The following is a 72,089-nucleotide window of genomic DNA, read 5'->3' on the forward strand; positions in this document are numbered from 1 at the left end:
AGATTACCTGCGGTAACAATGTAAGAAATAACATGTAAAAAAACAAAATACTGCATAGTTTCCTGGGAACGCAAAGCGACGTGGCCATCTCTGTCGGTGCCAGAAGTCTCAATCAGTACACTTGGAACAATTTAAGAATTATGAAACTTGAATTTAATGAAATAAACAATAACATTTTTTTTTAAACCAAATTCAACAGTCTGATAGAGCCCCACAGTGGAGGTGTCATTATACACATAAATCTTAGTGGTCAAACAGGGAAATGTTCCAGTCATTTTAAAATAAGGGCTATGTTTCATGTAGGTTTACCCTGGCATGACATTTTGTTAACCATGTAAATCTCTCTTGGACAAGGTCAAAACTACAAATCCCTGCAAGCTCCTACACGTCATCTCTAGCTGACACCTTTTCTAACAGGTATTATGTCAATTTAAAACTTGCACAAGAAAGTTCACAGAATTGTCCATTTAAAGTAATGTAGGGTACAGGCTAATATATTGATAAAAGTAACCTTGTCCTAGAGAGATTTACACGATTATCAAAATGTCACGCCAGGGTAAGCCTACACAAAACACAGCACTTATTTTACTTGTTTCTAAAATCCCCTATGGGCATAATGAATGGTGGAAAAATGATTGGAACCGTTTCCCTGTTTGACCGCCAGATTATATGGTAATTATGGCTCATACTGTGGTACCTTATTGACCTCCATACAAAAACTCCATGCTTGGACGGAGACAACTAGATTTTCTGCCGAGTTGGGCCTCTGTCTTCCTCTTTGGTTTAGCTAATGTTCCACTCCTTGTACTCCATGCTAGCATCAGCCCTCAGCTAATGTTGAGGGGATTTTAAATGCTTCCTCATGCGGTATTCTAGTGGCATTGTCGGTTATTGTTTAGTAAGGGTAAAAATGACAAAAATCATAGAAAAAATCTATTACTTTTGAAATAGACAAGGGATCAATGACCTTTGTGACCTTTTTGTGCTCACATTGGTGACTGAGCAGCTAACCGATCTCTGCAGCTGTACATAGTCCAGCGGTATATAGCCCACCCAATTTACCTACCTCATCCCCATACTGTTTTTATTTGATTTACTTTTCTGCTCTTTTGCACACCAGTGTCTCTACCTGCACATGTTCATCTGATCATTTATCACTCCAGTGTTAATCTGCTAAATTGTAATTATTCACTCCTATGGCCTATTTATTGCCTACCTCCTCATGCCTTTTTGCACACAATGTATATAGATAATTTTTTTTCTACTATGTTATTGGCTTGTTTATTGTTTACTCCATGTGTAACTCTGTGTTGTTGTCTGTTCACACTGCTATGCTTTATCTTGGCCAGGTCGCAGTTAAATGAGAACTTGTTCTCAACTAGCCTACCTGGTTAAATAAAGGTGAAATAAAAATACATAAATAAATAAATAAAAATTGAAAAGGACTGTCAGTGCGCGGATTCGATTATGCTGAGCCGCGGTGTGGGAGGAGCGCCATCTCAAATCGAGCAGTAATCTGTGCTGCTCGGTCATTTTGTCAAGAAGGCAGCATGGTGCATAGTCCAAAACATACATATCTTTTCCGTAAAGTAAAAGTTTCAATTGTCTAACAAATTTTCATTGGAAATGTAGATAAAGCGTTTTTTTTTTAAAGCAAACACTTTTGCATGAGAAACCCAGAATCCTACTAATTGCTACACGTACTTAATTACATCACTTTTGTTTTGAGCCGACATCGCCGAGTGCAATTAACTTTCAGCCGATGAAAAACATGCCTAAACGGGCCCCCGGGTGAGTTCATTCGAACACCCTCATTTTGGTATGCCTAGCTGGGCTACTTTCATTGGCTGTTGGTCCCGCCTCATTTTCGGTTTTCTGGATGTTCATTGCTCAAACTAGACAGCCATCGTGTTTACTGCCGACGTCATTTAGGCGCTCGAACTCGGTAATGATGTTGTGGTTATCCATGCCTCTCATTCGGTGCTTGTGTCTGAAGATATCATTTTGACCAGTCTGCCTCGCATGGAGTGCGCGCTGATGGCAACCGTGGAGATGTCGGAGATTAAAGGTAAAGATGAGGAGCCTTTGGAAGGCGACGGCGATTACGAAAGTTTACCACCTCATGCCTCATTGACAATCCACATGACAGCAGGAGCAGTGGCTGGAATCCTGGAGCACACGGTGATGTACCCCGTGGACTCTGTCAAGGTAGGCGAGCTAGTTACCCCATGAATCAAGTGATGGCTCAATGACCCATTTCATTCGCAACATTATGCATTTCTGTTTTTTTGCTCACCAACAAGCAGAGGAGGAAATAACCTTACCAGATTTGCTTGTGTGAAAACGAGCTATTTGGCTAGCTAGCTGCTAACTAGCCAACTAACTAACGTTATGAGACATGCAAGACACTGTTGCTAGCATATGTGTCTTGCTAGCATATGTGTCCCTGTTTCCTGAAAATATTCACCCTGTTAACGTAACATGCCATTGAACGTTTCCAGTAAGTTATTCAGCCGCACACTTAGCTACAGTTGCTAGTTAGGTAACGTATAACAGTTAGCTTGTTTGCTCAAACTTTCAAAACCATCAAGTTCTGGTTAACGCCTGCACATGTTGAGATAGCTCTCTGACATTATCCACACAGTGCCCATTTGTTCTATATAATTCTTAATCGTACCCACAACCGACCTTCCTATTAAACTAGTTGTCAGGCAATTGAGGCAAACAGGTAAAGGTCAAAAGCTGTCAAACGGGCTCAAATTTAGGTGGCCTTGGGGGAAAGGTGTTCCTAAAGGAACTGGACAACTAGTTAGTGGTCAATATTATTTTTCATATTAAATATACAAAACCAAGTGGTTTAGTCCTGGTCTGGACTAGTCAAAGCTGAAGGGCATGTAGGTAGCCTATAGTAAGACATAAGTAATGAGTAAGGGGTTGTGAACTTTGTTCCCTGCTATGCCCCCTCTCATTGCATACCGGTAGTTATTGTTTTCCAGTTCATTCATACATGTTTATCTAAGTACATTGCTGGATAGCCCTGTGTACATAAACACTTGACTTAACACATCAACAGAATAAAGTTTGTGGCAAAAAAGGCATACAACTTTTTATCTTAATCAAACCATTAGAATGAGACAATCTGACTTGGAGCCAAACTAGGTTGCGTCTATTCAACAGGGTTACACAAGCCATTGTCGCCACTTCCTCAGTAGCTGCCAGGATCTGGTGTTGGACCTTTCACACTGTCCATCTTACAGCTCAAGGTTTAAGATCCAGACTTGACATGTTTGATCAACACATAGCCACAGTGTTTCATTAACTCAGCTGCTATGAACTTCATTTTAATATAGGAATAGATTAAAGTTCATTAGATATTCTGTACCCCTTACTTTAAATTGTCCACTGAAAAATTGCTTCTTCATCACTAAGTCTGTGTTTAGATTAGGGACGCCAAAACCGTCATATGTATCGGCATAGCGGGATAAGAAAGCAATAAAGAGGGTGACTGCAAAAGCAAGCCAGCATGAAGGTATGCTCTGCTATGGTGATTTCAGTAAACAATGAGTGCAAATCAACATCTGTTAGAAAACAATGCCATGGCAAAATATGATGTATTCAAACTTTGGCGGCAATGTCTGTCTACTGTGGCGGCTGACAGCATTCATCGCCAGTCTCAATGGCATTTACCGTCATGCTCCCATTGAAAACAATGACATCAGGTTTGGCCCAAACATTTTTAGTGACTACTGACAAGGAAAATAACCCTGACGACTAAGAAGCAGCTCGTCACTTCAATTGTTTGTCATTGGGCTAGGCCAATTCAGTGGCTGCATAAGACATTACTCATACTCTATAAAAACATTATGAGAAGAAAGATGGTACCAGGGTGATTTCCCTGCTTAGGAGACCCTAGACAGAGAAGAAAACTATTTACTGAATCTCTGTGAAATTAAGAAACAATAACTTAGTTGTTGATGTCCCTGTGATAAAGATTGCCAGTACAGGATAAACACAGGCTACATTAATTAATAAAACAATAACCCTTGTGCTTTACAGGAGCCTAAATTACTGATCTAACCTTTTATATATGAGAGAGTTGCAGGGAGTTATCTATACGGCCCTCTGTACTACTTCTAGAAGTGTCGGGTGTTCTCTTCATGTCCCAGCATGGAAGTGTTTCGAATTATTCACTTGCAGAAAAATGTTGTGCGCACTATCCCCCTCTTATACAAGTTGATTAGCAAACAGTTTGTCAGCCATGGGATGCACTCATGAAATGCATTTACACACATGCTATGAGCACATAGTTAGTCATGATTCTCCCCAATTTCGTGGTATCCAATTGGTAGTTAGTCTTGTCCCATCGCTGCAACTCCCGTATGGACTCAGTAGAGGCGACGGTCGAGAGCACTGCATCCTCCAAAACACGACCCGCCAAGCTGCACTGCTTCTTGACACAATGCCTGCTTAACGCGGAAGCCAGCCGCACCAATGTGTCAGAGGAAACACTGTGCACCTGGCGACTGTGTCAGTGTGCATGTGCCTGGTCCGTCACAGGAGTCGCTTGAACGCAATGGGACAAGGACATCCCGGCCGGCCTAACCCTCTCCTATCCTGGATGATGCTGGGCCAATTGTGCGCTGCCTCATGGATCTCCTGGTCGTGGCACTGCATTGCAGTGCCTTAGACAGCTGCACCACTCGGTAGGCATTTGTCATGACTTTTTAATGTAATAGAAACAAAACACATAGATATCCCCAGCAATCTGAAGACTATGTTCTGGTCTCCCAGTTTTATCATGGTAGGGTGACCTTTTAACTCCTACAGTGTGTGAGGTTTCTCAGGCTTCTAAAGTTGGCTTGCTACTGATGAAGTCACTCCCTTCTGAACAACTAAAGCAACAGTGTCACACAGAAACAGGGATTCCCTGTCCCATGTCTAAACTACAACCTCCATACAGTGTAAAAGAACAGAATGTCTTATGCTTCCCATAGAGCCCAGATAAATTTAGCTCCTTCCAGACCTGCTTTTCTCTCCTGCCCAAAACAAGCAGGATGAGCTGGTGTGATTTTTCTCCAGTGCCAAATGCCCCCCCCCCCCCACCCCCTGCCAGTAGGAAGGTTGAACGTTATTTTATTTTTTTACAAAAATATTGTGTAATAAAGAGTTAATTGAGAAAATGTGAGTTTCAGGTGGATGTATTGGAGATTACTTTACAGTTAGCCTAACCCTAGATCCTGGTAGCATATATTTACTAATAGTTTTATTACTCTGTCATCTCCAAAGGGTGTGTTTTTATTTATTTATTTTTTATATTATTTTTTTATCTACTTCTTGTTATGAAGTATGTCTTAAGCCAATCAGGAATGCATTTCCTGTTGGTAAACTAAGATCGATGGCAGTAGAACAATGCAAACAAATGACTCATTGTGTGTTATGCAGCAGAATTATTTTATTTATGTTATACAGTTGGCCTAAATGACTTATTACATTGTTGGAGATTTTACATTAGTTGCTTGTTGGACAAGGTGAGAAAATAAACCAAATGAAGTAAGGTCACCAAGTTTGTCTAATATTCAATCAATAGGATAGTTCTTTGGTACTGCACAGCCAGAAAGAGTAGCCATTTTAATAGCCTGAGGCATTGTACCGTCACTGTGAGACCCGCCAATCAGGATAAAGCTAGCTCTGTTTTGTCAAGTGGACTGAGTGAGTGCAGACAGAGGCAGGCAAAGTCTCTCTGCAAGGCTGAGCCCAGAAGTACCGAATGAGCCTAGAGTATCAAAAAGTAAGATGTTTGACAGCACAGTCTCATTCTGTACACTTCCTTCACCACTTTGTGATTGCTCAATTTTGTATGTCTCACTTCATTAGTGCTTAAGAGGGAAGAGGACACTTTACTAATAACTTAAAGTAGGCTCTGAAAGAGGATGTCCAGCACCCGGGCAGAGGTCCAACATGTATCAGTATCACAGATCTGAGATCACACTAATCACTGATCTGGCTTTCAAGTCTCTTTAAAAATATCCTTTTGGTTATATTTTTTTCCCCATAACCATGCATAATGCACATTCACTAATAATGACTAATGCCTTGATCACACCGATAGCGTCATTGCGCAAGATGGTACACAGCATCATCTGGATATGTGTGCAGCAAAAGTTCAACATTCACCTTCCACCATTTCTGTCAAGCCGTCTAAGCATACAGTTTGACACCACACAGGACGCACTGCAACTGCCTCCGCAACGCAATGCTGCAAGGCAAACGCAGCATTCCATTGGAAATGAATGTACTTAGGGTGTACCAAAATGCCATTATGCTGTCGGTGTGATTGAGGCGTAACTTCTTGTAGCAGGCATTATAGAAAATTAACACGTCTCATAAACAATCTTTCAAGCACAAGCCTATGTGCTAGTGAGTAGCAACATAGGCCCAATCTTTATATTTCAAGTTTAGCCAACTTGTATCTATTTGCTAGTTAACAGGGTAGAACAGTTGAATTGTTATGCACACACCCTTCTGTCCATCTCCGACTGTTTAAACAGCATGTTAGCCTGTCCACTTTGTTCAGATGATAAAATCAAGGAGCCTACCCCTTTTCTCAAAATGAGAACAAGTTGCCAATTCCTTATAATTTTGTTTTATGCTTATTGCATTAAAACACACACTTGACAGTCTTTGGCAAATAAATGCTGCTGGCTGTACATGGTACAACAAACTGAATTAATTTTCCAGAATCAATGTTCATTGATACCTCCCCTCTTTTACTAGTGTCTGCACGCAATTTGAGTTGAGACATAAAAAGTGTAACTTCTCTATTACAGTTAAATGTGTTTCTGTGTCCATATGACTGATTCTGTTGGACCAAACCTCAAATGCGAATAGCAAGTTGTCAGAGAGGAGGAAGTGATCTTTGTTGTTGTGACTGCCATGGCGAGGGGCTTGATGTATGTAATTGGAAGGTGCTCCCAGCCTACAGTCATTGCACGCAGCACAGAAGGAGCGAAAGAGACGAGACCAGAAAGACATGAGAACAAGCGGACCTAAATGCTCATAAAACTGAAAATAAAAAAGACATTGATTCTTGCGATACAGGCATCTGAAATATTGCGCAAAAACATTTAAATTCAAAACATCGTCCAGCCTTACATCAGAATAATTTTTATTCGCCAAGTCCATTTATACACCGTGGTGGAAAAAGTACCCAATTGTCATACTTGAGTTAAAGTAAAGATGCCTTCATAGAAATTGACTCAAATAAAAGGGAGTCAGCCAGTAAAATACTAATTGAGTAAAAGTCTAAAAGTATTTGGTTTTAAATATACTTATGTATCAAAAGTAAATGGCATTGCTAAAATGTACTTAAGTATAAAAATCAGCACCATTTTTCTTTTATTTACGGATAGCCAGGGGCACACTCCAATACTCAAACATCATTTACAAACTAAGCATGTGTGTTTGAGTCCTTCAGATCAGAGGCCGTACGAGGTGTTCTCTTGGTAAGTGCATCGATTGGACCAATTTCCTGTACTGCTAAGCTTTCAAAATGTAACGAGTACTTTTGGGTGTCAGGTAAAATGTGAGTAAAAAGTACAATGTAGTAAAGTAAAAGTTGCCAAAAATATAAATAGTAAAGTACATAAACATCTTAAGTATTACTTTAATGTATTTTTTACTTAAGTACTTTACACCACGGCATAAACACACACAGAATTTGCCTTAGTGAGAAGATACTGCCTAGTGTTTTGACTTCGATACCAGGTTTAGTATCACAATACCGTCACAATACTCAATACAAAAACGATACCACAAAAAAAAGACGTATTTAGCAAAAGTCACAATGGCACTTGATCCAGACAGATATAAACACAGCTACTGTGCTGTAAAATCATTGGGCATTTGAGTTCAATATCATTACATTTGAACATAATGTACATAATCTTAAAACAGCCATGTAGGCATTGAGTCAATTGAACAATGGTATTAAAAATTAAAAATAAATACAAATACAAAACAACAATGGTAATCATTTATTTGAATGGTAAATCTCTATTGATAAACTGGGTAAATCAAAATGTAGCCTAAGTCTATTCACAATACAGGTCAATGCATATTATTCAATAGGAGTGTGTGTGAATGAGTTTATTGAGCTTGTTTTGGCTGAGTTCAAGGGGATACCGATGAGAAACAATGCCTTCCATTTAGGATTTATGTTCTCATAGCAGCTGCTAACATTTTATTTGTACTGATTTTAAAAACATTTGCATAGAAGAAGCCATCTCTTTTCTAAAAGAGTGCACGGTGTCTTTAAGAAATGAATGACTTCATTGCCAGTTGGGTCACATGCATTGGCGTACTGTTATGTTCAGCTGGTAACTGTTTTCTTTCATTCATTCGTCTGGTGGTCAAACCAAGAGTGTTAAAACAGTCTGGACAAACTCCTCTCTTTGTCTTTGTCTTTGTTGAAATTGTTAACAATAGATTTGTATGGATTGTTAAACTTTGAAATCAATAGTTTTTGTTTGGCATACATTTTATTTTTCAAGTAAAAAAACAAACAAGAAAAAAAGAGTCAAAGTATAATTTTGGTACTGTGGAATTTCCCTCAGGGTCTCCACTGGCAGATGGAGTCTGATACTTTCAGCTTGGGTAAATTTGTGCTCTAAGCTGGTCTGGAAGGATTGTGTTGAAGGCTGAGCTAAAGTCCACAAACAATATCCTTACATATGTCCTTGGGTTGTCGAGGTAGTGAAGGCCCATGTTGTCCGTAACAATGTTTTGTATAGACCCCCCCCCCCAACCTAAATATGATGGACTTGCCGTGAATTCTGAAACATTTTAGGGCAGGCTACTCTCCCAAAAAATATTACAGTACTTACAGTAGTTAGTTTTATTCCTCGTGTGCTTTTGTTCTACTTGACTTTTTTTTTGTTGATAGCACTACTGATATTCATTACTGCATTATTGGGAACGAGCAAGCAAAGGCATTCCACTGTACTTGTGCATGTGACAATAAAAACTTGAAACTTGATACAAAGGCCTACTTCAATGTAAAAGATCAGCTGTTTAATTTTGACTGTATACCAGTATTATAAACCGCCCTGCCTATGATATTGCAAAACCTGAAATGCATACAGCCTATCTATTTACTAGGCTAATAGGTCCAATTAAATGAGAGATGCCCATGGTAATTTGTTGTATGGCTCCTACAGGAATATGAACCCATCACGGCCAGAAAAGGTGAGGAATATATTCTGCAGTGGTTATGAATCAAAAATAGATAGGAAAAAGATTCCTATGTCTAATTATACGATTCTTATGAGTAATTATTTTAGATTCTAAAAATAATAATTAAAAATCATGAGCTGGCACACACCCATATAAACGTATTTAGTGTAGAGTTGCTGACTAATGGTGAATAAACTGTAAGCTATAAAAACAAAGTCATAAACTCCCAGTGATTTATTGGGTAAAACACCAACGTTTCGGCATCACTGTGCCTTCAGTGTAATGTCATGAATGCTTAAAACGGGTTATGTGGACAAAACAGTGCAATTAGTGAAACCAATGACAATAGTGAGGGTTGTCTTGTCATAATTATTAGGTTGATTGGACTTAATTGTGAAACTGTTAAAAGACAATAGTTTAAAGGATATTGAATATATTAGGCCATTGTTAGCATTAGCATAAGATTAGCATCAACTTTTTTTCAAACATTTCACAGATATTTAATTGTTTCCAATTTCATTACCAAATCATATAGTTAATTATAATAAACACACAGAAATATGAGCCTTTGGTCATTAATATGGTCAAATTCGTAAACTAATTTAGAAAACAAAACGTTTATTCTTTCAGTGAAATATGGAACCGTTCTGTATTTTATCGAACTGGTGGCAACCCTAAGTCTAAATATCGATGTTACATTGCATAACCTTCAATCTTATGCCATAATTATGTACAATTCTGGCAAATTAGTCTTTGTTAGGAAGAAAAACAGTTCGCAACGAGTCAAGCGGCCCAAACTGTTGCATATACCCTGACTCTGCTTGCACTGAACCCAAGAGAAGTGAGACAATTTCCCTACTTAATATTGCCTGCTAACATGAATTTATTTGAACTAGATATGCAGGTTTAAAAAGATATACTTCTGTGTATTGATTTTAATAAAGGCATGGATGTTTATGGTTAGGTACATTTGTGCAACGAATGTGCTTTTTTCGCAAATGCGCTTTTGTTAAATCATCACCGTTTGGCGAAGTTGAATTAGGCTGTGATTTGATGATAAATTAACAGGCACCGCATTGATTATATGCAATGCAGGACAAGCTAGTTAACTACACATGGTTGTTGATATTACTAGGTTAACTAGTGATTATCTGAAGATTGATTGTTTTTTATAAGATAAATTTAAAGATAGCTAGCAACTTACCTTGGCTCATTGCAGCCACAAGGTCCTTTTGATGTTGCACTTGTGTAACAGGTGGTCAGCCTGCCACGCAGTTTCCTCATGGATTGTAATGTAATCGGCGTCCAAAAGGGCTGATTATCGATTGTTATGAAAACTTTAAATCGGCCCTAATTAATCGGCCATGCCGGTCGACCTCTAGTTGAGATGAGAGGTCAACCGATTATGATTTTTCAACGCCGATACCGATTAATCGGCCAAATTTTTTTTTTTTTGAAAAAAATTAAAAAATCTCCCAAAAACTTTTTCAACATACATCTGTAAAATTGTCTTTTCCCTGGAACTCCTCAATGTCCAGCTCTTGAACATCAGACCCTGAGGCCTCATCTTCACTGTCAGTTTCCAACCTGGTTGAGGATGGCTTGTTGTCAGGATCAAAAACCCTAAAATTTGCCTGGTTGGTCACCGATTTTCATTTTTTCAACCCTTGTATTGGTCAGCCTGTTGTGTGTTCCCAAACAAGGACCAGTTGCGCTCTGAGGTGGCTGATGTTGGTGGGATTTGGCGGATGATGGAGGCAACAGGGGAAAGAGCCTCAGATCCACAAAGTCCCTTCCACCAGTTTGCTGTTGAGGTATGTTGGCACGACTGCCATATTGCATCTCCATCCCAAAGCCCTTGCTTAGAAGTGTACTTCGCCAGACTGCCAAGAACCTTGCCCTCATCCAGGCCAAGGTGGTGAGACACTGTAGTGATGACACCATAGGCCTGGTTGATCTTTACACCAGACAGGATGCTCTTGCCGGCATACTTGGGGTCCAACATGTACGCTGCAGCATTTATGGGCTTCAGGCAGAAGTCTTCACACTTTTTTATGTATTTCAGAACTGCAGTTTCCTCCGCTTGGAGCAAAAGTGAAGTGGGCAGGGCAGTACGGATTTCTTTTCTAACATCAGACAGGATGGCATTGTCTTTCTCAGTCCGTGCATTGGCTGCTGATATAGGTTTCAGGTTGCTTACCACTCTCAAAATACATCATCCAGGAGGATCCTCTTGATGGGGCTGTCCATATCGGCAGACTGTGATATGACCATTTCTTGGAGAGACTCCTTTCCCTCCACGAGACTGTCAAATATGATGACAACACCACCCCAACGGGTGTTGCTGGGAAGCTTCAATGTGGTACTCTTATTCTTCTCACTTTGCTGCTGACCCTTCACATACCTAACCATTTTCTTGGCTCTCTTGTAGAGTGTATCCATTGTTTTCAGTGCCATGATGTCCCTGAGGAGCAGATTCAATGCATGAGCAGCACAGCCAATGGGTGATGTGAGGGTAGGACTCCTCCACTTTAGACCAAGCAGCCTTCATGTTCGCAGCTCCTCTGCAATGTAGAGACTGGTGTGTCTATTGTCCCTTGTGTCTGTGCTCTTGTGGAATACTGGTTGAGTGGTGGAGATTATGTGGTTAATTATTCCTTGCCGGCGAACATTCGACCACTCATCGGAGATTATTGCACTACAGTCTGCTTTCTCTATGATTTCCGTGACCTTCACTTGAACCCTGTTGAACTCTGCATCCAGGAAATGAGTAGATAAAGCATGTCTGGTTGGAAGGGTGTATGCTGGGCGAAGAACATTTAGAAATCTCTTCCAATACACATAATCTGTGAGCATCAGAGGTAAACCAGTTGCATACACAGCTCAAGCTTGACATTATCAGCATTTCTCTGACTACGTTCCGCCATTGAGTCAAAAACACTTCTGATTCCAGGAGGACCATGAGCTGTTGCTATCGATAAGGTGTCTGATTCATCCTTTTCACATTGACAAAAGTCCCTCTACTTCTATTCGATGGTTGCTTGTGAGCGCTGAGGGAACTTTATGCACTTGGCTAGATGTTTCTGCATCTTTGTTGCATTCACATTTGATTTGGCACATTGTAAAGTGGCTGTTCCACTGGATGTCATAAGGTGAACGCACCAATTTGTAAGTCGCTCTGGATAAGAGCGTCTGCTAAATGACTTAAATGTATGTATGTAATGGCACAGTATTTGCAAATATACACTGTTTTTCCTTCTACATTAGCTACAGTGAAATGTCTCCACTCACCAGATAGTGCCTGTGGCATTTTCCTGTAAAGATTAGAAAAACATTTGTAAAAATAACAACAAATACAATTCCATGTACAGATACAGTTGAAGTAGGAAGTTTACGTACACCTTAGCCAAATACATTTAAACTCAGTTTTTCACAATTCCTGACATTTCATTCTAGTAAACATTACCTGTCTTAGGTCAGTTAGGATCACCACTTTATTTTAAGAATGTTAAATGTCAGAATAATAGTAGATTTATTTATTTCAGCTTTTATTTCTTTCATCACATTCCCAGTGGGTCAGAAGTTTACATACACTCAATTAGTATTTGGTAGCATTGCCTTTGAATTGTTTAACCTGTCTAGGACTTGGGTTCCGCTCGCAACAGCCAGTGAAAGTGCAGCGAGCCAAATTCAAAACAACAAAAGTCTCATAATTAAAAATTCCTCAAGCATATAAGTATTTTACACCAATTTAACCTGTTGCCTCTACTTGGGACGCTTGCGTCCCAACTAGAGCTCTGGAAATGCAAATGCGCTACGCTAAATGCTAATAGTATTAGTTAAAACTCAAAAGTTCATTAAAATACACATGCAGGGTATCAAATTAAAGCTACACTCGTTGTGAATCCAGGCAACAAGTCCGATTTTTTAAATGCTTTTCGGCGACAGCATGAGAAGCTATTATCTGATAGCATGCACCAATACACTACAACAGAAAAGCACAGCAGGGGACGTAAACAAAATAATTAGCATTTCGGCGTTACACAAACCGCACAATAAAATAGAAAACAGTCATTACCTTTCACCATCTTCTTTGTTGGCACTCCTAGATGTCCCATAAACACTATTGGGTCTTTATTTCGATTAAATCGGGCCATATAAAGCCAAGATATCGTTATATGTAGACTGTGTGATAAACGAAAAAAACAGCGATTTCACAACGTAACGTCATTTTTTTAAATTCAAAAAGTAGACGATAAACTTTCACAAAACACTTCGAAATACGTTTGTAATGCTACTTTAGGTATTAGTAAACGTTAATAAGCGATAAAAATCATCCGTAGGCGATGTAAATATCATTAGCTGTCGTCTTGGAAAAAATTTCAGGAGAGAGCTCTTCCGGAATGATCTGGGCGGAGACCGGAGGTAAGCGGTGCCCCTCTTTCGGTTCAACCAAGAATCAAAGATGATTAAATTCACAAGATACTCGACAACATGGGGATGCTGTGGGAGTTGAATGCTCGGTCTTATCTAATTCGGCTCACTGTTAACAATTGCTGGAAGTGGCGCAAGGATATTTATTTCCATTTTCTGTGATCAGGTTTTCCTGCGCTTTCCGATGTAACGCACGTTATGTAATAGCCACAGTCGTGATTTAACCAGTTTTAAAAACGTCCGAGGGTTTCCTATCCACACATTCTAACCATATGAACGTACTATATTCCTGGCATGAGTAGCAGGGCGCTGAAATGTTGCGCGATTTTTAACAAAATGTTCAAAAAAGTAGAGGGTCGACTGAAGAGGTTAAAGGTAAAAATTATTGTTAATCCAGCCACAGTCTCTGTTTTCAAAAAGGATTTACAGCGAAAGCACCACAAACGATTATGTTAGGTCACCACCAAGCCACAGAAAAACACAGCCATTTTTCCAGCCAAAGAGAGGAGTCACAAAAAGCACAAATGGAGAGAAAATGAATCACTAACCTTTTTTTTATATTTTTTTTTATTTTAAAATTATTTAAAAAAAATGTTACCCCTTTTTCTCCCCAATTTCATGGTATCCAATTGTTTTTAGTAGCTACTATCTTGTGTCATCGCTACAACTCCTGTACGGGCTCGGGAGAGATGAATGTTGAAAGTCATGCGTCCTCCGATACACAACCCAACCAAGCCGCACTGCTTCTTAACACATCGCGCATCTAACCCGGAAGCCAGCCGCACCAATGTGTCGGAGGAAACACCGTGCACCTGGCAGCCTTGGTTAGCGCGCACTGCGCCTGGCCCGCCACAGGAGTCGCTGGTGCGCGATGAGACAAGGATATCCCTACCGGCCAAGCCCTCCCGGACGACGCTAGGCCAATAGTGCGTCGCCCCACGGACCTCCCGGTCGTGGCCGGTTACGACAGAGCCTGGGCGCAAACCCAGAGTCTCTGATGGCACAGCTGGCGCTGCAGTACAGCGCCCTTAACCACTGTGCCACCCGGGAGGCATGAATCACTAACCTTTGATCTTTAACAGATGACACTCATAGGACTTCATGCTACACAATACATGCATGTTTTGTTTGATAAAGTTCATATTTATATAAAAAAAATCTGAATTTACATTGGCGCATTACATTCAGTAGTTCTAAAACATGCTGTGATTGTGCAGAGAGCCACATCAAATTACAGAAATACTCCTAATAAACATTGATAAAGATATGCTTAATGCAACCGCTGTGTCAGATTTTAAAACTTTACGGAGAAAGCAAACCATGCAATAATATGAGTACAGCCTTTAGACAACAAAGCAGCCAAAAAGATACCCGCCATATTGGGCAGTCAACATCACTCAGAAATGGCATTTTAAATATTCACTTACCTTTGATGACCTTCATCAGAATGTTCTCCCAGGAATCCCAGTTCCACCATAAATGTTTGATTTGTTCGATAATGTTCATCAGTTATGTCCAAATATCTTCTTTTGTTAGGGTGTTTGGTAAACAAATCCAAAAGTGCATTCAGGTCGCGTCGGATGAAAAGTTAAAGTTCCGTTGCAGCCCGTAGAAACATGCCAACCTATGTATGGAATCAATCTTTAGGATGTTTTTAACATAAAACTTAATGTTCCAACCGGACAATTCCTTTGTCTGTACAAATGAAGTGTAATGTAGCTACCTTTCACGTGAGCGCGCCAGACCGAGGCTGTGGCACTGCCAGACCACTCACTCAAAGAGCTCTTATGAGCCCCTCCTTTAGAGTAGAATCCTCAAAACAGGTTCTAAATACTGTTGACATCTAGTGGAAGCCTTGAAGTGAAACATAACTAATATCCCACTGTATCTTCAATGGGGGCTGAGTTGAAAAACTACAAACCTCAATGTCCCACTTCCTGGTTGGATTTTTTTCTCAGGTTTTTGCCTGCCATGTGATTACAGTAGTAATTTTGTCACCCTCATCATGGCAAAGACACGGAGAAATGCATATGATGCAGCTTTCAAGTTGAAGGCGATAAATCTGGCTGTTGGAAAAGGAAATAGAGCTGCTGCATGGGAGCTTGGCCTTAATGAGTCGATGATAAGACGTTGGAAACAGCAGCGTGAGGAACTGACTCAGTGCAAAAAGACAACAAAAGCTTTCAGAGGGAAGAAAAGCAGATGGCCCAAAGTATTTGCAGCCACTCGACATCAGTGTAAATCGTGCATTTAAGGTGGTGCTCCTTGTTCAGTGGGAGGCTTGGATGACAAGTGGGGAGAAATCCTTCACTAAAACGGCCGCAGGCGAAGAGCATCTTATGGTCAAGTCTGCCAGTGGGTCCTGACAGCGTGGAGCATTGTCAAAAAATCCACTATCATTGAAGGGGCAGCATGAGCTCAGCGGGGTATTTGCCTCCGGATGAAAGTGACGAGAGCGACAATGAAAACGATCCAACGTCGGAAGAAGCAATTCTGAGGCTATTCAACTCCGACACCGAAGGAGATGACTTCAGTGGTTTCAGTGCACAGGAGGAGGAAGATGGTGACCAATGACTTTCTTGGTAGGCTACTGTTTTAATTTTGGTTACAAGCCGTGTTTCGTTTAAAGGCTGTGTAAAGTTCATTTGTTTCAATGTACCGGTAGGCACCTGCGGCTTATAGACACGTGCGGCTTATTTATGTACAAAATACATATTTTTTAATAATTCAGTGGGTGCGGTTTATATTCAGGTGCGCTTAATAGTGCAGCAATTACGGTAATTAGGGCACGTTTTTCAACCAAGCTACCCAATACTGCCCCCTACCCCAAAGAAGTTAACTTGGGTCAAATGTTTCGGGTAGCCTTCCACAAGCTTCCCACAATAAGTTTGGTGAATTTTGGCCCATTCCTGATGACAGAGCTGGTGTAACGGAGTCAGGTTTGTAGGCCTCCTTGCTCACACACGCTTTTTCAGTTCTGCCCACAAATGTTCTTTTGGATTGAGGTCGGGGCTTTGTAATGGCCACTAAAATACCTTGACTTTGTTGTCATTAAGCCATTTTGCCACAACTTTGGAAGTATGCTTGGGGTCATTGTCGATTTGGGAGACCCATTTGCAACCAAGCTTTACTTCCTGACTGATGTCTTGATGTTGCTTCAATATATCCACATAATTTTCCTGCCTTGTGATGCCATCTATTTTGTGAAGTGCACCCGTCCCTCTTGCAGCAAAACACCCCCACAACATGATGTTGCCACCACCGGGCTTCACGGTTGGGATGGTGTTATTCGACTTGCAAGCCTCCCCCTTTTCCTGCAAACACAATTATGGTCATCATGGCCAAACAGTTCTATTTTTGTTTCATCAGACCAGAGACCATTTCTCCAAAAAGTACGATCTTTGTCCACATGTGCAGTTGCACACCATAGTTGTTTTTTTATGGCGGTTTTGGAGCAGTGGCTTCTTCCTTGCTGAGCGGCCTTTCAGGTATATTGACAACCTGAAAAGCCGCCAATATAGGACTTGTTTTACTGTAGATATAGATACTTTTCTCCATGTTTCCTCCAGCATCTTCACAAGGTCCTTTGCTGCTGTTCAAGGATTGATTTGCACTTTTCGCACCAAAGTACGTTCATCTCTAGGGGACAGAACGCGTCTCCATCCTGAGCGGTATGACGGCTGCGTGGTCCCATGGTGTTTATGCTTGCGTACTATTGTTAGTACAGATGAATGTGTTACCTTCAGGCGTTTGGAAATTGCTCCCAAGAATGAGCTTGACTTGTGGAGGTCTACAATTATTTTTCTGAGGTCTTGGCTGATTACTTTTGATTTTACCCATGATGTCAAGCAAAGAGGCACTGAGTTTGAAGGTAGTCCTTGAAATGCATCCACAGGTACACCTCCAATTGACATCAGTTCAATCAGAAGCTTCTAAAGCCATGACATCATTTTCTGGAATTTTCCAAGCTGTTTAAAGGCATAGTCAACTTAACGTATGTAAACAGTTTATAATAAGTGAAATAATCTGTCTGTAAACAATTTTTGGTAAATTTCTTGTGTCATGCACAAAGTAGATGTCCTAACCAACTTGCCAAACTGCCATTAGTTTGTTAACCTCTTAAGTCGACCCTCTACCTTTTCGAACATTCTGTTAAAAATCGCGCAACATTTCAGCGCCCTGCTACTCATGCCAGGAATTTAGTATGTGTGGATAGAAAACACTCAGACGTTTATAAAACTGGTTAAATCACGGCTGTGACTATAACAGAACGTGCGTTTCATCGAAAAGTGCAGGAAAATCTGATCACTGAAAATGGAAAAATATATCCATGCGCCACTTCAACCGATTGATAAAGGTGAACCACAATAAATGCGGCCGAGGTTGCAATTACCTACAGCTTCCACACGATGTCAACAGTCTTGTCATTTGCCTAGTCTTTGTTTCTTGGTCAAACGAACAAGAGACAGCCTTTTTCTTCAGGTCTCCGACCGGATATTTTGGTTGAGATTTACCCGGACATTATTTCCAGACGTACAGCTATAGAATATGCATCGCCTCGTGATCAATTTGATCGCTTATTAACGTTTACTAATACCTGAAGTTGCATTACAAAAGTATTTCGAAGTGTTTTGTGAAAGTTTATCGTCAACTTTTTTCATTTAAAAAAATGACGTCGCGTTATAAAACGATGTTTTTTTCCTTGATTACAGTCTTCATAGATTGATATCTAGGCTATATATGGACCGATTTAAACGAAAAAAAGACCCAATAGTGATTATGGGACATCTAGGAGTGCCAACAAAGAAGATGGTCAAAGGTAATGAATGTTTTATATTTTATTGGTGCGTTTAGTGTAGCGCCGACTATGCTAATTATTTTGTTTACGTCCCCTGCGGGTCTTTTGGGGTGTTACATGCTATCAGATAATAGCTTCTCATGCTTTCACCGAAAAGCATTTTAAAAATCTGACTTGTTGCCTGGATTCACAACGAGTGTAGCTTTAATTCACTACCCTGCATGTGTATTTTAATGAACGTTTGAGTTTTAACTAGTACTATTAGCATTTAGCGTAGCGCATTTGCATTTCCAGATGTCTAGATGGGACGCCTGCGTGTCAGGTAGGAGCAAGAGGTTAAAAGCGCAGAGAACATCATGAAGAACAAGGAACACACCAGGCAGGTCCGAGATACTGTTGTGAAGAAGTTTAAAGCCGGATTTGGATACAAAAAGATTTCCCAAGCTTTAAACATCCCAAGGAGCACTGTGCAAGCGATAATATTGAAATGGAAGGAGTATCAGACCACTGCAAATCTACCAAGACCTGGCCGTCCCTCTAAACTTTCAGCTCATACAAGGAGAAGACTGATCAGAGATGCAGCCAAGAGGCCCATGATCACTCTGGATGAACTGCAGAGATCTACAGCTGAGGTGGGGGACACTGTCCATAGGACAACAATCGGTCGTATATTGCACAAATCTGGCCTTTATGGAAGAGTGGCAAGAAGAAAGCCATTTCTTAAAGATATCCATAAAAAGTGTCGTTTAAAGTTTGCCACAAGCCACCTGGGAAACACACCAAACATGTGGAAGAAGGTGCTCTGGTCAGATGAAACCAAAATTGAACTTTTTGGCAACAATACAAAACGTTATGTTTGGCGTAAAAGCAACACAGCTCATCACCCTGAACACACCATCCCCACTGTCAAACATGGTGGTGGCAGCATCAGGGAAGATGGTTAAAATTGATGGGAAGATGGATGGAGCCAATGATGGATGGAGCCAAATACAGGACCATTCTGGAAGAAAACCTGATGGAGTCAGCAAAAGACCTGAGACTGGGACGGAGATTTGTCTTCCAACAAGACAATGATCCAAAACATAAAGCAAAATCTACAATGGAATGGTTCAAAAATAAACATATCCAGGTGTTAGAATGGCCAAGTCAAAGTCCAGACCTGAATCCAATCGAGAATCTGTGGAAAGAACTGAAAACTGCTGTTCACAAATGCTCTCCATCCAACCTCACTGAGCTCGAGCTGTTTTACAAGGAGGAATGGGAAAAAATTTCAGTCTCTCGATGTGCAAAACTGATAGAGACATACCCCAAGTGACTTACAGCTGTAATCGCAGCAAAAGGTGGCGCTACAAAGTATTAACTTAAGGGGGCTGAATAATTTTGCACGCCCAATTTTTCAGTTTTTGATTTGTTAAAAAAGTTTGAAATATCCAATAAATGTCGTTCCACTTCATGATTGTGTCCCACTTGTTGTTGATTCTTCACAAAAAAATACAGTTTTATATCTTTATGTTTGAAGACTGAAATGTGACAAAAGGTCGCAAAGTTCAAGGGGGCCGAATACTTTCGCAAGGCACTGTATATTCACCCCACCCTGTGTTGTAATCAAAACTCACCAGAAAGCATGTAGTCCTTGGCTCAGACAGTGTACAGTAGTAGTCTGGGCTCAATAGCATCTCATTTGTGTGCAAGAGGGTTGCAATTCCATTGAATTCGGGATAATTCAAACGAAATATGCCACAAGACCTAGAATTGCCTTGTGTATCCCACAAAAAAAGGTTTACTGTTATAAGCTAACTTTTTTTGATGAATTTAAGCAAAATTCCCCAAATTCCCGGGCTTAACTTCCCATGGAAAATATCTGGAAATTTACCGTAAAGTTTCTGACCCTTTGCAACCCTAGCCGACAGACATGGTTTCCCTGTTTCTATCGCCTAGACAACTTTTGCATTATTTGTATGTGTTATTTGCTCAGAACGTTTCTTGTATTATTACCTCTAGCCAACCATAACTTTTGGATATTAGATCGGTGGGCACTCACCAAAAATTCGAGCTGAAATTTGACCTGGATCCTTTATTTGAAATTCCTGAGGCAGCTCTACTCATCCTGGGGTCTGCACCAAGACGCTGGAGTAGAGGAAGAAGTAGGACTCAAGTCTCAGGCGGCGTGCATACCATCCACTGCTTCAGAGTATATTACTTGCTTACTTTCAGTCCCTGGATGATAAAGTAGACGAGCTCAGGGTGAGGTCTCCTTCCAGGGAGACATCAGGAACTGTAACATACTCTGTTTTACTGAATCATGGATCATTGCTAATCTCCACTCCGGGATGGCTACAAGAGTCTCCCCCACCCTCCCTTAGGTACATCAGATCATGTCTCCAATCTGCTCCTCACCAGAGGAGAAACTTAAGAAGGAAGCTCCCGTGGTAAGGATGTTGTTTCCACTGTGACGATTACAACTAATCCAAACCAAAAACCGTGGTAGATGGCAGCTTTCGCTCAAAAATGAAAGCACGAACCACCATATTTAACTATGGCAAGGTGACTGTGAACATCGGCGTGTACATACAGACCAGCTGACATCAGTAAGGCAATCTGATGCAATGGGACAGTACAGGGACAAAGTAGAGTTGCAATTCAACAGCTCAAACAAGAGACGTATGTGGCAGGGACTCCAGACAATCACAGATTATAAAGGGAAAGCCAGCTACGTCGTGAAAACCAACAGCTCGCTCCCGGGAGCGCTAAATGCCTTCGCCCGCTTTGAGAGAAACAACATTGAGCCGCTGACACAGGCCCTCAATGCTCACAAGGATTGTGTTCTCTCGTTCTCTGTGTCCGACGTGACTAAATAATTATAAGCATGTTAACCCCTGCAAGGCTGCCGGTCCAGACCAGCTCTCTGGAGTTTTTACAGACATATTACATTTCTTCATATCCCAGTCTGTTGTCCCACTTGCTTCAATATCTCCAACATTGTTCCTGTACCCAAGAAAGTGAAGGTAACTGAACTAAATTGACTATCGCCCAGTAGCAGTCACTTCTTTCATCATGAAGTGCCTTGAAAGGCAAGTTGGGGACCATATCACCACCACCTTACCCGACACCCTAGACCCACTACAATTCACATATAACCCCAACAGATCCACTGACATTGCAGTCGCCATTTCACTGCACACTCTCTTATCCCAACTGGACAAGATAAATACCTACTGTATGTAAGAATGCTGTTTATTGACTACAGCTCAGCCTTCAACAGCATAGTGCCCCCCAAGCTCATCACTAAGCTCAGGGCCCTGGATCTGAACACCTCCCTGTGCAACTGGGTCCAGGACTTCCTGACGGGCCGACCCCAAGTGGTGTACGTAGGCAAAAACACCTCCGCCATGCTGATCCTCAACACTGCATGGCCACGCACATCTCCAACTCAATCATCAAGTTTGCTGACGACAACAGTGGTGGGCCTGATTACCAACAATGACTAGACAGCCTACAGGGTGGAGGTGATAACCTTGGCAGAGTGGTGCCAGGAAAATAAACTCTCCCTCAATGTCAACAAAATGAAGGAGCTGATCGTGGACTACAGGCGGCAGTAGAGAGAGCACGCACCCCTCATCAACAGGGCCTCAGTGGAGAGGGTCAAAAGCTTCAAGTTCCATCACTGATGGCCCCTTCACATAGACAGTGCATGAAGAAGGTGCAACATCGCCTCTTCAACAGGGGGCTGAAGAAATCTGTCTAACAGTGCATTCGGAAAGTATTCAGACCCCTTGACTTGTTCCACATTTTGTTACATTACAGCCTTACTCTAAAATGTATTACATTGGTTTTTTTCTCATCAATCTACACAATTCTCCATAATGACAGTGAAAACAGGTTTTTAGAAATGATGTACATAAGTATTCAGATCGTTTGCTATGAGACTCCAAATTGAGCTTCCGATGCATCCCGTTTCCATTGATCATCCTTGATGTTTTTACAACCTGTGGTAAATATAATTGATTGGACATGATTTTGAAAGGCACACACCTGTCTATATAAGGTCCCACAGTTGACAGTGCATGTCAGAGCAACAACCAAGCAATGAGGTCGAAGGAATTAGACAGTATTGTGTCAAGGCACTGAGCTGGGGAAGGGTACTAAAACATTTCTGCATCATTGAGGTCCCCAAGAGAGCAGTAACCTCCCATCATTCTTAAATGAAAGAAGTTTGGAAGCGCCAATACTCTTCCTAGAGCAATCTGGGGAGAAGGGCCTTGGTCAGGGAGGTGACCAAGAACCCAATGATCACTCTGACAGAGCTTCAGAGTGCCTCTGTGGAGATGGGAGAACCTTCCAGAAGGACAACCATCTCTGCAGAGCTCCACCAATCAGGCCTTTTATGGTGGCCAGACAGAATCAGCCCTCCAGTAAAATGCACACTACCGCCCGCATGGAGTTTGCCAAAAGGCACCTAAAGACTCTGACCATGAGAAACAAGAATCTCTGGTCTGATGAAACCAAGATTAAACTCTTTGGCTTGAATGCCAAGCGTCATGTCTGGAGGAAACCTGGTTAATGTTGCATAGGCTTATGTTTTTTAAGTCTTGTGGTAGATCTCTGCTTGTGTTTTGACTCAAAGTGATCTCGACTCAAAAGGTTGACTACTGGTCTAGGGTGTCTGAGATGGTGGAGTTAATACCATCCTCTCAAAGCACTTCATAATTACAGAAGTGAGTGCTACAGGGTCATTGTGCCTTTTTAGAATTATTGGGGACAGGAATTTTGGTGGTCACAGGTTGAAAGTCACCGCATGCTCTGAGAATGCACCCTGGAATACTTGCCGGTGTTGACCTGATTCAAGACGTTTCTCACGTCGACCTTGGAGAGCACATTCCCCCAACCCTTTGGGTTGTTGACAGCCCTCACACCCGGCACGATGTTGTCAAAGCGTGCATAAAATGCATTGAGTTTGTCTGGTAGAGGTATCGTTGGTCAGATCACTGTTGGGTCTTCCTTTGTAATCCGTAATGGACTGTAGCCAGGCGTTGGAGCCTGTGCAATATGATTCCACCCTTTTCCTATATATGGTCTATATTTATTGGGGGCTTACGTATTAAAATAACATGCAAAACAAGTGACACACATCAATTTGGTACCTTCGGTCGAGTGTTAGCACCAACTCATGTAACCCCTGTTTCTCGACCGTGTAAATTGGGGTCACGTCTTTGCAGATGTAAGTTGTAATGGCAGCTGTTATCTCCTTCCATCTTCGTGATTCTTTTCCATATGGTGTGACGAGGACAAAAGCCTCTTGCAACGTCTGAGTCGGATTTGTTTTGAGCACTCAACGGTACTTTTTGGGGTCTCATCCGTAGACTCTCTCCGTACTGTTTCACATGATTCTTGCGTAGGTGGTAAGAGGTTAGTGGTGTTTGAGCCTGTTGTTTGGACTGGCCTGCGGCATATTTAGCAGAGGACGGTTTCCTGGTCCGTGTCAGACTTTTCATACCCAAACCACGTCCATGCGACCGAAGTAGCCCCTCTTTTAGGTACGAGCTCCGTGTGTCCGTGCTCTGTGTCACGTTCACTCTCCTCCATGTTTGTTTGTTTGTGTTGCAAATTTCAGAACGCAAAGTGTTATCCAATTGATGAAAAATATTGCCCTAAAGAGTGTGATTTGCGACACAACGAAATAGACGATACAGCATAATATGAAACAATATGAAGCGTGAAAATTCTAATATAGCTACAATTGACTTGCATTGGATTTGTCCCACAAATACTAAATGAACAAAAATAATGCCTGGAACAGCACTATCTAGTTTTCAGAACCTGGTAATATCAGGAAGTAGGATAGGACATTAACCTAACAACTTCAATGACACAATTCTCTGGACAGGGGGAGAAACATCACCAAATTCAGTGTGAATAGATTACATAGGATGAAGAAACAATACTCCGAGCCGCAGCACCATACTACTTGTGAGACATAGAGAACTGATACTATATACTCATTGTTGGGTGGTGTGGGTGGCTTTTCACAATTTCTTTGGATTCCTCATGTCTAACTCATTGTTAGAAAAAGGTTTAGTCCAAATCGGATGTTGGGTGTAATATTTATTAAATATATGAATCCTATAAATTAAAATGGACAATTTGGGTGCAAATCAAATTAGCTGATTTTGTTTTTTAGATTAAATCATATTTCAACAAAATAAAGCTGCAGGAATGCTAATCTTTTTCTAACAACACAAACCATTTCAGAACTATCTGAGATGTGTCAATCCTCTTTCTTGTGCTCTTTGAGACGGAACGACCATTTGAAATCCCCCTTTCAAAGACTTGTTGAGAGATTGATGGAAGATGAGTAATATCACATGTAAGTTAAAGACAACTACAGAAGCTAGTCTTGAGGGCACATGCAGAAGTCATTGTCTCCTTGAGGCAGAGTTCAACAATGTGTGTGATTCTTGTAGAGTTTTAGTTCAATTTGACAAACTTAAACTAAGTTGTAGGAGTCCCTCAAGCCTCCAGATGTATCTGAAGGACATGTAATTGATATTGTATTGTTTGGGGAAAGGACGGAAACACAAGGCAATGTGCTGAGGAAGATAAATGGCCTGTCTTTTGGGCTGTCCTACATTTTAGGCCAAATAAAAACATTCTTTGTGCTGTCCAAATAACTTGGCATGGCAGGGTATAACAAAGAACTGCCACAGCCCCCCACCCTAGGCCTGGGACAAACGCACCAGGACATGAGTTCTGCCAAGAACAGACATTAACAGAAACATGGCAGGACATCAGATCACTGGAAAAACAATGACCTCAGAAACAGACAGCCCAGGTGAGTGTGTGTGTGGTGGTTTGACTACGGTCTTCAGTTTAGCTTTACCAGGTTGTATGAACCACGTCCATGAGAAGCTAGGGTCTCTCAATTCAAATGCCCCTCTTCTTTCTCCAGACCAGGATGCAGAGTTTGCAGCCAGACCCGAAGGCTCAGTACAGCAGTGTATACGAGGCCCTGAGAAGGATCATCCAAACGGAGGGCCTCCTCAGACCCTTGAGGGGCCTCAACATCACCATGCTGGGGGCTGGCCCTGCCCACGCCCTCTACTTTGCCTGCTACGAACGGGTCAAGTGCACACTCAGCGAAGTAATTCAGAATGGAGGCAACAGCCACATAGCAAATGGTACAGTTCTGTTTCCCTTGGAACTCTCATGTTTCACACTGACCACTGGAACATGGCACAGAAAGAAGTGAATTGTTTTGGTAGTCGTGATAAACGTACAGTATAAATAAATAATTGGCTTGAGACGGTTGAGGTGAGAATTGATGTAGTATCACATGAAGTATTGTATGTTGATGGGTGTGAACATGTGCAGGACTGACTGATGACTCTGTCCCAACTAGGACTGGCAGGCTGTGTGGCCACTGTGCTGCATGACGCAGTCATGAACCCAGCTGAAGGTAAGGCTTTGAAAGGGGGCATTGGGGTGTTCGATTTAGATTTCTGTGATGTTCTCAATTAGAAATTAATACAGAATATGAACCCCCTTGTCTTTGTTCCCCTGTCTGTGTGACGATGCTGTCCTGCATGGTGTCTTAGTGGTGAAACAGCGGATGCAGATGTACAACTCTCCCTACCGGAACCTGTTGGACTGTGTTCGGACTATACGACATACTGAGGGGCTCGCAGCCTTCTACCGCAGCTACAGCACACAGCTGGCCATGAACATTCCCTTCCAGGCTGTCCACTTTATGACCTATGAACTGATGCAGGAGCGGCTCAACCCCCACAGACAGTACCACCCCGGCAGCCACATACTGTCTGGGGCTGCGGCGGGAGCTGTGTCGGCAGCGATAACCACCCCGCTGGATGTGTGTAAGACCCTGCTCAACACACAGGAGAACGTAGCGCTCAGCTCCATGCACATCAGTGGTCATCTCACAGGCATGGCCAATGCCTTCAGGACAGTGTATCGCTTTGGCGGCATGGCTGCCTTCTTCAAAGGGATCCAGGCCCGGGTCATATACCAGATGCCCTCCACTGCAATTGCCTGGTCAGTCTATGAGTTCTTTAAGTACTTCCTGACCAAGCAGCAGATGGAGGGAGAGGCTGGGACAGCAGGCCCAGTCTGAGGAAGGGCTGTGGACGGGTTCGACCGTCCACCACACGTATTCTGGAAGCTCCTGGCTCTCCAATGGAATCCATGCCAAACGTCTCATTGTGTACACAATGTCGTGTTCATAATTTATATATATGTGTGCTGTTGTGTAATAATCTGTGTTTTCTCAAAGGGAAGTCACTGCAATGGAGGAAGTTTGAAAGACTTGCTGCGGGAGTGGTAGACTGTGGCACTCCTTACCCTTCTTACGTACTCAGCAAGCCCTTCCGTTGTACAGTGTCATTCGTTAGAGGAGTGGAGGCTGTTACATGAACAGGAAATGCACAGAGATGGCTTGTCTTTCCATTAATGCAGAGAAAAAGGCATCTTCATATGGCAACAGGCCCTTTTCACAAATCACCTGTTCACTACGCGCACAACACTCCCAACTTTGTCTATCTAGTGATTGTGTTTGGCTGCATTCATACAGTATGTATACTGAACAAAAATATAAATGCAATTTCAATTTTTTACTGAGTTACAGTTCATGTAAGGAAATCAATCAATCAATTGAAAGAAATTCATTAGGTCCAAATCTATGGATTTCACATGACTGGGCAGGGGTGCAGCCATTGGTGGGCCTGGGAGGGCATAGGCCCACTCATTGGGGAGCCAGGCCCAGCCAATCAGAATGAGTATTTCCCAACAAAAGGGCTTTATTACAGTCAGAAATACCACTCAGTTTCATCAGCTGTCCGGGTGGCTGGTCTCAGACGATGCTGCAGGTGAAGAAGCTAGATGTGGAGGTCCTGGGCTGGCGTGGTTGCACGTGGTCTGCGTTTGTGAGGCCTGTTTGCGTACTGCCAAATTCTCTAAGACGTCGTTGGAGGCGGCATATGTTAGAGACATTTTAACATGCAAATCTCTGGCAACAGCCCTGGTGGACATTTCTTCAGTCAGCATGTCAATTGCATGCTCCCTCAACTTGAGACATCTGTGGCATTGTGTTGTATGACCCTTTATTGTCCCCAGCACAATGTGCACCTGTTTTAATGATCATGCCGATTAATCAGCTTCTTGATATGCCACACCTGTCAGGTGGATGGATTATTTTAGCAATGGAGAAATGTTCACTAACAGGGATGGAAAGAGATTTGTGCACATTTGTGCTTTTTCGTGCATATGGGGGAAAAATGGGATGTTTTATTTCCGCTCATAAAACAGAGGACCAGCACTTTACATGTTGCGTTTATATTTTTGTTCAGTGTAGATCTGATATGGGGAACACTTTTTTAAATGTACTTTTCAGTGCTTGTATTTTATGGATTCAGAAGAGACACGTGGCTTTTTGCTTGATTTTTCTTGTGTATTTATAAAGGACTGTTTGAACACATTCCTGAGTCTCGCTGCACAGTAAACACAGAACAATTGCGCTTTCAAAGTGCCTCTTTAGTAATGAAGTCCGCTACAAGCTAAGCTTTTTGTGTTGTTCAGGTCCTAAATAGATTGGACTGATCATTATTTCCATGATCATAATCATTGTTTGCCATTAAAAGGACTTATCATTCTGTGGTTTGAATCTCAAATGGTATTTTAAATGTTAACTCTGGAAGCCAGATTTGATCAATCATAGCAAGAAACCACCCATGTCAAAACCAGATGTACTGAAATAGTACCACATTGTTATTTTTCCTTGGTCAGAAGGTTGGCATCATGCAATGTGGCTGTAGTCTGAGCTGAACCTTTCAAGATTAGGGATATTTTCTATTCTGTGTTAGAAATTGGCTCAACCCTCAAATGTTGGATATTTTCACTTTAGATTGGTCTTCATTCAAACCTCCGTACTAGAGGTCGACCGATTTGTGATTTTTCAGCGCCGATACCGATTAATCTGACTATTTTATTTATTTATTTGTAATAATGACAATTACAACAATACTGAATGAACACTTATTTTAACTTAATATAATACATAATTAAAATCAATTTAGCCTCAAGTAAATAATGAAACATGTTCAATTTGGTTTAAATAATGCAAAAACAGTGTTGGAGAAGAAAGTAAAAGTGCAATATGTTCCATGTAAAATATGTGCCATGTAAGAAAGCTAACGTTTCAGTTCCTTGCTCAGAACATGAGAACATATGAAAGCTAGTGGTTCCTTTTAACATGAGTCTTCAATATTCCCAGGTAAGAAGTTTTAGGTTGTAGTTATTATAGGAATTATAGGACTATTTCCCTCTATACCATTTGTATTTCATTAACCTTTGACTATTGGATGTTCTTATAGGCACTTTAGTATTGCCAGTGTAACAGTACAGCTTCTGTCCCCCTCCTCGCTCGAACCAGCAACACAATGACAATTAGCGCACGCTAACTAGCTAGCCATTTCACTTCGGTTACAGGAGCCTCATCTCGGGAGTTGATAGGCTTGAAGTCATAAACAGTGCAATGCTTGACGCACAACGAAGAGCTGCTGGCAAAACGCACAAAAGTGCTGTTTGAATTCATGTTTACGCGCCTGCTTCTGCCTACCACCGCTCAGTCAGATACTTAGATACTTGTATGCTCAGTCAGATTATATGCAACGCAGGACACGCTAGATAATATCTAGTAATATCATCAACCATGTGTAGTTAACTAGTGATGATTGATTGTTTTTCATATAAGTTTAATGCTAACTAGCAACTTACCTTGGCTTACTGCATTCGCGTAACTCCTTGTGGAGTGTAACGAGAGAGGGAGAGAGGCAGGTCGTTATTGCGTTGGACTAGTTAAGGTTGCAAGATTGAATCCCCCGAGCTGACAAGGTGAAAATCTGTCGTTCTGCCCCTGAACAAGGCAGTTAACCCACTGTTCGTAGGCCGTCATTGAAAATAAGAACGTGTTCTTAACTGAATTGACTAGTTAAATAAAGGTGTAAAAAATAAATAATAATAATCGGCAAATCGGCGCCCAAAAATACCGATTTATGAAAACTTGAAATCGTCCCTAATTAATCGGCCTTTCCAATTAATCGGTCGACCTCTACTCCGTACCTCCCATACTCAAGATTGCAGTAGTTTAGTTTCAGTAATTTTATTTTAACCACACAGTGAAGTGAGTCGGGCCTCCTTTTCCTGAGGTTACTGGAATCCCTCAACGTAACGGCCCAAATATTAGTCTTGTTTGAACACGGTAGTAGGCCTATGCACTGGAATCACGCACAATGATCAAGAGTGTTAGTGTAAATTGTATAACAATCTTCTATGTTTAAGAGAATAAGCTTTCAAAAAATATTTTTAGGCAAGCCCTTTAAGCATTGGATTCTGTCTGTGACAGTGAGACAAGTACTAATGGTTGACCAGATGAGCTGTTTGTTCTCTGGCATATTTTAGCCACGAACTGTGCTCTCCCTCTTCCCAGCATCTTGGCTCAGTGTTTTCTGCTCCAAGACGAGACATTTATCCACACATTGCTGTAACCAAAAAGCTGCGAGATTTGTTTGTTTTTAAATAAATGCTTGTTTTATTTTCATTCACCAGTGAAGTATAAAGTTCTATGAGATCTCCAAAGATCACAGTCCCTCAAATGTAGGCTAATTCATTCCTTATTTAAAAAATCCTAAAGATAATGCATTGTTTGATTCCACTCACAAACCTGTATTTTTGAAGTTGGTGGTGAACCTACCTGTGAAATAATAATAAATTAAAGGACTGCTTATTGGCAGTCCTTTAATTCCAAGCATAATCTCCAGCCAAAATATCTTTAGCATCTTTTTCTTTGGATTTCTTCATTAAAGCTTGTAATTTAGCTGTCTCTTGGCTTATTGCCTTATGTTTGAAAAGTATCTGTGGGTGCCTCAGCATTTTTATGAAGGGTAGCGATATAATTTCTTCTCCAAATGTACTGTATCTGTGGAGGCTGAAGTGTTTGGTGGTATGGGATATTTTAGTCTGAACTGGGAGGACCAGGTAGAGAGAAGTTGGCACAGTACATTACCGTTTTTTAAATTTAAATTGTCACTCTTAATTTGAGCCTTTTCTGTGTGTTTTATAGAATTACACCTATGTTTTTGCTCAATATCACAGCTATTGTTTATGTAAATGTAAACAAATATGCAACACATTTAGGTTGATTAAATTCAAGCTTTTTTACAACTATTGGACAGCTGAAGCTTCATTCATTTGATGTTAGTTTATGGCATATTGTTGGTTCATATTTTTGAAAAGTGAATTCAAGACTTGTCATGTATGATTCTGTACAAATCAAATGTTATTTGTCACATGCACCAAATACAACAGGTGTAGATCTTACTGTGAAATTCTTACAAGCGCTTAACTCCATTTCTTGAACTGCATTGTTGGTTAAGAAAATGTTTACTAAATAAACTAAAGTTTATTTTTAATTTTTATTATTATTTTTTAAATAAATATTCTTGTTATACCGGGATTTCTTATAAGCGTCCAGATTAGTGTCCTGCTCCTTGGAAGCGGCAGCTCTAGCCTTTTTAGCTCGGTGTGGATCTTGCCTGTTATCCAAATGCAGAACATGCTATTTCTGTTCTGACTTTTATTCGATTTGTATTAATCTTATTTTTAAATGCTCGTCATTCAGTTGATGGAATTCATTGCATTAAAAAGCACTCACCAGGTCTTTTAACCCCTCTTCAATAACACTGCTCTCATACATTGTTAAATGTTTAGCAGGACTGATATTCTTTTTAAGAAATAGATGGGTTGGTTGATAATTCAAGATTGGAAACATTTGCTTAACTAATATTGTTCACAGATTCAGTCTGAACTACTTTTTTTTTTTTTAGCTTCTGATAAAATAGCCACAGAATATTACATTGCATTACAGCTCTGGAAAAATACTTTGCTTAATTATCTAGCTTGTCTAACTTGACCGTAAGATCATTTCAACAATGTACGTTGTATGTATTACTATGTATGCCACATTAAGTGATTTATATATTTCAATGGAGATTGGGAAATTAAAATCTTATCCAGGTATGTTCATCATGTAACATTGTTGCTGCTTTTTTTGCACACAACAAGGGGGGAAACTGGGATAATATGACTAGAGTGCCATCTACAGTACAATTTTAGATTTGGGGGGCAAAAAAACATGCAAATGTTAAAATGAAGGTGGTTATGCTGCTACAGTATGTAACACTGGAGCTCAAATAAAATGCAAGTGGTCAATGCTGTGTTTATTGGATAAACCTATTTTTGTTGACAATGATGTAGGAGTATCACTGAGGGCTCAATCTTAAGTAAACGGATCTGTCTACCTTAAACTTTGTTGCATTAGAACCAATAGAGGGCACTATAGTTGTAAATTCATCTCATGGATAGCCTCCTTAATCCAGCCTGCACTCATGAGGGCACTGCTAGAGTTGTTGGCCTATATCCAAGATAGACCAGAGCTTGTCCTTTCCAAATTGAGTACCACTGTATGTGTCCTATCTTTATAACCTAGCGGTAAAACCCAGTAATGGTTACAATCGTTATTTCACCATTAATTTTTCTGTTTGGGATTTTACTACTACTTCATATATCAAATCAAATTGTATTTGTCACATGCGCTGAATACAACAGGTGTAGACCTTACTGTGAAATGCTTACTTACCAGCCCTTATTAACCAACAATGCAGATTTAAGAAAAATAAATAAAGGTAAGAGATAAGAATAACATAATTAAAGAGCAGCAGTAAATAACAATAACAGGGCATACCGGTACAGCGAGTGTGCGGGGGCACCGGTATTGAGGTAAAATGTACCTGTAGGTAGAGTTATTATTAAGTGACTATGTATAGATAACAGAGTAGCAGCAGCAGTGTAAAAAAATGGGGGGGTGAATGAGAATAGTCTGGGTAGCCATTTGATTAGCTGTTCAGGAGTCTTATTGCTTGGAGTAGAAGCTGTTTAGAAGCCTTTTGGACCTAGACTTGGCACTCCGGTACTGCTTGCCGTGTGGTAGCAGAGAGAACAGTCTATGACTAGGGTGGCTGGAATCTTTGACAATTTTTGGGCCTTCCTCTGAAACCGCCTGGTATAGAAGCCATACACACTACCCTCTGTAGTGCCTTGCGGTCGGGGGCCGAGCAGTTGCCATACCAGGCAGTGATGCAACCATCAGGATGCTTTTCCTGTAGTCCACACCTGTAGTCCATCATGTCCTTTGTCTTGATCACGTTGAGGTTGTTGTCCTTGCACCACACGGTCAGGTCTCTGACCCAGCCGTGCAGTCATGAGTGAACAGGGAGTACAGGAGGGAACTGAGCATGCACCCCTGATCGGCCCCCGTGTTGTTACCTACCCTTCACCTGGGGGCGGCTCGTCGGGAAGTCCAGGATCCAGTTGCAGAGTCAGGGATTTAGTCCCAGGGTCCTTAGCTTCGTGATAAGCTTTGAGGGCACTATGGTGTTGAACGTTGAGCTGTAGTCAATGAATAGCATTCTCACACAGGTGGTCCATTTGTCCAGGTGGGAAAGGGCAGTGTGGAGTGCAATAGAGATTGCATCATCTGTGGATCTGATGGTGCGTTATGAAAATTGGAGTGGGTCTAGGGTTTCTGGGATAATGGTGTTGTGAGCTTAACATGGCTACAGATGTGAGTGCTACGGGTCTGTAGTCATTTAGGCAGGTTACCTTAGTGTTCTTGGGCACAGGAACTATGGTAGTCTGCTTGAATCATGTTGGTATTATGGACTCAAGACAGGGAGATGTTGAAAATGTCAGTGAAGACACTTGCCAGTTGGTCAGCGCATGCTCGGAGTACAATTCCTGGTAATCCGTCTGGCCTTGCAACCTTGTGAATGTTGACCTGTTTGACGGTTTACTCACATCGGCTGTGGAGAGTGTGGTCACACAGCCGTCCGGACCAGCTGATGCTCTCATGCATGTTTCAGTGTTACTTGCCTCGACGCGAGCATAGAAGTTATTTAGCTCGTCTGGTAGGCTTGTGTCACTGGGCAGCTCTCGGCTGTGCTTCCCTTTTGTAGTCTGTAATAGTTTGCAAGCCTTGCCACATCCAACGAGCGTCGGAGATGGTGTAGTAGGATTAGATTTTAGTCCTGTATTGATGCTTTGCCAGTTTGATCGTTTGTCGGAGGGCATAGCGGGAATTCTTGTAAGAGTCCGCTCCTTGAAAGTGTCAGCTCTAACCTTTAGCTCAGTGGGAATGTTGCCTGTAATCCATGGCTTCTGGTTGGGGTATGTACGTACAGTCACTGTGGGGATGACGTCTTTGACGTACTTATTGATGTGGTGTACTCCTCAATGCCATCGGAAGAATCCCAGAACATATTCCAGTCTGTGCTAGCAAAATAGTCCTGTAGTTTAGCATCTGCTTCATCCGACCACTTTTTTATAGACCGAGTCACTGGTGCTTCCTGCTTTAATTTTTGCTTGTAAGCAGGAATCAGGAGGATATTCTTATGGTCAGATTTGCCAAATGGAGGGCAAGGGAGAGCTTTATACACGTCTCTGTGTGGAGTAAAGGTGGTCTTGATTTTTTTCCTCTGGTTGCGCATTTAACATGCTGATAGAAATGAGGTAAAACTGATTTAAGTTTCCCTGTACTAGGAGCGCCGCCTCTGGATGAGCGTTTTCCTGTTTGCTTATGGCAGTATACAGCTCATTGAGTGCGGTTTTAGTGCCAGCCTCGGTCTGTGGTGGTATGTAGACTCTCTAGGTAGATAGTGTGGTCTACAGCTAGATAGTGTGGCTAGAGATACTCAAAACCTTGAGACTTCCTCAGATATTTACATTTACATTTAAGTCATTTAGCAGACGCTCTTATCCAGAGCGACTTACAAATTGGTGCGTTCACCTTAAGACATCCAGTGGAACAGCCACTTTACAATAGTGCATCTAAATCTTTTAAGGGGGTGAGAAGGATTACTTTATCCTATCCTAGGTATTCCTGAAAGAGGTGGGGTTTCAGGTGTCTCCGGAAGGTGGTGATTGACTCCGCTGTCCTGGCGTCGTGAGGGAGTTTGTTCCACCATTGGGGGGCCAGAGCAGCGAACAGTTTTGACTGGGCTGCGCGGGAACTGTACTTCCTCAGTGGTAGGGAGGCGAGCAGGCCAGAGGTGGATGAACGCAGTGCCCTTGTTTGGGTGTAGGGCCTGATCAGAGCCTGGAGGTACTGAGGTGCCGTTCCCCTCACAGCTCCGTAGGCAAGCACCATGGTCTTGTAGCGGATGCGAGCTTCAACTGGAAGCCAGTGGAGAGAGCGGAGGAGCGGGGTGACGTGAGAGAACTTGGGAAGGTTGAACACCAGACGGGCTGCGGCGTTCTGGATGAGTTGTAGGGGTTTAATGGCACAGGCAGGGAGCCCAGCCAACAGCGAGTTGCAGTAATCCAGACGGGAGATGACAAGTGCCTGGATTAGGACCTGCGCTGCTTCCTGTGTGAGGCAGGGTCGTACTCTATATCGTATATAGATATCGTAATAGATATCGTGCACCAGTTGTTGTTTACATATATGCATAGCCCCCCCCCCCCCTCGTGTCTTACCAGAGGCTGCTGTTCTATCCTGCCGATAGTGTATAACCACCAGCTGTATTTTGTCGTTCAACCACGACTCGGTGAAACATAAGATATTACAGTTTTTAATATCCTGTTGGTAGGATATACGTGCTTTCAGTTCGCCCCATTTATTTTCCAGCGATTGAACGGTAGCTAGCAGGACGGAAGGCAAAGGCAGATTAGCCACTCGTCGCCTGATCCTCACAAGGCACCTTGATCTTTTTCCGTGAAATCTCGGTTTCTTTCTCCAACGAATGACGGATCTGGGCCCGGTCAGGTGTCTGTAGTATATCCCTCCTGTTCAATGCCTTGCGCCTTCAACGCTTTGTCATCTGAGGTGAGTAATCGCAGTTCTGAGTAATCACATTTTCAACATGTCCCTGATTTAAGTCTGTAATACCAACATGTTTCAAGCAGACCACCATAGTTCCTGTGCCCAAGAACACAAAGGCAACCTGCCTAAATGACTACAGACCCGTAGCACTCACGTCTGGAGCCATGAAGTGCTGGTAATGGCTCACATCAACACCATTTTCTCAGAAACCCTAGACCCACTCCAATTTGCATACCGCCCAAACAGATCCACAGATGATGCAATCTCTATTGCACTCCACATTGCCCTTTCCCACCTGGACAAAAGGAACACTTATGTGAGAATGCTATTCATTGACTACAGCTCAGCGTTCAATACCATAGTACCCTCAAAGCTCATCACTAAGCTAAGGATCCTGGGACTAAACACCTCCCTCTGCAACTGGATCCTGGACTTCTTGACGGGCCGCCCCCAGGTGGTGAGGGTAGGTAGCAGCACATCTGCCATGCTGATCCTCAACACTGGAGCTCCCCAGGGGTGCGTGCTCAGTCCCCTCCTGTACTCCCTGTTCACCCACGACTGCATGGCCAGGCACGACTCCAACACCATCATTAAGTTTGCAGACGACACGACAATGATAGACCTGATCACCGACAACGACAAGACAGCCTATAGGGAGGAAGTCAGAGACCTGGCCGGGTGGTGCCAGAATAACAACCTATCCCTCAACGTAACCAAGACTAAGGAGATTATTGTGGACTACAGGAAAAGGAGGACTGAGCACGCCCCCATTCTCATCGACGGGGCTGTAGTGGAGCAGGTTGAGAGCTTCAAGTTCCTTGGTGTCCACATCAACAACAAACTAGAATGGTCCAAACACACCAAGACAGTCGTGAAGAGGGCACGACAAAGCCTATTCCCCTCAGGAAATTAAAATAATTTGGCATGGGTCCTGAGATCCCCAAAAGGGTCTACAGCTGCAACATCGACTGGTTGCATTACTGCCTGGTAATGCGGCCTCTGACCGCAAGGCACTACAGAGGGTAGTGCGTACGGTCCAGCACATCACTGGGGCTAAGCTGCCTGCCTTCCAGGACCTCTACACCAGGCGGTGTTAGAGGAAGGCCCTAAAAATGGTCAAAGACCCCAGCCACCCCAGTCATAGACTGTTCTCTCTACTACCGCATGGCAAGCGGTACCGGAGTGCCAAGTCTAGGACAAAAAGGCTTTTCAACAGGTTTTTACCCCCAAGCCATAAGACTCCTGAATAGGTAACCAAATGGCTACTCGGACTATTTGCATTGTGAGCCTCCCCCAACCTCTCTTTTTACGCAGCTGCTACACTCTGTTTTATCATATATGCATAGTTACTTTAACTATACATTCATGTACTTACATCAATTGGGCCGACCAACCAGTGCTCCCGCACAGTGGCTATACGGGCTATCTGCATTGTGTCCCACCCACCACCCACCAACCCCTCTTTTACGCTACTTCTACTCTCTGTTCATCATATATGCATAGTCACTTTAACCATATCTACATGTACATACTTTCTCAATCAGCCTGACAAACCGGCGTCTGTATGTAGCCTCGAAGTAAAATGAGGCATGAGGATTGGGTGTTGAGACCACTTGAGACCAAAATGGACTTTCCTCCGTCGAGACGTCCCTCTAAGGCCCTTCTGCTAGCCCCGGCCTGCCAGCTGTCTGAATCGCCATGTCTCCAGCCAGCCCAACCACTCACTGGACCCCTATTGATCACCCAGCTACGCATGCCTCTCCCTAATATCAATATGCCTTGTCCATTACTGTCCTGGTTAGTGATTGTCTTATTTCACTGTAGAGCCTCTAGCCCTGCTCAATATGCCTTAACCTACCATTTAGTTCCACCTCCCACATATGCGGTGACATCACCTGGTTTAATCGTCTCTAGAGACAATATCTCTCACATCATTACTCAATGCCTAGGTTTACCTCCAATGTACTCACATCCTACCATACCTCTGTTTGTACACTATGCCTTGAATCTATTCTATCACGCCTAGAAACCTGCTCCTTTTACTCTCTGCTCTGAACGCACTAGACGACCAGTCCTGATAGCCTTTAGCCGTACCCTTATCCTCCTCCTCTTCTGTTCCTCTGGTGATGTAGAGGTTAATCCAGGCCCTGCAGTGCCTAGCTCCACTCCTACTCCCCAGGTGCTCTCATTTGTTGACTTCTGTAACCGTAAAAGCCTTGGTTTCATGCATGTTAACATTAGAAGCCTACTCCCTAAGTTTGTTTTATTCACTGCTTTAGCACACTCTGCCAACCCAGATGTCCTAGCCGTGTCTGAATCCTGGCTTAGGAAGACCACCAAAAACCCTGAAATTTCCATCCCTAACTATAACATTTTCCGACAAGATGGAACTGCAAAAGGGGGCGGAGTTGCAATCTACTGCAGAGTTCTGTTTTACTATCCAGGTCTGTACCCAAACAATTCGAGCTTCTACTTTTAAAAATCCACCTTTCCAGAAACAAGTCTCTCACCGTTGCCTCATCCTATAGACCACCCTCTGCCCTGGACACCATATGTGAATTGATTGCCCCCCATCTATCTTCAGAGATTGTGCTGCTAGGTGACCTAAACTGTGACATGCTTAACACCCCGGCCATCCTACAATCTAAGCTTGATGCCCTCAATCTCACACAAATTATCAATGAACCCACCAGGTCCAACCCCAAATCTGTAGAAACGGCCACCCTCATCCTAACCAACTTGCCCTCCAAATACACCTCTGCTGTTTTCAACCAAGATCTCAGCAACATATTCCCCCTCAGGAGACTGAAATGATTTGGCATGGGTCCTCAGATCCTCAAAAGGTTTTACAGCTGCACCATCAAAAGCATCCTGATGGGTTGCATCACTGCCTGGTATGGCAACTGCTCGGCCTCCGACTGCAAGGCACTACAGAGAGTTGTGCGTACGGTCCAGTACATCACCGGGGCCAAGCTTCCTGCCATCCAGGACCTCTATACCAGGCGGTGTCTGAGGAATGCCTTAAAAATTGTCAAAGACCCCAGCCACCCTAGACTGTTTTCTCTGTTACCGCACGGCAAGCGGTACCGGAATGCCAAGTCTAGATCCAAGAGGTTCCTTACAGGTGAAGGGGTTCCTTAAAGGTGAAGCCTGTAAAATGCCAAGAGTGCAAAGCTATCAAGGCAAAGGGGGGCTATTTGAAGAATCTCAAATCTCAAATATAATTTAATTTAACACTTTTTTGGTTACTACATGATTCCATATGTGTTATTTCATAGTTTTGATGTCTTCACTGTTATTCTATAGTATAGAAAATAGTAAAAATAAAGAAACTCTTGAATGGGTAGGTGTTCTAAAACTTTTGACCGGAAGTGTAAATTCCTACTGTGTACATGATAAAATGCTATGTTAATTGCGTTGTACTACTGAATGAAACTGTGAGAGATGCACTCAGACCAGCCTTTGTGATTGAACTTACATTAACTACAGTACTTTAGTTGGCTGCTTTGAGCAAACTTGTATGTAATATAACATTCTGGGAGCCTAGTGTATGACTAATGTGGAATTTTTTCAGGAATCTTTTGGCTTCCCTGAAAACAGGTACTGACAGGAGGTGCGACTCGAATGCTGATCCAGTTCCCCCCCCCACACACACAAAAACGAATTGGTATTAAACGCAATGTAAGACTAAAAACTGATTTGTGTGAAAACTATTTACAAGATATCTAAATATCTGTTGCACTGCCAATTCTGTGAGCATGTGGTCCTTGAAAAGCTCCTCTAGTCCAGCAATATGAGTCTCCCCAAGGTCGTCACGCTGGATGGTGATGGAGGGTTTGGTGGTCCACACAACAAAGGACAAAGTGTCCGTTCCAGTGATGTGGAGCTGCCCTTGAACCTGGTGCCAGGAAGGATGGTTGTAAGGCTGTAAGACACCCCCTCTGGATATAGAAATCCTTTGACTTCACTGCCTCTTCGATGGTAAGGTCCCTTGCACCATACGGTCGCTTGACCACCACCACTGTTGTGGTGCCCGTCTTGTTTTGCACGCTTTGTACAAAATAATAAAATGCAGTACTACAGGATATTTCTTAACGTAGCTCTTTATTAGCTAGCTATAACTTGCATGTTCACTTATCTCCAACCAGGATCAACTGACCATGACCTAACCATCTGGGTGGTCTTAACCAGTATGATACGGCATTAAAATGCATCCAATTATCATTCAGTACACATGAATATTAGTGCCCACCAGACCATCTGGTGATTCCAGGATCACAGACCATGTGACCCAAAGTCCTGACTCCTGCACATCCATCCCTGTAACCATTTTGAATGCCTTGATGTTCTCCTCTTTATCTGTGCCTCACTTTACAGACAACACCCCATCCAATGACAACACCTTGAAATGTATTTGTTGTAAGAAATGTGCTATAGAAATTATTTTATTTTATTGATGACATTACAGCTGTAGAATATTTCATAAACTGTAATTTTCACATATGAGGACAAGTGCAGTTTTTCCATAAACTGTTTTTTGTTAACTTGGGATTTTATCACTTGACATATCAATCATATAGTGGGAAGGATCCTATAAATCAAAACGGGATGCATGTAGCACTCTGAATAAATAAAGACTTTGCCTTTTTGAAGATTTGTCTCTGGTCATGAAACTACAATACAGGCTGGATGTCTAAACAAAGTCCATTTTGAATGTCAATAGATTGAATAAAACATTCTCAATGACAACATTCTAGAATTACCACTCATCGAGTTACCACTTAACCAAGTCTGGTATCAGGGGTAATCTGGTTAATAATTATGTCATTGAATAAGTGGTTCGTTGTATAGAAAACATTATATTGCTAAGATGCTCAAACTTAATAGCTACGCTCACAGACACCGGATAAATTGTGTCATACTGGCCCTGACCAAACCGGTAAATTGCCTCTCACTATAGTGGTCTTCTTCCCTTTTAATGTTGTTATTCTCATCCTTGAAACATGACATAAGGCATGAAATGGACACCAAGTTGACATACTGTGCAAACAATTATCAAAATGATTGTTTGATCTACTACTCTGATAACTAGCTAATGTGTTGTCTGTGGCCTAGCTTGGACAGAGGAAAGGGGATGCAAATTAATCGATTGGGCACAGGTATCTGGGCACGCTGGTTAACGTAGCTGACAGCTTTAAGTGCAGGAATTTCCTGCAGGAATTTGTAGTCTTGCTGTGGTCTTCTCTGTTGCTAATTAGTATTTCGAATTTGAGAGTAAATTGAGGTGAATATATTGACAAAAAACCCACCTTGTCCGAGAGAGAATTACATGGCTATCAAAAATGTCACGTAAGCCGACACAAAACACAGACCTTATGTGAAGTAGATTTAAAATTCCAGATGCAAAAATGAATGGGGGAAAAACGATTGGAATCATTACCGGGTATTATGGTGTCCAATGTGCCGTTCTATGGGAGCAAATTAATTATGGTGGCCAGAGCTAGTGAGATCCTATTGGCGCGTTCTAGCATTTATTTGCATATTTCCGTTAGAGAGCGCCTACTTTGAAGTGTGCGTGTGCAATAGCTCAATTCGCCCTTGCACTACTAAACAACACAATTTAAAAAAAAACTTTGGCAAAGGGTAAAGTCTACAAAACGCAGTCCACTCTCTTTGTTACATATTCTAGTTTGGGAAACAGAAAACTGTATGGAGATCAAATGTTTCATCGATGACAAAATGAGCAGGAATTCGGACAAAATCCATCTCGCTCCATCTTCTCCCACTTGCCTGCCATAGGGCTTCCTCTCATCACCATATTTGTTAGTATGTGGAAACGCCAACCGGATGCTTCATATGTTATACATCCGGTGAAAAATCTGGCTCATCTGGCCTGTATGCATTCAGTATTTTCTGAAATAATTTCGAAATATACTTAATTTAGTCTCTTAGCTAATCACCTATGCTTTGACCTTTTTATAGCTGTAATAACTGAAAAACATCTGAAATAACTTTTTCCTTAGTATTGTATCTACAATGCTATGAATGTATTCACCAATCACATACATAATATGAGTTATACATGTCCCAAGACACGTACACTCCTAGAGGGACTGCTGTCCCCTTTGTGTTTTGTTTTTTCCTTGCTGGCTGTTTATCTGTATGAATGGCCCATGTCGCTGTCCTTGTCATTCTGCTCTGCTCTCTAATCACTTTATCTGCAGTAAACCGTCCCACCACTTTGTGTCTCTGTCTTTGAGATAAGGTCGTTGGAAATTTCAACAGACTGGATCCATACACACACTCACATTCTCTTAACCATGCTGCTAAAACACACACACACACTGCTCACACACTGCTCAAGACAGTACGTACAATCAATGACAACCATCTGACGAGTCGGATGCAAGGGTATATCTGCAGATGGGAGAAGAAAGGAGCTGTGCTGGTACCATGTTACATCAGGGATCCAGTTTCACTGCTGTCCTGGGAAGTTTATGAATCTTCCCTTGTGCAACGATCTGGGCTGATTTTAAACCACCTTATCAGCTCCAGCAAATTTGTTAGCCAGTCACGGCATATTGGAGCACTGACAATGCCTGTCTTTGTGGTGGAGTTCGGTTTTCCCCTGTCTTTAAAGGAAGAAATCTGTTAGTTTTCCAAAGTATGAGTGGGTACCATGAAGAGCCATATGATGGCTTCATGACCACTCTGTGTGGGCCAATCAGATTCACGAGGAGATGGGACAGACAAGCACAGGACCAAACAGAGGCAAAATGCAGGTATTTAAAAATAAAAATTTGAAAAATATAGATTTAATTCTGTTCAGACATTACGGGCACATTTCCATGAAACCTTACTTCACTTTAGTAATTACAGATATACCACTGTCAAAAAATAACTCATAAGGAATAATATTAGATTATTTGGTTATTTATTTTTAACCTCCACAATTTTGTGATATCCAATTTGATAGTTACAGTCTTGTCCCATCGCTGCAACTCCCGTACGGACTCGGGAGAGGTGAAGGTCGAGAGCCATGCGTCCTCTAAAACACGACCCCGCCAAGCCGCACTGCTTCTTGACACACTGCCCGCTTAACCCGGAAGCTAGCCACACCAATGTGTCGGAGGAAACACTGTACAGCTGGCGACCGGAGTCAGCCTGCATGCACCTGCCAGTGTCTGTCCTATATCTAGGAGATAAAAAAAAGCTTAGGAAATATGTTTTTTTGGACACATCATTAACCCTTTATTTTTGTTGGCACAAAACTAACTCCATACTTCCATTTGTTTGTATGGGTTACCTTCAGATGAGTCCCGCGACACTTGTGAACATTGTGTTCTTGAGAGTCCCCTTTTCATAGTGGTCATGATAGTTTGTAATGGGGCTTTTTGTATTATGTCACTTATTTTATCATATTTTTAAAGAAAACAATGTGGTGTCCCTCTGTTCCCATGCAGTTTCTCTTTCTATAGTATGGCAACTATGGACTCATGGCACTCACTTTTTCTTGACACTGTAAACATTGCAGTATGTGAACCCTTTGGAAATGCCTGGATTTCTGCATCAATTGGTCATAAAATTTGATCTGATCCTCATCTAGGTCACAACAACAGACAAACACAATCTGCTTAAACTAATAACACACAAACAATTATATGTTTGTCTTTATTGAACACATCGTGTAAACATTCCCAGTGCAGGGTGGGAAAAGTATGTGAACCCTTGGATTTAATAACTGGTTGACCCTCCTTTTGCAGCAATAACCTCAACCAAACGTTTTCTGTATTTGTGCATCAGACCTGCATAAATTTTGGACCATTACTTTTACATAACTGTTTCAGTTCAACAATATTCTTGGGGTGTCTGGTGTGAACTGCTCTCTTGAGGACATGCCACAGCATCTGTCGGGTTGAGGTCAGGACTCTGACTGGGCCACTCCAGAAGGCTTATGTTCTTCTGATGAAGCCATTCTGCTGTTGATTTATTTCTTGTTTTGAGTCGTTGTCCTGTTGCATCACCCAACTTCTGTTGTGCTTCAATTGGCGGACAGATAGCCTGACATTATCCTGCAAAATGTCTTGATAAACTTGGGAATTCATTTTTCTGTTGATGATAGCAATCTGTCCAGGCCCTGAGGCAGCAAAGCAGCCCAAACCATGATACCCCCTCACCATACTTTACAGTTGGGATGAGGTTTTGATGTTGGTGTGATGTGCCTTTTTTTTCTCCACACATAGTGTTGTGTGTTCCTTCCGAACAACTCAACTGTAGTTTCATCTATCCTCAGAATATTTTGCCAGTAGCACTGTGGAACATCTAGGTGCACTTCTGCAAACTTCAGACGTGCAGCAATGTTTTTTTTGGACAGCAGTGGTTTCTTCCGTAGTGTCCCCCCATGAACACCATTCTTGTTTAGTGTTTTATGTATCGTAGACTCGTCAACAGAGATGTTAGCATGTTCCAGAGATTTCTGTAAATCTTAATCTGACACTCTTGGATTCTTCTTAACCTCATTGAGTATTCTGCATTGTGCTCTTGCAGTCATCTTTGCAGGACGGCCACTCCTAGGGAGAGTAGCAACAGTGTTGAACTTTCTCCATTTACAGACAATTTGTCTTCCCGTGGACTGATGAACATCAAGGCTTTTAGAGATACTTTTGTAACCCTTTCCAGCTTTATGCAAGTCAACAATTCTTAAACTTAAGTCTTCTGAGATCTCTTTTATTCGAGGCATGGTTCACAAAAGGCAATGCCTCTTGTGAATAGCAAACTCAAATTTTGTGAGTGTTTTTCGTGCAAGGCAGCTCTAACCAACATCTCCAATCTCGTCTCATTGATTGGACCCCAGGTTAGCTGACTCCTGACTCCAATTAGCTTTTGGAGAAGTCATTAGCCCAGGGGATCACATACTTTTTCCAACCTACACTGTGAATGTTTAAATTATGTATTCAATATAGACAAGAAAAATACAATAATTTGTGTGTTATTAGTTTAAGCAAACTATGTTTGTCTGTTGTTGTGACTTAGATGAAGATCAGATCAAATTTGATGACCAATTTATGCAGATATCCAGGTAATTCCAAAGGGTTCACATACTTTTTCTTGCCACTGTACATGTTTTGATGGGTCCATGAGTGTGTTCATATGTTACAGTGGGGGCTTATGATCATCTGTGTGGGAAGGTGCATTGGGACCTTCCAATCCCTCATCTTTGACTTTGGAAAAGTCCGTTTGTCCAGGTGGCAGAGACACTCCCTCTGTTTGAGCCTAAAGAAAGATGTGAAGGAAGAGAGACACGGAGGATGATGTTTTACTCTACTGCATTTGTAAATCAATGTACCGTGTCCCTCTCAGCTCTTGGAAGTGCAGGCTTCACAAGGGCAAGTGGGGTAATAATAGTTGTAACCTTCAGCTATGCCTGTCACCAAGCTCCTTTATCTTGATGGGCATGTTCTTTTACACCATGTTGCCAGAGACACACTGAGAGATACTAATCTCCTCTCTTCACATCTAATTACCTGTGTGCTCCAAGGGCCTTGTTCACAAAATATAGCTTGCTAGAGATGAAGGGAGACCACTTCTGTTATTTGAGCACTTGAATGGGGATTTAGTCATTTTTTAAAAAGTTATTCTTTCATTCAGACATCTGTTTAAATTAACCTGTCCAGTGTTTCCAGATTTCTGTGAAATGTTACCTATAATTAATTACAATATGAGTGAAATAGTTTTCCTTCCAATTTAAAAAATAAATTATGTTAAAAGCAGCTTTTAAGTGTTTGGAATGGTGTGGGTGTACCCCAACAGCAGAATGGTGTGGGCGTACCCCAACAACAGAATGGTGTGGGCGCACCCCAACAACAGAATGGTGTGGGCGTACCCCAACAGCAGAATGGTGTGGGCGTACCCCAACAACAGAATGGTGTGGGCGTACCCCAACAACAGAATGGTGTGGGCGTACCCCAACAACAGAATGGTGTGGGCGTATACCGGTCATGAACAATATTCATACAAATAGACCACTGATTGGCTAGCTGACATCATTCTCTGTGAGGAAATAGCAAGCATTTTTTAAACGGTCGGTTTGAGATACAAGTATGATGTGGGTTTTGTAGTGATTTTTTTTTTCAATTTATGCCTTTGTCACAAATACGAGTATTGGATGAGTCAACAACATTTATTTGGGTATGAGTATACAGAATACAGTTACTTTAAATTTCACTTCACATTAGCATAATAATGAGAAGCCATAAGCATCATTCCACCTTAGTTTCTTTGACTCCGTATACCATAGTATCCTTTAGAGTGGAGAATCTTGCATCAGTCCCCTGCTGCGAGTGTCTCCACAACATAAGTCATGCTCTTTATGACAATCTCCAGCAAGTAATGCTAGGTTGAATCAACTCGTTTGAGTGCATCCAAGCAGTGCCGAGCAAGTTAACTTCACAAAGATGCAGAACCCAGACCTGCCCAAACGTGTGCAATGTTGACAGACAGATGAGCACTGCAAGAAGGAAACATTAACAAAAACCTCACTTGAATGAATAGCAACCAACTCTAGGATGAGAAAGGGGATGAAAAACAAGCAGCGAAGTGAAGCTTTTGACATTTTATTGTTAGACTATGAACACATGTATAGCGAAATGTAATCCTGACCATGTAAGTACTACACTTTTTATAACCCTACATTTATACAGTATCTGTAAACAGGTTACTGTTTATGTTATTTATTTTAGTAGCAGTACATAGAAAATAGAAAAATATAAAATATAGAAAATATAATCCATTGGTTTAATTATTCCTATATTATCCCTATCGTTGATATGGGAGTTACCAGCTGAATACCACTGTATGTAGCATGTTAGTTGGGTTGCCTGAGGAGGATCCACAAGGTCTGTGAGTTATCAGTCTCAGACAGGTTATTGGCGTGGGCGCTTCAAACTTCCAGATAAAGGCTATGGTTATCTGAACTGGATCAGATTTCTGTTCACACTAGCTTTGTGCTACTGTAAACATGTCCTCCCTCATAGTACTGCCCCAGACCATGTCATCTTATCAGCACTGTTCGGAGGATTTTGTCCTGTTTGTCTGGCTACTGTTATAGTTGAAACTTCACTTTGTTGCAATGTTCGATTTTTGGTCCTTACTCATTCTTTGGTGAGCAATTATTTTTTCTGACACAGTAAAAAATTCTTGCTTAAATCTACAGTACAAAATATTATTTAAAATCTATTTGATAAATGACGTAGATGTCCATTTTCTTTGTGCAATCTACTATCTCCAAATGGAAACGACTTACTTCCCTCTTAAATGATAAAGAGGAGGGGTGCTTCCTCAAATGGGGCGGCAAGGTTGCCTAGTGGTAGCCTAGAGTGTTGGACTAGTAATCAAAAGGTTGCAAGTTCGAATCCCTGAGCTGACAAGGTACAAATCTGTTGTTCTTCCCCTGAACAAGGCAGTTAACCCACTGTTTCCAAGAAACAATGTGAAATAAGTAATACCCTTCATTAGGATTTAAGTTAAGCCTGTTTATTCATAAACTATTTCACTTCAGTCTGGTTGAGTGTTTCAATAGTTATAACTATTGTGAACAACAACTACCTGGTATTGTTCTTGAAAATGCTCTCTGATTCTGATTGAATTTTAATTAGATTTTTTTTACATAAAATTGATACAAGAGGGTGCTATCTGAGATATCAAATCAAAACATGCTCTGCTAGAGGGAGGGGAATGTGATTATCAGTGGATGGATCATGAGCGTGGGTCTCTGCTGCTTGGTCTGACTCAGCTTCATGGCCCATTGTTCCTGCCCTCATTTTGAGTGACATGGATGAGAACTCATCTGTCTAGGAGAGCACCAAGAGAGGGGCTTCTGGAGGAGAAAACCACCAACTCAAAACACATCTGACTCATTGGTACATCAAGGTACATTGAGCTAAATTGAGGTGAAGTAGGAGCCAACTCTTCCAGACACTGAGGACTCAGGCTTCGGAAAGCAGTGCCTCCTCAGCTGATAAGATCGAGGCCCTTTCACTTCGACTATGTGATTGAGTGGGGATAGGAGGCACTAAATACAAGCCATGGATAATATCAAAATGCTTCCAGAGTTTCCTGAAAACAGACAACTGGACCGAGTGCATTCCATGGCTGCCAAAGAGGTCAGCGGGTTGCATTCCATTTTTCTCATTCATGGTACCATCATATCTTACTCTTGCCTACCCTTATGCTACCCTGCCTATCTCAATGAAAACCATGTCAATAAAGAGATTGCTGTTATTAGGTGGCATAACATTGCTGAGAAAATATGGGCCACAATGCAGCTTCCCTGACTGCCATGCAAGTGTCACATGCTCAACTCAACGACCCTTTAATGTCATGACATTGGCCTGGGGGTAGGTTTATGACAGTCATAAATATTTCTTCCCCCCTTTTTCCTCTCTCTACCCTACTGATGTGACATTTGAAAAACCCTTGGTTAACATAGAGATTCTGGGAACATCAGAAGGTGGGGGAAAATTATAAGAACTATATTCTGGTAATCCGAGCAATTGAACATATGCGGTGGTACTTAATGAATATGATGTCAGTTCGGTTGTCATCTGAGACATTCTCATCAATGATAGGATGACAAACTCTACAGTGGAAAGTCTGCACATTGTAGTTATCGGATTCACATGGAATTGTTGTTCAATTTAAATGTTTGAATATAAAATTATTGGTGAAGAGATGAAACGTAATTTTAGCTTCCAAATGAGAGATTTGGGTTTTCATAAGGTTAGGGCTCTGCTCAATCAGTGGCCCGCCCCTGTGAAGAGACATGGGTTATAAAACTTTTCAAACACACCCTTCTCGCTCCACTATATAAAGCCTTGACGAAAATGTAACCTCCTGTTCCAAGTACGTGAGGTCTGCAGCCTCTGCGTTAAAAGGACTAACATGTCAACTACAGAACTAAGCCAACCTCAGAGTGAGCTTTGGTTGCGAATGGTATGAACTTTGAACTTTTATTCACTGCAGAAGTGATACCTCCTAGTTAGCAACAGCAGCTGCAAACGTGGGCTAGGAAAGAACAGACAGAGTATCCTGTCTACCACACAACGATGTTACTACAACGTATTCAATTTACCACAAGAGACATTCTTCAAAGGACTCGGTTGGGCAACACGACCTTCCATCTACCACCAACCTACTCAGCTCAGAGTAAATATTTATTGCATTTTCCAAATGGGCGGTAATTTAGAATGCATAAGATACTGCATTTACGATAGCACAGCTTCTCCCTTTGTTCCTCAGTCTTCCCGCAGTCTTTTCACTCAAACCCAGACCCTTTTCTTTTGTGGAACCAGCTGTCATATCTGTTCCGCCACCTAGGGACGTTTTCCTTTATGATGTAATTTGTAATCAAGGTATGATTCATTCTTTGTATATGTAATTCTGTGTGATTAGTTAGGTATTTAGTAAATAAATAATTCAACCCAATTTTGTATTGCTGATTCAACTTGTTAGCCAGGGTTCATAACGATAACCAAGAATTTACAACTTTCAGATGAGACTGAATTAATGTGACGATTAATATTGACTGCTATTGATGTAAAATATTACTATGTCTTTAAGAGTTTATTCGGAAGATAACAGCTCTATAAATATTATTTCGTGGTGCCCCGACTCTTTAGTTAATTACATTTACATGATTAGCTCAATCAGAAAAGATTAATTACGGAGAAAGGATTTTATAGAATAGCATGTCATATCACTTAATCCGGCATAGCCAAAGACACGACAGCTCCATATAATAATACGCATTTTAGGTGGGTACTTATATTCATCCTAATTCACACATGTACAATTGTGTATTATATGCATGTGAATGTTTTTTTTTTGCATATCCCAAGCCCCCCTGAGACACCCTCAGAGAGTATGATCATGGCTAGGGTCTGCCATTATCAAAGGTGACCCTGGAGCAATTAGGGTTAAGTGCCTTGCTCAAGGGAACATCAGCAGATTGCTCACATTGTCGGCACGGGGATTCAAACTAGCAATTTTTTCTGTTAGTGGCCCAGCTCTCTAACCGATGGCTATCTGCTGCCTTAATGTGTCTATCCCTTGCCACAGTTCTCACAAGCATGGTTGTGGGGGAAACCACTTATAATTTCATGTAGTCACCACAATGAGGAACTGCCTTCAGTAGGGTCAGTTAAAAACACCTTGATGTTGAATCAAGCCTCAGTTTAAATGGATGGATAGGGGCTCTTTATCTGTTAAAGAAACCAAGCATCGTTGTTTAGAGAGGGCCCTTATGTTTTCTGAAGATCCCAGGCAAACCCTTATCTGCTCATGCAATTTTCTAGTATTATCACATTTTAACTACAGGTACAACCATTGTTTGCCTCTGGAAACAGTTACTCTAGACCATATTTCAAGCATTCATTCCTGAATGTAAGAATATACATTTCAGTATAAAGCAACATTCATGGCTGCTCCAGGGAGAGGAGTTTGTCAAGATATTGCCAAGTAAAATCACATCTTTTGTCTCCAACCAGCCATGGCCCTTTGCATACATAGTGTTTTAGTGTGTTTCTTCAGCATCTCAGAGCACAGAATTATGACATGTATGCTTACACAGAGGGATAAAGTGTTAGCTGTAACTCTGTAAAATGGAAAGAGTAAACTGTCATTTTCAATAACCATCACTACTCTCAATAGTAATGAGCATATTTGCACTGTCTAAATAAAAAGTGAGCTGCATGGGTACTGAAACATTTAGCAAGATTTGTAATACTACAGCTGAAACTTTTCATAGACCTTGACACTGCAATAGCCTTTGAATGACTTAGTCTCAATTTCAAATCAGTTACCCTTTATTTTCTTGCAATTTCGGGATGAAAATATACATAAAAAAAGAAAATGCAAGCAACAAAGTGATTAGGTCATTTTTTCTGTGATAACATACTCATACATATAGGCTATGAATGAAAAATGACAGCTTGACGGTTTGACATTGGTAGGCTACATTTTAGCCATATAAAAGTAGATTGTGAAAAAATATGACAAGTTACTGTGCTGAATAGATCAAATAACTAGGTAACATAATTAGTTGTTTAACATACTCTCCTCATAAGGCATTGTGTCCATATTGACCTGAATATTGTCCAGTATTATGTAATGTTCACCACAGTATTGGTCTCCATGTGCTATTGAAGTCATACACATATGGTTGGTATTTATATGTTTTGTAGAACGTGGAGAGAAGCGACGATCTGACTAAATTGTCCTCTGTACTTAGTTCTTCTGACTTTTGAAAGATGTCCTTACAGTACTCCGTAGCTTGCTGCTTCCGTTTGGTTTTGTATCTTCTGTTCTGAAACCAGATTTTAACTTGGGTCTCGGTCAGTCCCAACGTGTTGGCAAGATTGGCTCTTTCGGGAGCGGACAGGTACTTCTGGTGGTTAAATTTCTTCTCCAGTTCTAACACTTGCAGATGCGTAAAGGCAGCGCGCGAGCGCTTCTGTTTGCCGACTGATGTAAAGCTTATCATGGCATCTGGGGTGCTAGAACAAGAGCTGTCAAATACATCTGTAAAAGAGAGACATGATTAGCCCATTTGTGGTGTGGTGACTTTGCGTCAAAAGCTGGCAATTGACAGGTAAACTGCCTACTCCACAGGTTCATATGGAATAGGTTTATTTCCTGTTGTTATTAGTATGAGTCCAGGAAATCTGGCACAACACCGTCAATCCATACCTTAGCCTAAAATATTTTTAAGTAGCCTACATACAATCCAATGTGCTCACCTTTCCGCCCTTCAAATGCTGTATCCTGTGCGCAAAGTTCCTCTGACTGTGATACATGCTCGCACTGTTGGTTATTCCATTGCGCGCATCCCTCCTTGGCCTTGTGTGAGGAAGAGCACCTGAAGTTTAGCCGTGTATTCTCTTTAATGGAGAGGATGTCCTCGATGAAAAACGAAGTTGGTGGCTTGACTGTCTCCGACATTCTGCAGTTAGGAATCCACCGTATGGGCCAACGAATAAATGCTAGGCTTGACTGAATCGCACAAGCCAAGTGGGGAATGATGCCCGGGACACAGGGTTAGCTCGTAGCAAAGCTTATACCTTGTGAAAGACTTACTGGCGCGTCAATTTATAGTAGTGCTGTTGTGGTCATGACAGCACAAGCGACTGGCGAGACGCGTCATCTCGGCGACGTCACTGGTGTAGGCTACCTGGATGACACTGATGATAGGAACAGAACTGCTGTGCTCACTTTACATTGATTTATTCTTGATTTTAAGATATATTTGTCATGGCACCTCATGTGTGACTTCACCATATAGTCAAATTAAACATTATATATAAATAATATTGCATGGACAATAAATAAAATGAACATGTTTGTTTATCCGGGTCTCCCTGATATTTAAATATATGTATATTTACAAAACATTATGTCAACTGTTCAAAAGTGGAAATACTATTGTGATGTGATTAAATAGGACTTGGAAGATCTGGGGATGTGGCCCTTTGTCTTGTGCTCATTATTAGAGCTGTAAGATGTATTTCTAAATGTGTGCAACAGGATAGCTATTATCATTACAGCCATGCCTGGGTTTCAGCCATGCCTAGGGAGTAAGTGACCCTTGTGTCTGCTCTGCGGGGGCTGCCAGTGCCAGGGAGGGGTCAGCATGGGTGGCCAGCCGTCTTGGAGAGGCTAATGTGTTCAGCAGATTTAGACTGGCTCCTTAACCAACACATACATTGTTCAATGGCTGTTTGTTTGTTGTGCTCTACCATGCTTCTGCCTGTTTTGTTTTCAGTGGCACAAACCCTTGGAGAATTGAGACTCTGTTTGTAATAACAAGAATCTAGGGACGACAAACAGATCAGTTTACCCCCACATGCCCCCTGCCCTCGCCTATTACCTCATCAGTTTTCCTTGACATCTCCTTTACCTACCACACCATGAAAGCTAATAATTCTAACTTTAATTTTACATTCCCTTTTCTATTGTTACACTGCAGGTTATGTGCAAATAACAAGTTTGCTTAAAATATATAATTTTATTTATTGTATTAATTCCCCAGTTTTCTTTATTCCCATTATTTTATGACTGATTGGATCTCAACAGAGGTCAGGTTGAGTTACCTTTACAAGTAGATCATGTAGCCTGGTATTTTAAGTAGAAAAACTAGAGCATGGATATTTTAGGGTCCATCTTAATTTCAAACATTAGCTGTTTTCATGTAAACATTGTATTAAGATGTTTTGTTTGATAAGGTTAATCTTGAATTCTTTGTCTGCCTCTCCCCCAGCTCCCTCTGTGAGTATGTTGTATTGTGGGATAGATCTTCTCGCAGTGCCTTTATTCCTTATGTACGTCTTTGATAAAGTATTTTTCCGGTTTAATGTTTTCCCTCGATGCCTATCTTAATTGTAAATGCATAAACCCTGTTTATCCTGTATACTGGCTATGTCATCTCCTACCCTGACTGTTAAACAAGCTGTGTAATTAAGATAGCATTACTCATATCATGTGGACACTGGTCTCTGTCTCTTCTGTAGACCACCATTGTGTCCTAAAGCTCATAGGATGGTGCAGATATGTAGTAGAAGCTTTCTCTTGGCTGGCCCAGCATGACCACACCAGATGTTGGCTTGTTAGAATCTGACCCTATAGCCTAGGAAGGCATTAGTCTTCCACCAAACATAATAACATGTTACTGTCTGTTGTTTTGTTTCCACCCAGTCAAGATGTCTTGGTTTGGACTATCAATCTTCTGTAGTTTTTATTCAGTACAATTATTTGTGTCCAATTCATGCTAGTTGTAATGAATATAATAATGCACGATACATTTAATTTATAAATAACTTTTCTCCACGTTCTTCCTCTATACAACACAGTAAAAAAAGTTGGATATGCAAAGCTTGTGGAGATGCCCTCTACTGGTGCAAATGCAGCAGAGCACAGGATCAAATACTGATCTCTCACTTTGCACAAAGGGGTGTGTATTTACAGGTGATAATCGTGATCCAGAAGTTCAATTTACAAAAAAATCAAGATTGTAAATGTCAAACCTTTCAATATAACTTTAATGAAAAGAAAATATGAGCAGGCAAACTGTTATTCCATAAGACCAAGGTTGGGGTAGGCTATACCAGGCTCACATCAGCCTACCCTCACAATTAGGCCTACCAAGACAAATCTCTCAGAAAAGCCCCAAAACAGTCGCTTAAATTCACTTAGCCCCTCCTTCCTAGCACATACTCAGCCTGGTCTCAGAGCACCATGAAATAGAGTTGAAGTCAGAAACATACACTTAGGTTGGAGTCATTTTTCAACCACTCCACAAATTTCTTGTTAACAAACTATAGTTTTGGCAAGTCAGTTAGGACATCTACTTTGTTCACGACTCAAATAATTTTTCAAACAATTGTTTACAGACATGTTATTTCACTTATAATTCACTGTATCACAATTCCAGTGGGTGAGAAGTTTACATACACTAAGTTGACTGTGCCTTTAAACAGCTTGGGAAATTCCAGAAATTATGTCATGTCTTTAGAAGCTTCTTATAGGCTAATTGACATCATTTGAGTCAATTGGAGGTGGACCTGTGGATGTATTTCAAGGCCTACCTTCAAACTCAGTGCCTCTTTGCTTGACATCATGGGATAATCAAAAGAAATCAGCCAAGATCTCAGAAATATAATTGTAGACCTCCACAAGTCTGGTCCATCCTTGGGAGCAATTTCCAACTCCCTGAAGGTACCACGTTCATCTGTACAAAAAATAGTACGCAAGTATTAACACCATGGGACCACGCAGCCTTCATAGCGCTCAGGAAGGAGATACGTTCTGTCTCCTAGAGATGAATGTACTTTGGTGTGAAAAGTGCAAATCAATCCCAGGACAACAGCAAAGGACCTTGTGAAGTTTCTGGAGGAAACAGGTATAAAAGTATCTATATCTACAGTAAACGAGTCCTATACTGACATAACCTGAAACGCCGCTCAGCAAGGAAGAAGCCACTGCTCCAAAACCGCCATAAAAAAAAATCTGACTACGGTTTCCAACTGCACATGGGGACAAAGATCGTACTTTTTGGAGAAATGTCTTCTGGTCTGATGAAACAAAAAAAATAACTGTTTGGCCATAATGACCATCGTTATGTTTGGAGGAAAAAGGGGGAGGCTTGCAAGCCGAAGAACACCATCACAACCATGAAGCATGGGGGGTGGCAGCATCATGTTGTGAGGGTGCTTTGCTGCAGGAGGGACTGGTGCTCTGCACAAAATAGATGGCATCATGAGGGTGGAAAATTATGTGGATATATTGAAGCAACATCTCAAGACATCAGTCAGGAAGTTAAAGCTTGGTTGCAAATGGGTTTTCCAAATGGACAATGACCCCAAGCAGACTTCCAAAGTTGTGGCAAAATGGCTTAAGGACAACAAAGTCAAGGTATTGGAGTGGCCATCACAAAGCCCTGACCTCAATCCTATAGAACACTTGTGGGCAGAACTGAAAATGCGTGCGTGAGCAAGGAGGCCTGCAAACCTGACTCAGTTACACCAGCTCTGTCAGGAGGAATGGGCTAAAATTCACCCAACTTATTGTGGGAAGCTTGTGGAAGGTTTTCCGAAACGTTTGACGGAAGCTAAACAATTAAAAGGCAATGCTACCAAATACTAATTGAGTGTATGTAAACTTCTGACCCACTGGGAATGTGATGAAAGAAATTAAACTGAAGTAAATCCTTCTCTCTACTATTATTCTAACATTTCACATTCTTAAAATAAAGTGGTGATCCTAACTGACCTAAGACCGGAGATTTTTACTAGGATTAAATGTCAGGAATTGTGAAAAACTGAGTTTAAATGTATTTGGCTAAGGTGCAAGTAAACTTCTGACTTCAACTGTATCTCTCCAGCTTCAGTGATTTTTGCAATTCGTTCCAGTCATTGGCAGCAGAGAACTGGAAGGAAAGGCGGCCAAAGGAGGAGTTGGCTTTGAGGGGTGACCAGTGAAATATACCTGCAGGAGCGCGTTCTACGGGTGGGTGCTGCTATGGTGACCAGTGAGCTGAGATAAGGCGAGGCTTTACCTAGCAAAGACTTTTACCAATCCTGGTCCTGGGACATCAATGGTTACACATTGTAACTCTGCAATAGACTAACACATGATTTAGCTATTTAAAGGCTGATTTGTAATTCATATATACAGAACCAGAATAAAGAAATACAGTACACTACACTTCATATGCATTGTTATCCACGTCGGCACCAACAATGTTATGATGAAACAGTCAGAGGTCACCAAGCGCAACATAGCTTCAGCGTGTAAATCAGCTAGAAAGATGTGTCGGCATCGAGTAATTGTCTCTGGCCCCCTCCCAGTTATGGGGAGTGAAGAGCTCTACAGCAGTCTCACAACTCAATCGCTGGTTGAAAACTGTTTTCTGCCCCTCCCAAAATATATAATTTGTAAATAATTGGCCTTCTCTCTGGGACTCACCCACAAACAAGACCAAGCTTGGCCTGCTGAGGAGTGATGGACTCCATCCTAGCTGGAGGGGTGCTCTCATCTTATCTATGAACATAGACAGGGCTCTACCTCCTCTAGCTCCACAATGAGATAGGGTGCAGGCCAGGCATCAGGCTGATAGCCACCCTGCCAGCTTAGTGGAGTCTGCCACTAGCATAGTCAGCTCAGCTATCCCCATTGAGACCGTGCCTGTGCCTCGGTCTAGATTGGACAAAACTAAACATGGCGGTGTTTGCCTTAGCAATCTCACTGGAATAAAGACCTCCTCCATTCCTGTAATTATTGAAAGAGATTGTGATATCTCATATCTAAAAATAGGGCTACTTAATGTTGGATCCCTCACTTCCAAGGCAGTTATAGTCAATTATCTAATCACTGATCATAATCTTGATCTGATTGGCCTGACTGAAACATGGCTTAAGCCTGATGAATTTACTGTGTTAAATGAGGCCTCACCTCCTGGCTACACTAGTGACCATATCCCCCGCACATTCCGCAAAGCGGAGGTCTTGCTAACATTTACGATAGCAAATTTCAATCACTTTTTATAGCTACCGTTTACAGGCCTCCTGGGCCGTATACAGCGTTCCTCACTGAGTTCCCTGAATTCCTATCGGACCTTGTAGTCATGGCAGATAATATTCAAATGTTTGGTGACTTTAACATTCACATGGAAAAGTCCACAGACCCACTCCAAAAGGCTTTCGGAGCCATCATCAACTCAGTGGGTTTTGTCCAACATGTCGCCGGACCTACTCAACGCCACAGTCATACTCTGGACCTAGTTCTTTCCCATGGAATAAATATTGTGGATTTTAATGTTTTTCCTCATAATCCTGGACTATCGGACCACCATTTTATTAGGTTTGCAATCGCAACAAATAATCTGCTCGGACCCCAACCAAGGATCATCAAAAGCCGGGCTAGAAATTCTCGGACAACCAAAAGATTCCTAGATGCCCTTCCAGACTCCCTCCACCTACCCAAGGACGTCAGAGTACAAAAAACTGCGTTCATCCACCTCTGGCCTGCTCGCTCCCTACCACTGAGAAACTCCCGCTCAGCCCAGTCAAAACTGTTCGCTGCTCTGGCCCCCAATGGTGGAACAAACTCCCTCACGACGCCAGGACAGCGGAGTCAATCACCACCTTCCGGAGACACCTGAAACCCCACCTCTTTAAGGAATACCTAGGATAGGATAAAGTAATCCCTCTCACCCCCTCCCCTGAAAAGATTTAGATGCACTACTGTTCCACTGGAGGTCATAAGGTGAATGCACCAATTTGTAAGTCGCTCTGGATAAGAGCGTCTGCTAAATGACTTAAATGTAAATGTAAATGTACAAAAAAAACACCTGAGAAACTAAATTTAACCTTGCGTAATACCCTAGATGCAGTCACACCCCTAAAATTTGTCATAAGAAACTAGCTCCCTGGTATACAGAAAATACCAGAGCCCTGAAGCAAGCTTCCAGAAAATTGTAACGGAAATGGCGCCACACCAACCTGGAAGTCTTCCGACTAGCTTGGAAGACAGTACCGTGCAGTATCGAAGAGCCCTCACTGCTGCCCGATCATCCTATTTGTCCAACTTAATTGAGGAGAATAAGAACAATCTAACATTTAGTTTTGATACTGTCGCAAAGCTAACTAGAAAGCAGCATTCCCCAAGAGAGGATGGCTTCCACTTCAACAGTGATAAATTCATGATCTTCTTTGACGAAAATATCATGATTATTAGAAAGCAAATTACGGACTCCTCTTTAAATCTGTGTATTTCTCCAAAGCTCAGTTGTCTTGAGTCTGCACAACACTGCCAGGACCTAGGATCAAAGGAGACACTCAAGTTTTTTAATACTATATCTCTTGACACTTAGATGAAAATAGTCTTGGTCTCTAAACGTTCAAGCTGCTGAAAGAGCTGCTTCCTGTGCTTAGCCCTCCTATGTTGAACATAATAAACGGCTCCCTATCCACCGGATGTGTACCAAATGCACTTAAAGTGGCAGTAATAAAGCCTCTCTTGAAAAGCCAAACCTTGACCCAGAAAATATAAAAAACTATTTGCTTATATCGAATCTCCCATTCCTCTCAAAATTTTTGAAAAAGCTGTTGCACAGCAACTCGCTGCCTTCTTGAAGACAAACAATGTATACAAAACGCTCCAGTCTGGTTTTAGACCCCATCATAGCACTGAGACTGCACTCATGAAGGTGGTAAATTACCTTTTAATGGCATCAGACCAAGGCTCTGCATCTGTCCTCGTGCCCCTAGACCTTAGTGCTGCTTTTGATACCATCGATCACCACATTCTTTTGGAGAGATTGGAAACTTGTCTACACGGACAAGTTCTGGCCTGGTTTAGATCTTATCTGTCGGAAAGATATCAGTTTGTCTCTGTGGATGGTTTGTCTTCTGATAAATCAACTGTAAATTTCGGTGTTCCTCAAGGTTTTGTTTTAGGACTACTATTGTTTTCACAATATATTTGACCTCTCGGTGATGTCATTCGGAAACATAATGTTAAATTTCACTGCTATCTGGACGATACACAGCTGTATATTTCGATGAAACATGGTGAAGCCCCAAAATTGCCCTCCCTGGAAGCCTGTGTTTCAGACATAAGGAAGTGGATGTCTGCAAATGTTTTACTTTTAAACTCGGACAAAACAGAGACGCTAGTTCTAGGTCCCAAGAAACAAAGAGATCTTCTGTTGGATCTGACAATTAATCTTGATGATTGTACAATCATCTCAAATTAAACTGTGAAGGACCTCAGCGTTACTCTGGACACTGATCTCTCTTTTGACGAACATATCAAGAATATTTCAAAAACAGCTTTTTTTCCATCTTCGTAACATTACAAAAGTTGGAAACTTTCTGTCCTAAAATGATGCAGAAAAATGTATCCATGCTTTTGTCACTTCTAGATTAGACTACTGCAATGCTCTACTTTCCGGCTACCCGGATAAAGCACTAAATAAACTTCAGTTAGTGCTAAACAGGGCTGCTAGAATCTTGAATAGAACCAAAAAATGTGATCATATTTCTCCAGTGCTAGCCTCTCTACACTGGCTTCCTGTTAAGGCTAGGGCTGATTTCAAGGTTTTACTGCTAACCCACAAAGCATTACATGGGCTTGCTCCTACCTATCTTTCCGATTTGGTCCTCCCGTACATACCTACACGTACGCTATGGTCACAAGACGCAGACCTCCTTACTGTCCCTAGAATTTCTAAGCAAACAGCTGGAGGCATGGCTTTCTCCTATAGAGCTCAATTTTTCTAGAATGGTCTGCCTATCCATTTGAGAGACTCAGACTCGGTCTCGACCTTTAAGTCTTCACTGAAGACTCATCTCTTCAGTAGGCCCTATGATTGAGTGTAGTCTGGCCCTTGGGTGTGAAGGTGAACGGAAAGGCACTGGCGCGACAAACCACCCTTGTTGTCTCTGCCTGGCTTATTCCCATCTCTCCACTGGGATTCTCTGCCTCTAACGCTATTATGGGTGCTGAGTCACTGGCTTACTGGTGCTCTTCCATGCCGTCCCTTGGAGGGGTGTGTCACTTGAGTGGGTTGAGTCACTGACGTGATCTTCCTGTCCGGGTGGCACCCCCCTCGGGTTCGTGCCGTGGGGGAGATCTTCCTGGGCTATACTTGGCCTTGTCTCAGGGTAGTAGGTTGGTGGTTGAAGATATCCCTCTAGTGGTGTGGGGGCTGTGCTTTGGCAAAGTGGGTGGGGTTATATCCTGCCTGGTTGGCCCAGTCTGGGGGTATCATTGGACAGGGCCACAGTGTCTCCCGACCCCTCCTGTCTCAGCCTCCAGTATTTATGCTACAAGGGTTTATGTGTCGGCGGGCTAGGGTCAGTCTGTTATGTCTGGAGTGTTTCTCTTGTCTTATCCGGTTTCCTGTGGAATTTAAGTATGTTCCCTCTAATTCTCTCTTCTCTCTTTCTCTCTCTCGTTCTCGCTCTCTTCTTTCAGAGGACCTGAGCCCTAGGACCATGCCGCAGGACTACCTGGCCTGATGACTACTTGCTGTCCCCAGTCCACCTGGCCATGCTGCTAATCCAGTTTCAACTGTTCTGCCTGCGGCTATGGAACCCTGACCTGTTCACTGGACATGCTACCTTGTCCCGGACCTGCTGTTTTGGACTCTCTCTCTACCGCACCTGCCGTCTCTATCACTGAATGATTGGCTATGAAACCCAACTGACATTTACTCTTGAGGTGCTGACCTGTTGCACCCTCTGCAATCACTGTGATTATTATTATTATCTGGTGGTTATCTATGAATGTTTAAACATCTTGGCCATGTTTTGTTATAATCTCCACAAAGCGCAGCCAGAAGAGGACTGGCCACCCCTCAGAGCCTGGTTCCTCTCTAGGTTTCTTCCTAGTTTCAGGCCTTTCTAGGGAGTTTTTCCTACCCACCGTGCTTCTACATCTGCATTGCTTGCTGTTTGGGGTTTTAGGCTGGGTTTCTGTACAGCACTTTGTGACATCGGCTGATGTAAAAAGGGCTTTATAAATACATTTGATTGATTGATTGATTGATCATGTAAATACTCTAAAACAGGTTCATCTCAATATCAAATTTTCTTCATCTGCATTTATCTGAGGACACAGGATAGGTGTAGTATTTCAAAAGATGAGACTTAATTTCAACCAGTAGAGAATTTGAACCATTTCCAGTAGAGAATTTGAAAAGCATTATTGAAAGAAGTTAATTATCCAAGTTTTATAAATACATAATACCTGTGTTATAAATATTATAATTGTAATATATTATAAATTCAATGTCCATCTGTATTTCAATGCACATCTGGTGTGCATTATAAAACAGAGGAAGAAAGAGGTGGGGAGAGAGGTGAGTATGTAAGAGACAGAAAGGGAAAGAGATAAGAACAGAGGAGCAGGGAACACAGCATATGATTCATGAATTACAGCACTACTAAACTTCATATTCTCTCAGGTCATCTTCCTAATAGTGTTTCTAGCGGTGTCTCCTAACCAGCCTTGGACCCCCAGTTGGCCCAAGGGTTATTTTAGAGCGGGTGAGGTGGTGATAATGGGACTGGGGCTGGGCATTCTCTCTCAAATCAAAACATACCTGCAGACGAGAGACAGATGAAACGAGAGGGCATGATTAAGCCTTGTGTTTTTGTTTACTCTAACACTGTCAGTCATCAGGAGGTGAAATTCAAAACTGACCTTGATAATTAACTCTGGGACTACTACATCTCTATCTGTATTTCAATGTAAAGCATCTATTTAATAATACTTCCTGTTGACCAAGTGACCTCTCACCTCTGATCATGCTGTGCCCTCTGTTTAATTTTTGTATTTTTATATTTCACCTTTATTTAGCTAGGTAGGCCAGTTGAGGACAAGTTCTCATTTACAACTGCGACCTGGCCAAGATAAAGCAAAGCAGTGCGACAAAAACAACACAGTTGTTTGAGTTACACATAAACGTACAGTAAATAATACAATAGAAAAATGTATGTACAGTGTGTACAAATGTAGAAGAGTAGGGAGGTAAGGCAATAAGTAGGCCATGGAGGCGAAATAATTACAATTTAGCATTAACACTGGAGTGATAGATGTGCAGATGATGATGTGCACGTAGAGATACTGGGGTGCAAAAGAGCAAGAGGATAAGTACAAATATGGGGATGAGGTAGTTGGGTGTGCTATTTACAGATTGGCTGTGTACAGTGTGGCAGACCAGGGGGTTTGGTCAAGACATTTACACAGATCAGACATGGACAGAGTAGGATTAGCTCGGTTTCAAGTGTGTTTATTTAAATAATAAATCAAAAGAAAAGGATAGGTCTCCCCCATGAGACCCTCTCCGGGATACTGTCTTCTGGGCTCCGGGTCTTGCTATATCCTGTCAGGCACAAAAACTGAACTCACTCCTTTTAGCTCAGGCACCGTCTCCAACTATATGGAAGTCACCTTTCTTCCACCCCAGTCCCCCTCCTTGTGATCTGCACTTCTGGCAGCTTTATGGGACTCGTACAGCTGGTGAGCAATCAGCCCTGGATTACTCACCAACCACAATTAGTCCTGGCTGGAGAGCCCGTAGAGACCTGGCACGTCCAGCAGAGGGAGCCATCGCCTCGTGATGTAGACTCAGTTTGCCACCAGGCTTCGACGAGTCTCCCCCTGGTAGCTGACCTGTTGTACGCTACAACAGGTACAGTGATCGGTAAGCTGCTCTGACAGTTGATGCTTAAAGTTAGAGAGGGAGATGTACGACTCCAGCTTCAGTGATTTGTTCAATTCGTTCCAGTCATTGGCATCAGAGAACTGGAAGGAAAGGTGGCCAAAGGAAGTGTTGGCTTTGGAGGTGACCAGTGAAATATACCTGCTGGAGCGCGTGCTACAGGTGGGTGTTGCTATGGTGACCAGTGAGCTGAGATAAGGTGGGGCTTTACCTAGCATAGACTTACAGATGACCTGGAGCCAGTGGGTTTGGCGACGAATATGTAGTGAGGGCCAGCCAACGAGAGCATAGAGGTCGCAGTGGTGGGTAGTATATGGGGCTTTGGTGACAAAATGGATGGCACCTTGATAGCAAACTGGATGTAGTCTGAGTAGAGTGTTGGAGGCTATTTTGTAAATGACATCGCCGAAGTCATGGATCGGTAGGATAGTCAGTTTTACGAGGGTATATTAGGCAGCATGAGTGAAGGAAGCTTTGTTGCGAAATAGGGAGCCGATTCTAGATTTCATTTTGGATTGGAGATGCTTAATGTGAGTCTGGAAGGACAGGTTACAGTCTAACCAGACACCTAGGTATTTGTAGTTGTCCACATATTCTAAGTCAGAACCGTCCAGAGTAATGATGCTAGTTGTGCGTGAGGGTGCATGCAGCATGCTTGCATGTTTCAGGTAGTTCAGAAGCGAGAGGGCTTCACCGACACAGCTGATATAACCTAGAAGATTTAGGGAGAAGGGGGGAGAGGGATAAAGTGAAGGAGAGAGACTGTTATTGAGAAAATCAGGTAGTTAAAGCGACAGTGTTCCATTGGAATCAGTGTGTGTGGCCTTACCTGGTTTCCACAGTAAGTGGCTGCAGAGTACTTTATACTGAAAAACATGCACAGACACAAGTAGGGCTGTTGCGGTGACCGTATTAGCCCCACACTGGTGGTCACGAGTCCTGAAAGTCAGGCAAATTCCACGTGACTGTTTAGTCACAGTAATTACAGCAGGCTTCTCCAAGCTCTGATGCTGCTGATGGTCATTAGTAGCCTACCAAACTTGCTAACTGCCTGGTACTCAGCACTCTATTGTCCCTCTAATCACTCTGACATCAATGTAAATGTAATCAAAAATTTAATCAAACACTGCATGAGAGCCAAAGAGCTCATGTTGCGCAACATTTCTATAGGCTATGCAATTGCATGAGAAAACAAAGTCATGGTCTCTATTAAAAATAGGCTAGGCCTACTATATTTATTTCTCAACTTTCCTAATATTAAGCACATTGCTTATCTTTACAACAGGAGTATAGCCTACCTGGCTGGCATGAAAATGAACCAAGGGAAAAGCATCCTCCATTCACTATTTAAGTGCATAGATGACATGTTTTTTCCCCCGCTGCCCGTTTCCAGAAAGGTGCATGATAATGTTCCATTCTAAATCGAAACAAATTTCACACATATTGTAACGGCTGTTGGAAGGAGAGGACCAAGGTGCAGCGTGGTATGTGTCCATATTTATTAAATCAACACGGAAATAACAAAGAGAATGCCCAAAACAGTTCTGGCTGGTGAAGACACACAACAGAAAACAATCACCCACAACTCAAAATGGGAAAAACAAGCTACATAAGTATGGTTCTCAATCAGAGACAACAATCGACAGCTGCCTCTGATTGGGAACCATACCAGGCCAAACACAGAAATACAAACATAGAAATCAAAACAGAATGCCCACCCCAACTCACGCCCTGACCAAACTAAAACAGAGACATAAAAAAGGAACTAAGGTCAGGACGTGACACATATATTTTTTTGTAAATGTAAAGACAAGATTAAATCGAGAATACTCTGATGGGTGACAATATTAGCCTATCACTCGTGAATGATATATTATCACTTATGAATGATGCCCAGCATAAGGCAAGAAACAATGCCTTTTTTGTGACTTTTTCTAATCATAGTCGCACACCGCATGTAGTTTAGCCCATAGGCCTATATGTTTGATAAGGTTAGTATCACAACTAAAGTGGCCAAAAAATAACTTAAAATTAAGCACATTCATTCGCTTTACAAGAGGTGTAGAACCTGACTGTCATACATAAGCAGCGTGTTTCAAGTTTGGGGAAGATACAAATACACCTTTATAATAAAAGCATTACACTCATAATCACATGGCAGTAGACTATAAGCACTAATGTTCCATTAGCGGGAAAACACCATTATAAAAAGTGACCGGTCATGAAATGTGGACAGTTCTTCCAATATCTTCAAAATGTACCACGGAATTGGATAAGGAAGCACGCAGTTGAGTCCCTGATGTGTCTTTCTTCACTTGTAGCCTGTGAGAAAGACCCGATCAAGTGATGGAGAGTGAGAGTGGGTGCACATGATGGAGAGTGAGTGAGAGGTGCTTCGGAGCACGCGGCACTCCGGGAGAAGGGCACAACGCAGCACTCCGGGAGAAGGGCACAACGCGGCACTCCGGGAGAAGGGCACAACGCGGCACTCCGGGAGAAGGGCACAATGCAGCACTCCGGGAGAAGGGCACAACGGCCAATGGCTGCAAAAGGCATGGATTTGTTTTGAGTGCATTACGGCCACATAAAGGGGAATGCCGCCATTAAATTCTTACCAAATTGTGAATGAGAGACTGTTAACCTCTAGCGTCGAGCAATCCCGTATCCGGGAGCGTAATCATAGCCTCAAGCTCATTACCATAACTATTCATGAAAATCGCAAATGAAATGAAATAAATATATTGGCTCACAAGCTTAGCCTTTTGTTAACAACACTGTCATCTTAGATTTTCAAAATATGCTTTTCAACCATAGCTACACAAGCATTTGTGTAAGAGTATTGATAGCTAGCATAGCATTAAGCCTAGCATTCAGCAAGCAACATTTTCACAAAAACAAGAAAAGCATTAAAATAAATTCATTTACCTTTGAAGAACTTCGAATGTTTTCAATGAGGAGACTCTCAGTTAGATAGCAAATGTTCAGTTTTTCCAAAAAGATTATTTATGTAGGAGAAATCGCTCCGTTTTGTTCATCACGTTTGGCTAAGAAAAAACCCCGAAAATTCAGTCATTACAACGCCAAACTTTTTTCCAAATTAACTCCATAATATCGACAGAAACATGGCAAACGTTGTTTAGAATCAATCCTCAAGGTGTTTTTCACATATCTATTCAATGATAAATCATTCGTGGTCGTTGGGTTTCTCCTCTGAAGCAAATGGAAAAATGCACGCAGCTGGAGATTACGCAATAATTTCGACGGAGGACACCAAGCGGGCACCTGGTAAATGCAGTCTCTTATGGTCAATCTTCCAATGATATGCCTACAAATGTCACAATGCTGCAGACACCTTGGGGAAACGACAGAAAGTGTAGGCTCATTCCTGGCGCATTCACAGCCATATAAGGAGACATTGGAACACAGCACCTTCAAAATCTGGGCCATTTCCTGTTTGAAATTTCATCTTGGTTTCGCCTGTAGCATCAGTTCTGTGGCACTCACAGATAATATCTTTGCAGTTTTGGAAACGTCAGAGTGTTTTCTTTCCAAAGCTGTCAATTATATGCATAGTCGAGCATCCTTTCGTGACAAAATATCTTGTTTAAAACGGGAACGTTTTTTTATCCAAAAATTAGAAGAGCGCCCCCTATATCGAAGAAGTTAAAGTGTGTACAGCCCGCGCAAAAAAAACAAAGCAGAGCTTATGCCTTTCAAGCGACTTTTTTTCAAATCATCATTAGAGTCGCATCATGCAGCCTTACAATGTATTAAAATCAAAAGATCTAGCCCAACATTTGTAGAACAACTAAAGTTATATTAATAACTCTAAATTATGCATATAGGAGTACTTATTTATTTGTTAACCGCTCAACACAGAATAACCGAATGGGCACATTCCCCCAAATCGTTTAGAGAAAATATCCTTTCTATTTTATTCAGCTTTGTTCAATTGTAGTCGTCATACTATAAAATAATGCCAAGGAATTCTAAGCAAATATTGTCTGCTAAATTAACTAATGTAGCCCACAGCCATTTGGTATGGCCAGATCAGGACCTACAATAAGGACAACGCAGAGTATGCTATTCTGTTCTTCTGAAATAGACTACATTTTCTCCAAATCATGTTTCTTTAGACCTGAGTAAAATAAATAAGGGATTTATTAGGAAGGCGTAGGCTATATTACATGGATTCCTTTGACTTTTTAAAATCTAGAGTCCAAAGTTCTGCATCAGGGCTTGTAGGCTGTGGAAGCCAAGAGATTCTAAATGCCTTAATTAACATCAATTACTGTGAGACAGACAGTTCTTCGCTTGACAATCACAGGCAGACAAAATTTCGTCACCGCCACAGCCCTACACACGAGGACAAACAACATAGTGTAATTACATAAATATAAATAATGGAGTGTCTTGCTATGCTCCGTGGTTGGTCCTCTTGTCTATTCTTTGAAGGTAGAAGGAGCCACAGTTATACACCTGACCCTACTTACTGCACAAAACAATCCATCAATCGAATTGATACATGAGTGTGTAGGTGTGGGTTGTAGGGTGTCTAATTGTTCTAAATGTTTTCAATATGGGTGACTCTTAAAATATCCTGTTTAAGTATATGCATCACCCTTACCTGAACAGCACCCTCACCTGAGAAGTAGAAATCAAAGGGAGAAAACTGTGAGTTGAATAACTGCAGTTGACATACTGTGGCTAAGTAAATAGAAGAGTACTCTTATTGCAATGTGGGTGGCTCTCAAAAGAGCCTTTGGTTGTGCATAGCGTAGTCTATCGTTTTGCCAGGGAACAGCACCCTCTTCGAAGAAGTAGGAGGTTTATTTATTTATTATTATTATTTATTTATTTATTTAACCTTTATTTAAGGTGAAGATGTCCCGCACACGGATTGCCTCCCGTGCTGCGTTGTTGAAACCCATGCTTGCAACATTCTGCCAAGCAGCAGACCTCTTCTCTGGCACATGGCGGTGAGCTGCAGGTCCCCTCCTGTTCCTCATGTCCATCCTCATGAAGTTATGCAGGACACACTTCAAACACGCCTGAATTCCCCCACGAGGCAGTCCCAGATGGCCCTGGTCACCCCACCGTGCAGTGCCCTACACGATAACTGTCGGCAATCGTTTTGAAGGAATCTACAGTTACAAGGTATCTGTAGGAATATGGAAGATAATGTCATTATTAGACTTTTACATCACCAGGTCATTGTGGATTACTAAAGGAGAATATCTCTTCTGACAAATCATGATAACACTTGATTGATAGATACATGGCATGTGTAGCATATGACAACAGCAGGATCATATCAAGGATAGCATCACAAATTAATACATAATTACCTCTTGAAGCTTGATGATGAGTTGATCATTTGAATCACCTGTGTAGTGCTAAGTGAAAAACAAAAATGTGCAACCCTTTGAGTCCCCAGGACTGAAAAACACAGCTCTTCATTGGGACCTCTTCATCATATCTGACCTTCCTCAATTAAGAACATTTTAGGAGGCATTGGAGAGCTTCTGGATGTTGGGGTCAACTAATCTATATCCCATTTACGAAGTAGGCTAAAATATGCAAAAGCCTCTCAATTTATTATTTATTATTACGTTTCATTCCCTGCATTAGATGAGATTGAAATGGAATTGAGACCCTAACCAGTCTATTGCATTGTGGCTGTGGAAGAGCTCATCTTAAACCGTGGTCTCTCTCTTCTCTTCCAGCACGTCACAGCATCAGCCAAGCATTGTAGGCTGGTGCTGTGGCCTCTCCACTTCCACAGCATCAACCAAGCATTGTAGGCTGGTGCTGTGGCCTCTCCACTTCCACAGCATCAGCCAAGCATTGTAGGCTGGTGCTGTGGCCTCTCCACTTCCATAGCATCAGCCAAGCATTGTAGGCTGGTGCTGTGGCCTCTCCACTTCCACAGCATCAGCCAAGCATTGTAGGCTGGTGCTGTGGCCTCTCCACATCCACAGCATCAGCCAAGCATTGTAGGCTGGTGCTGTGGCCTCTCCACTTCCACAGCATCAACCAAGCATTGTAGGCTGGTGCTGTGGCCTCTCTACTTCCACAGCATCAGTGGCGCATTTCCATTGACGATTTACCCCAGTGTTTAACCCAAAAGGCTTAGACTTTTGCCTTGCCTCTGGCACCCGTGTCTCACGCCATGGCTCTGGCAGACCTGCTCTAACTTAGAGCCAAGGCAAGGTACTGGGTACTTTTCAGTTTCCATTTACATAACACTGGCTAACTGTGAACTTTAAATCCTTCTCACAAAGCAACAGACTTGAATGATACATAGGTTGTTGATTCTTCTCACCACAAGTATTTCGTTTCACACTCCTGATGGAAACACAATAACACTAGAGCTAACGTTAACATAAAATACTGACGACCTACTGGTGTAGGGGTAAGTCTCAATGGAAAAGCACCACAGGTGTTATGTTGTTGTTTGTTGTGGCCTAAGCATACTAATAGGTCGTTGGAAGTCAGCATCCTTGCAAACCTGGGCAACATCCACCTTGCTGGGCAAGATCACTCAACCAAGACCTGAACAACAATTTAGTGACCTACCTACCCTGTCTCAAAAGAAGCGCATGACTAGAGAGTCACTGGTTTGGCAACATACAGCCTGTCTGGTTATAGTTCTTGCAGTTGAGAGTTGAATTTCAAATCAAAATCAAATCAAATGTTATTTGATCACAGAAAATGGAAATAAATATCCTTGCGCCACTTCAAGCAATTGTTAACAGTGAGCATACCAAATGTCTTACTCCGGAAGAGCTCTCTCCTGAAATTTTTTCCAAGACGACAGCTAATGATATTTACATCGCCACGGATGATTTTTATCGCTTATTAACGTTTACTAATACCTAAAGTAGCATTACAAACGTATTTCGAAGTGTTTTGTGCCCTTAACCAACAATATCTTGGCAGTTCATCCTGGCAGACTGACTGTTTTCTATTTTATTGGCTCCGAAATGCTAATTATTTTGTTTACGTCCCCTGCTGTGCTTTTCTGTTGTAGTGTATTGGTGCATGCTATCTGACTGGCGAAAAGCATTTTAAAAATCTGACTTGTTGCCTGGATTCACAACGAGTGTAGCTTTAATTTGATACCCTGCATGTGTATTTTAATGAACTTTTGAGTTTAACTAATACTATTAGCATTTAGCGTAGCACATTTGCATTTCCAGAGCTCTAGTTGGGACGCAAGCGTCCCAACTAGAGGCAAGAGGTTAACCAACAATGCAGTTCATCCTGGCAGACTGGCGGCTCCGGCGGATCCTGGCTGACTGGCGACTCCGGCGGATCCTGGCTGACTGGCGACTCCGGCGGCGCTGGACAGGCGGGAGACTCCGGCGGCGCTGGACAGGCGGGAGACTCCGGCGGCGCTGGACAGGCAGGAGACTCCGGCGGACAGGCGAAGTGCACTGTAGGCCTGGTGCGTGGTGCTGGCACTGGTGGTACTGGGCCGAGGACACGCACAGGAAGCCTGGTGCGGGGAGCTGCCACCGGAGGGCTGGTGCGTGGAGGTGGTACTGGATAGACCAGACCGTGCAGGCGCACTGGAGCTCTTGAGCACCGAGCCTGCCCAACCTTACCTGGTTGAATGCTCCCGGTGCCCTGCCAGTGCAGCGAGGTGGAATAGCCCGCACTGGGCTATGCAGGCGAACCGGGGACACCGTGCGCAAGGCTGGTGCCATGTAAGCCGGCCCAAGGAGACGCACTGGAGACCAGATGCGTAGAGCCGGCTTCATGACACTTGGCTCAATGCCCACTCTAGCCCGGCCGATACGAGGAGCTGGTACCGCACCCCGGGCTATGCACCCGCACTGGAGACACCGTGTGCACCACAGCATAACACGGTGCCTGCCCGGTCTCTCTAGCCCCCCGGTAAGCACAGGAAGTTGGCGCAGGTCTCCTACCTGGCTTCGCCTTACTCCCTGTGTGCCGCCCCCCATGACATTTTTGGGGCCGACTCTCGGGCTTCCATCCACGCCGCCGTGCTGCCTCCTCATACCAGCGCCTCTCCGCCTTCACCGCCTCCAGCTCTTCTTTGGGGCGGCGATATTCTCCTGACTGTGCCCTTTACCGTCCAAGATTTCCTCCCATGTCCAGAAATCTGGATTTCACTGCTCCTGCTGCCGCTGCCTGTCACCATGCCGCTTGGTCCTGTTGTGGTGGGTGATTCTGTTACGGTTTTCTTCTGTTGAAAGAGAGGAGGACCAAAATGCAGCGTAGTTATCTTTATACATCTTTAATGAAGATGATAAATGAACAATATACAAAAACAAGAACCGTGAAAAACCGAAACACACCCCAATAAATACCCATCTCACACCCTGGCCTGACCAAAATAATAAAGAAAACACAAAATACTAAGGCCAGGGTGTGACAATATGCTCCCATTTAGCATCTTTATTGACAACGTTTCAGTCCACAAGGATCTTCGTCAGTTCAAAATAATTTACCTTCTGACCACATTTAAATTCATCTCTGTTTGAGCTTCATACTGTATATGGTGACACTGATGAGAACTGTAGGCCTATGCGTAATCTGTTTTTGTATAGCCTAATAGAGTGCATGAAGCAATTTCAAATGAAGTAGGCCCATGCCTACATTTTTTACTTTTCCAATGAGGGTATGGGTCTAACAGTGCTATTTCTGATTATTGCTTGTTGACGTTTCGTTGAGTTGTGATGGGAAAAAGGACAATACCTTTTCAGACGAAGATTGCGCAGAATGCCACGGGTGCTGTTTCTCAAACACAGGTTTTTGAGCTGGAACAACATTTAGAACAGCGGAGGTACATTTCTGCACCAGAGTGGGACCACCTCGCCAATGATCTTAAGCTTGCTTCCACTCAAGTCAAAATCTTATTTCAAAACAGGAGGTATAAGTGCAAGCGGAAAAGACAAGTCTCTGGAATCGGCTGGATACCCACCTCCCAGTGGCGACCCATCATTCAGGGCAGGTGGGGCAGCACCTGTTTTGAGCCCCACATTTTTAGCAAAGAAATTATAAATAAAATATCTATTTTTTTGGGGGGGGCTTGCCTGTTTTGCATGTTATTTTGGCATTGGCTGTCACGGATGACTAGGAGTGGGAGGTAGGAATCAGAATCAGGTGCAGAGAGCAGAGGGTTCAAGGAAAAATGGCAATTTATTCCGGCACAAAATGTTCATGCCCAAACACCGGGCGGAAAACACTGACCAACCCAAAACACAGGGTAACACGGTCTGGAGCACAACAACACCTCCAACTCAAAACACAGGGTAACATGGTCCGGAGCACAACAACACCTCCAACTCAAAACACAGGGTAACACGGTCCGGAGCACAACAACACCTCCAACTCAAAACACAGGGTAACACGGTCCGGAGCACAACAACACCTCCAACTCAAAACACAGGGTAACACGGTCCGGAGCACAACAACACCTCCAACTCAAAACACAGGGTAACATGGTCCGGAGCACAACAACACCTCCAACTCAAAACACAGGGTAACACGGTCCGGAGCACAACAACACCTCCAACTCAAAACACAGGGTAACACGGTCTGGAGCACAACAACACCTCCAACTCAAAACACAGGGTAACACGGTCTGGAGCACAACAACACCTCCAACTCAAAACACAGGGTAACACGGTCTGGAGCACAACAACACCTCCAACTCAAAACACAGGGTAACACGGTCCGGAGCACAACATAACCTCCAACTCAAAACACAGGGTAACACTGTCCGGAGCACAACATAACCTCCAACTCAAAACACAGGGTAACACGGTCCGGAGCACAACATAACCTCCAACCCAAAACACAGGGTAACACAGTCCGGAGCACAACATAACCTCCAACTCAAAACGTGAACACAAAATAATCCCGCACAAACA

General features: G+C 42.3%; 2 protein-coding genes across 3 annotated transcripts; one reads left to right on the top strand and one right to left on the bottom strand.

Moving 5' to 3' along the window:
- Positions 1-1,556: 1,556 nt before the first annotated feature.
- On the top strand, positions 1,557-31,738 carry LOC115111575 (mitoferrin-1-like). Of its 2 annotated transcripts, XM_029637753.2 has the most exons (5): positions 1,557-2,068; positions 2,150-2,208; positions 25,410-25,638; positions 25,860-25,916; positions 26,056-31,738. In XM_029637753.2, exons 1-5 carry the CDS (start codon positions 2,023-2,025, stop codon positions 26,586-26,588), a joined length of 924 nt encoding a protein of 307 aa, XP_029493613.1. In that variant the 5' UTR covers positions 1,557-2,022; the 3' UTR covers positions 26,589-31,738. The 2 variants fall into 2 exon arrangements, with proteins under 2 accessions (XP_029493613.1, XP_029493611.1); XM_029637751.2 differs by having other exon boundaries at positions 1,558-2,208.
- Positions 31,739-50,254: 18,516 nt separating this feature from the next.
- On the bottom strand, positions 50,255-51,564 carry LOC115111034 (homeobox protein Nkx-3.1-like). The gene is made up of 2 exons (XM_029636917.2): positions 51,200-51,564; positions 50,255-50,981 (listed from the first exon to the last, which is right to left on the bottom strand). The coding sequence occupies exons 1-2, from the start codon at positions 51,399-51,401 to the stop codon at positions 50,575-50,577; spliced, it is 609 nt and encodes a 202-aa protein (XP_029492777.1). The 5' UTR covers positions 51,402-51,564; the 3' UTR covers positions 50,255-50,574.
- Positions 51,565-72,089: the final 20,525 nt, after the last annotated feature.

This window comes from Oncorhynchus nerka, linkage group LG27, assembly GCF_034236695.1.
Source record: "Oncorhynchus nerka isolate Pitt River linkage group LG27, Oner_Uvic_2.0, whole genome shotgun sequence".
NCBI lineage: Eukaryota > Metazoa > Chordata > Actinopteri > Salmoniformes > Salmonidae > Oncorhynchus > Oncorhynchus nerka.

Excerpts from the sequence above, each read along its gene's own strand:
- LOC115111575 (XM_029637751.2), top strand. The coding sequence starts at position 2,023 with ATGGAGTGCGCGCTGATGGCAACCGTGGAGATGTCGGAGATTAAAGGT. Across the intron at positions 25,639-25,859 it reads CAACAGCCACATAGCAAATG|GACTGGCAGGCTGTGTGGCC; the intron begins GTACAGTTCTGT and ends TGTCCCAACTAG. Across the intron at positions 25,917-26,055 it reads AGTCATGAACCCAGCTGAAG|TGGTGAAACAGCGGATGCAG; the intron begins GTAAGGCTTTGA and ends ATGGTGTCTTAG.
- LOC115111034 (XM_029636917.2), bottom strand. The coding sequence starts at position 51,401 with ATGTCGGAGACAGTCAAGCCACCAACTTCGTTTTTCATCGAGGACATC. Across the intron at positions 50,982-51,199 it reads AGCATTTGAAGGGCGGAAAG|ATGTATTTGACAGCTCTTGT; the intron begins GTGAGCACATTG and ends TCTCTTTTACAG.